Below are 70953 nucleotides of genomic sequence, written 5' to 3'. Positions count from 1 at the left end.
CAGACGTCTTGAGCACTATTTCCAGAGTATGTATACAAATAGCTCGTAAGCTTGTATTCGAACTTGGACTTGAGTTTTATTTACATTTTTATTCACATAAAGTCGAAATAAAGAGCTTTGTCTGATTCAAATACATTATTTCTCGAGGAATTTGAAAATAATTGAACAAATAAAAAAGTTCATTCCGTATGGCGAAAGCTACTGACAATATTTTTTTTCATTCATCAAAAATTTATTGTCAGGAATTCTTCGTCAGTCAAAAAACAACAGAATATGTCTCCAAACTCAATAATAAGAAATAATAAAAAATTTAAAATGAAGAGTTCTGTATTATTCAAAAGCATTATTCCGCTGGGAATTTGGAAATAATCAAAGAAATAAAATTATTCATTCCTTTTTGTGAAAGCTATTGACAGTAATTTTTCTCAATTATTTAAAAAATGTCAGAAATTCCTCAATAGCCAAACAAACGACCGAATTTTACTCGAACATGAAACAAATCAATTAAAAAAAAAAAAGAATAGGTAATAAAGCTTGTCTTCGAACTCATATATGAGTATCATGTGCATTTTCATTACAAAAATTTTAAACGAAGAGTTTCGTCTTATTCAAATGCAGTGTTCCTCTGGGAATTTGGAAATAATCAAAGGAAGAAAATTGTTCATTTTTTTTTGTGAAAGCTATTAACAGTAATTTTTCTCATTCATCAAAAAAGTTCATGTCAGAAATTCTTCATCAGTCGAAAAAAAACGACAGAATTTTACTCGAACATGAAAGAAAGAGATTTCCAAAAAGGAATAAACATCCTTCAAATCGAATGTATTTTCAGGTGGAACTTATGTGCTGGAAGAAATACCGTTTTACCCACAAGGGTAATGGTGAATCGTGGTGTCCCCCCCACCCCTCCGCCGCAAGGCCGAACACACAAGGTAGAATTTTTTCAAGGTGAATCACCATCACCTACAATTATTCGGACTCAACAAGAATTTTTTTTAGAAACACGTGAGAATGCACTCACGCCGTGACTCCGCACGGACGCATTCATTCCTATTTTCGGGATGATGGATGGTTTTCTCCTTTAATTTTTTTCATCGAATTCAGGTGGGGAGATAGAAACTTGATTTATCGTTCGATTTTTCAAAGAGTATTCAATTCAATTCAATGCTAGTATATTATTATCATTAAGAATAATCATATTATAATAGCATAATAGTCAATGGTATATAAACTGTTAAAAATTTTCAGTAGTAATACCACTAGTGCACGACTGGTATTTGACGGATTATTTTTCCACTCGGATTTCGGCCGAGCAGAGTGCAGTGAACAGCATCCGGATACATTTACATAGCCATACATTTACAACCCACTTTTTTGTTTATCTGTCACACAGAATATTAAACGTGAAATGCGTTGAAAGATGAGAAACATTTTAAAAGCTACTAGTGAATTTCCGTCGGAAATTTTTTAGAAATTTCCGACATAAAACTGTTTGACAGCCTCAAATACTGCGCTCTGATTAGCTGAAATCCGAGTGAGAAAAATAATCATAGGGAAATAATTACAAAATAAATAAAATAAAAAAATAAAATAAAATAAAATAAATAAAAAATTATAGGGAAACAATTACAAAAGCATATAGAAATTACTGTTTGTTAATTATCAAATAATTTTGTGTCATCAACGATAATAACGAAGCCTGGAAATACTATTTCTTCCTCCCTGAATGAAATAAGTTTAAAAGAAGAGGCGTTCCAAATCCCTCTCGCTTTGTCGCAAAATACGGAAATAGAACTATTCGGTTGAGGATCCTCTCGTCGGTGAACTTGAGGTCTCGAGTATAACGGGGGCGAAGAGAGAAGGAAAAATAGAGGAAGAAATGTACAAAAGTCACAAAAGAGGGAAGATGGAGTGTGGGAAAACGCTAAGACGAGGTCATCAATGAAGCTGGTATATTACTGAATGGCAGGTTCTCTCTAACTCTCCAGAAATTTGTGCACGTCCAACTCTTGACTAGAGATAAACTGAATCCATTCAGGAATACAGTGTTGAAAATTTTCGGTTGCAAGTAATAGTTCCATTGAAATTTCAAGGAATTTCATCATTGAAAACTCACAAGTTCTATGGAAAAGCAATGGAAACTGTAAATTTTGTTAATTATTCTATGAAAATTACTACTATACTGCATTTTTTTTTAAGCTGTAGAAAATTTTCATGAAGTGACAGTTCCACTGAAATTTCAGGGAATTTTTTCATTGCAAATTCACAATTTGTTGAAAAAAACAATAGGAATTGTTAATTTCAGTTCAATTTTTTCGGTGAAAATTCATATAAACCAGCAAATTCAACTGAATGTTTTTTCAAATTTTCAATTTATAGAAAAGTCAGCGGAATTTGGTATTGAACATTCACGTTTCCATTGAAAATTCAAGGGAGTTCGTAAATTATCGTCCTTCTACTGCTTAAAAATTTGAAATTCCATTGAATTTTCTGGTAAGTTTAAAATTTCACGATCGCCGCTTCCAAACAAATTCTCAAATAGAATTCAAGGCTCTTCTTGTTCGTCTGAAAATTATAACCCAACTGTCCATGAAATTTCAGGCAATGCCGACGGGATAAGACCCATAATTCAATGAATTTTCTTATTCATGTTCTTAAATTTTATATATTTTCAAATAAAAAACAAATCAATCTCGCAAACGTCTTAGAAATATTTTCTTGATTCTAAAAACTTTTACTAGTCGAACTTTTCCCCTCAGTATCCTGTTAACACTCTCCATATTTACAGATTTTCAATCATCAAGTTTTCCGATCAAATGCCAGAAAATCATGAGAGATAATTGAATTAGTGCCACCTCACAATTATTCACTTCCCCATTCTCATCAAAAACCCCATTTTTCGCTTCATAATTTCTGAGAGCCTTTTCCACCTGAAGTACCGATTTTTAATTAACTTCGTGAAAAACTATTGGAGCGTAACAGATTGTTAGCCACCTCTGAAGCTGAAAATATTCAAGTCTATCCAATAATGTGTGCATCAGCGGTGAATCCCCAATGCCTGAAATTTTCCCAATAAAATGCAGAATTTCCAGTCACTCTTTTCCCTTTCATTTCACGACACCTATTCTTTATTGGGAAATAATTCAATGAAGGCTGAGGGGGGGGGGGAACAAACGGAAATGTCACACCGCGAGCCAACAAAGAAGGGAAATGGTGAGTTTAATCGGTGTGAGAGAGACAGAGGAAACAAAACGCACACGGTGGAGCGGGTTTTTGCTGCCACGAGAGACATTGCTGAATCCAGTGGTTTTATTTGAACTAGGAGTGAGTGTGAGGATAACTCAGTGTCGCGTGGGAGTCATACCGCATGCCAGTCGTTTCCTTTTTTACGTACTTTGAATTTTATCATTCGAGGGATTGGAAAAGCGGTGAATTTATTGGATTTAGAAAGATTCATTTTTCTGGACATAAATTGCTGTATTTGATCGTAATATACATGCAAAACCCAATTCCTCTGGATTTCAGGGATGGCCATCAATATTATATTTCTTCGATATTAAAATAATTCGTGACGTACATTGATAAATGTTCAAATGAAAATAAAAATTAAAGAATAATATAATATTAATAGTTTAAATTTCCGATTGATGATGAATTAAATATTTGATAATATAGAACTGTAAATTTTCCATAAAGTGAATATTTCTAATTTGTTAAAGGGATTGGCGATTAACCAAATAATCGGCAGTCCTACTTGAATTATTAATTAATGAAATAGTTCCAAATTTGAATATTTAAATAGCTGATTGCTTGAATAATCAAAAGTTTAAGAGTGATGGTAACTAACTGCGGAGTCTGGGGGAGAGATGGGACAATATGACTTTTTGGGAACGATAGTTGTAAGATGAAAATAGGAAGAGATTGTTTTATTGGAAAGGAATGTGAAGATTACATTGGGTCGATGCATGTGATTTTTTTACTTAATAAAATAATGAAATGCGAATACTTGACGAAAAATGCTAGACCTATTTTTTTTTATTGAGAAAAATGATTAAAAATAGAGATATCAGAACCAACTGAAGAAAAAAACGTCATAAGACAGATGTTTTTACTCAAAATTAAGAAAAAATGTCCTTGTTTTTTCATTTAATTGTTCTACCTGAGCAAAGTAAATTGCTTTAATGCTTAATATATAATATTACTACTTTTTCTCTCATAAATTGGATTATAGTCGCAATCGAAAACAATTAATGTATTACTCATTTTGCCTTTAGGGGATCTTCGTATGCCAGAGTATAATAAATCTTGTTAAAGGATAGAATTCATTTGAAATTATTCTCCGTTAAAGAATATTAATTTTCGATTCAAGAATTTATACTCTGACTTAATGCCATCAAATCAATAACAACCCATGAGACCAAAATTTGAAAGATCAAATTCAAAACAAATTCCAAGCTTTGACAAAGAAAAAATCTATAAAATCCTTAGTACACTCACTTCTATCTTCCACTTTATCAATTTTCGTTTGAAGCCTTTGGAAATTTATCACTCGCATAGAAAAAGTATAAATCCACTTGTCTATCTCTCACGCAATTAGTAAAATGAAAGTGTCGATTTTTTTCATTCAATACAATAAATCCTGTTAAAGGGTAGAATTCATTTGAAATTATCGGTCATCCTGTACTATTCTCTGTTAAAGAATATTAATTTTCGATTCAAGAATTTATACTCTGAATTAATGCCATTAAATCAACAGCAGAAGAATGCTACATTCAACGCCGGGGATGATTCTTTCAAGATTCCCTTCACCAATTTTCGCAAGTACTTCAAAAAAGAACCGTTAGAACGCACCTCAAGAGTCATAAAAGAACTAGCTGAAGGTAATCCCCCTAAGAGAGCACCATTTTTCAAATGGTTTTATGAAAATAGAAGAAAACCTTGGTTCAGCAAAAGAAAGTTCTCGCGAAAAACTACCGCCTGGATTGGCAGAGCCAGGGCCGATCATTACCATCTAGCTCAGTCCCTAGGTCGAGTAGGAATTACGAGCTCCCAAGAATGCGCGTGTGGTACTTCGCAAAAAAACCTGAATCATGTACTTTGGCAATGGCCATTTTATCTGTCCAACAGGGAAATTATGACGAGACGCCTGAGATCCTGTGGTTCATTCCCCCCGTAGCATATCAATATTTTTCTCTACGCTGAGAAAGAAACAAACACGGTTTCAAACAAGTCTTGTTTGGGCCAACAAAATCGCTAGTTGAAAATTGCCAAAAAAGAATTTGTTTGGTTGGAATTTGAAAGTTTCAAACATGAATAATTGTTCTGCTTTCGACAGCAACGAAATATTTGGCACAACAGGCGGATAATTCACACCAGACGAGGCCTTTTCAGGATGAAAATATCTCATACAAAGGAAAATTTATCAACAAATATTTTATCCATAAATTACGAGGTTGCTATCATATCTTCATTATTATTTCATTTAAGGGTTAATTTCTTGTCTGTGATTATTAGACAGCCGAAACGAAAAACTACTACCCCTTCCAGTGCTGGAGCGTGAATTTTTCCGCGTCTGCCAAAATAAATCCATTTTACCGTACCCGCACAGTTATCCTTCTGGTATTCTTTTCTTGTAACCATGCAATATTCCTCGAGGCGCAAAAAAAAAAATCCATCGAAAATTAACGTGGAAGTCCTTCAGCCATGGAACATAGTATGGAGGTAATATAAAAACAGAAAAAACAACTGGATATTCCGCTTCGAAAATTTCCAATGCGGTACACCAGCTTTGGCTACATTTTCCTGCATTTTTGTTTTCAATCTCTCGTTATTATTCCAACAGTTAACGTGCACAGAATTTTGTACACCTCGAAAAACGATTGAAATATTGCCTCGTATTTCAAATTCTATCTTCGAAAGAAAATTGCATAGCAAAATAAAAAAAAATATTGCGTTATACCAAAACTGAAATATTTTTTTAATAATGTATTATAAGATAATGTTATTTGTCTTCATGTCATGTGTTATCACATTTTAATCATTTTGGCAGTTCCTAGAATCTATCAAGAGTAAATTTTTAAGACGCAAATTAAGAAACTCACAATTTAAAAATGTTGATATCTCCGTTATAATAGTAAAATCGGATTAAAAATCCCTTGTCTGAGGTTTCGCGATGGTTAAAAAATAATAAAAATGCATAAATTGCAATAATATCTCAATATTTTACAGAAATGTCGGCAATTAAAAGAACAGGTACAATGGGAATGGCACAGGATTAGCCATATCCATAAATCAGAATTACCATTAAATTTTGAAGTAGTCAATCCGTTAATATCACACTTAAATATTTAATCATTTAAGTAATCAATTTAAATGCTCAAATTCCGAATAATTTTATTAATCAATAATTTACGTAGGAAGATTGACGATTATTTGGTTAATCGAAAATTCCTTTTTTGAAATTAGTATTATTCAATTAAGAGAAAATTTACAGTTCCATATCATCAGTGATTTAATTCTTCATCAATCGGAAATTTTGATTTCCATTATTTTACTATTTTTCAATTTCGATGAGTATATTGAAAGCTTTATCAATGTACTTCGCAAATTCTTTTAATATTGAAGAATTGTAATATTGATGGTCATCCCTGAAATGGCATTGATCCTGTGCTCGTTGTGCAACCAACTGTCAACTGGTAACGGTCTAAACGGATGAAAAAATCATTTAAAAGGTTGGACTGTCCAATTGAAATATAATTTTGTGCCTCGAGATATTTTTTAATGTTGTTTTATCTCAAATAGGATACTCACGATGTAATTAGTTCCTTTCCATATCATTCAAATCACGAGACGAAGATAGGGACATGTGTCAAACGTGCATGGGCCAAATGAGCGAGCGTAGGGACACGGGACTTTCTACGTTTATGGACGCTTATTCATCAATAGTACATTAGAGTACAAGGGCACAAATTTCGCCTTCGGCTCGGCCTGTAAACTTCACATTCGTCGAAAACGAAGTTTATGCCCGAGTGGTCTATACTATTTTATGCCACATCGTGCAATAAACTCGACTTATTGCACGGCGTGCCATAAAAAATAGTAATTATCATGATTAATATAAGTGAATTCCAATTCTGAAGCTTTTACTTCCTAAAATCAAATTTAAAACATCGCATGTTTACACTCATTTCAATAAAAACATTGGACTAATGATGTGTTCAGCGTCTAGGATCATTTACGTTAAGGCATCATAAGTTTCAAAGACACCTAGAACGTCTAGAACGGATCTCTTAATTTCTCGACTTGAGACGCTAAAAATGGCTGAAATTTACGGACACAAACGTGTTAAAAAGGGGGAGAACAGTGTCTTAATTTCAGACACTAGTTTCTCCTTCATGAAATAAAACGTTCCACCATTTTATGTACAAAGGACAAGACTTGGGGATTCTCATCGGGGTGTCTTGTTCCTTTTTTCGCGTAAATTCGTGACTTCCTAGTGGTTTTGCCTTGCAACAAAAGGGGCAGACCTTTCAAAAAAAGAGATTGCAATTAGCACAATCCCTTCGAAAAACATGTTACAACAATTGGCAACAGTCGTCAAGAAGCGAAAACCCAAACCTATCTATTTGAAACGCAATCCCCGACCTGAGAACGGAAGCGAGAGTACGCGATGAGCGTAGCAAGATTAAATAACTGAAAAATGCCAAAGTCTTCATAGATTCAGTAGCCTTACCTTGTAAACTTGACCGTATGTGCCATTTCCGACGACTTCGATGAGCTCGAAGATGCCCGCTGGATCCTGGAAGAATAGAAATAGAAAATTGAATACATTAAAATGGTAGAAAATGTCATACGTTGCACTGTAAGTCATCGGGGGGCATTCTCAAAGGCATTCCATAATATAAGTCGTTACATTGATGACGCACACGCGTCAGACAACTCACGACTCTTGCTCTCTATCCACGCTGCGTTCTATTCTGATTAGTAATGCATCGACTACATGGAGAAAAAAAATCTACAGAAATCTATCTCTAAAATGAGCGGCATTTCAGGATTTTTCAACATTAATCCAACAAAAAATGCAATAACTATTTTTAAATTACAATATTTTTGTTCCATTTTCCCCTAAACTGTTAGGTTCAACAAAATCGCTAGTTCAAAATTACCAAAAAATAAATTGTTTGATTTAAATTTGAAAGTCTCAGTCATGAGTGGTTGCTCTGCTTTCGACAATGAAATATTCCGCTCAACGCTGACAGAAAGAATTAGTTTTATCAAGAGAATTTTGCTTGAACCAACTATCATTTGGTTGTTGATTTTCCAATAAACATGATTTCATAGTGAATACCAGTTATCTCTTCTTGAGATTGATTTTGACATTTGATTGGGAGAAATCGAACGTCTCTAGAATTGAAGTTCCGTTTATTTGTAGCAATAATGAGAGTATTTGATTTCTTTCTAGCCGAAAAATTGCCAACTCCAGAAATTCGTTGGTTTACTTAAAAATTAAAATTATTATCATGACTAAATACGTTGTTATCTCAATCAACACGATCGTACGTTGTTCCAAGTAAATTATAATTGAAGTGAGCAATTCGTATGTCGAATCAGGATGCATATTGTTACGCGGAAAAAGCTTTGAGATTGTAGTAAGATGTCGTTGAGTTGAAACAAGTTTATATTTCTTGACTAAAAAAATCGCATTAGTTTACAATAACAGAATCACAGATTACGGAAATTCTACACAAACTTGGATATGACAAATTTCGTTCAATGTGATATACGGAAACCCAATTTAAACATCGGCTTCATTTGAGAAGACAACATTCAATTCATTCCTCAATGTAAGAATCTCCTAGGTACGAATTTTGGATCAATTCATGAAAGTTGAAAATTTTTCGAATGAAGATTATATCAGGTTACAAAATAGAACTTTTTCATTCTCGTGATGAACACATGTGACTTGACATCAGAAACTGTTTCATTTGATCCAAGTCAATGTATCTCGAGAAGAAATCGACTGAACGATTTTTCAGAAGTCTCAGAAAAAAATTAGCTGAGAAATGACTCAAATAAATTGATTTATTTAAGAATATCGAAGTAGTTTGGCTATTTTTCGTCCAGTGAAATGCTTTTCTGCTCTTATAGGGGAGGGCAAGGTAAAATGGACACTAGACTTTAAAAATATTTATGACTCAGAAACTGATTTATCAATTGAGCTCAGTTTACGCTCATCACAACGGAGAATTGTTCTTTGCATTGAAAAAAAAAAATTATTCCATTTCATCAACATTTCAACCCGTCATGGACATTTAAAAGAACGTCAAAAGTGCCCATTTTATTCCACCCCCTAGTCAAACATCAGAGCTTTCATTTGAGCCCCATTTGATTCCAATTTTCCGGACATTTCACAATGATTTTATTATTAAAATTTTGGAGCTCTGAATTTGAATCTCGATATTTAGCCTTTACAAAACATTTAAAAATCCGAAAAATATTAGAAAGTTTACTTTTGAAGGGACATTGATAAAATAATAAAAAAATTGCAATTTTCGAAAATTCCAAACATTTTCTATGAATAATTTATAAACAATCAATTGTCCACCATAAAAATCATTTATTCGAAATCGTAAAAAATTTCATAACAATTTCAGCTATTGATTTATAAACATCGAATGTTTAAACAAATAATAATTCCGTGGAAATTTTTTCCGTCAAATTTTTCTCACCCATTTAATTGACAAATTTGACGATTGATAATGTTGAATCTATACCGTGATCTGTACCAAACTGTAAAATATACTTGGATAGGGGAGGGTGGGGTAAAATCGACACTTTAGACTTTTTAAAAATTATTCATAACTCAAAAACAAATTTATCAATTGAGCTCAGTTTATGCTCGTCACAAAGGGAAATAATTGTACTTTGTATTAAAAAAATATTGTCAAATTTGATCAACATTTCAACCCCTCATTAACATTTTAAAAAAGTCAAAAGAGTCAGTTTTACCCCAACCTCCCCTATCCTTAACCCTCTCTAAACCATCGGAGTAAAATAGGGGTGGGTGGGGTAAAACGGACACTTTCGACTTTTTTAAAATTATTCATAACTCAGAAACAAATTGATTAATTGAGCTTAGTTTAGGCTCGTCACAAACGGGAAGAATTGTTCGTTACATTGAAAAAAAAATTATTGAATTTTATCAACATTTCAACCCCTCATTAACATTTTAGAAAAAGTCAAGTGTCCGTTTTACCCCAACCTCCCCTACTTTTCACCGCATTTCCCTGGACCGAAAACCTAAAAATTCCCCTCCTCCCTGTCTTTATTATTCTACCTGCTTCCTGTCATCTCAAAAATCCCCCAGTCCAAACATTAAAATCCACGTGACGAGAAATAATCAAAAACCAAACTGATAACAAGAGCTCGAATCTCCGGAGTAATCTGTCTTGTCACTCGTGTCCAAAAACGCCGGAGCGCTATCTAAATCCTCCGGACACACCCGCCCCCTCCCCCAAAACCGTATCAACCCCGAAAACGACCCCCCAATTTCCCCGGAAAGGCCCTTTCCCGAATTCCGCAAAAATAAACCTAAAAAATTCCCAAAACCCAGTAATGTCGCGTCGAGATGTCGTGAGCCCTCGGAGCGGAACTTGCCCGCTCCAAAATTCCGAGAACCCCCCGAGAGACCGGCAAAAAAATCCCGGAAAACTGAGCGAAAAACCCTCCCCCAAGTGAAAACAATCCGCAACATAAATTTAAATACCTTGAGTGCGTTCAAGTCGATGTCATCCAGAGAGCAGTTAACACTCGGTGCCAAATTATGCGCCATCTTGATACGCCACTAGTGCTCCCTCTGTCTATCCCACGTACTCCCAATATCTCCCTCTCTCAACCGTTAAACGTGCCCCCACCCCCCAGTTATCGCTCCGTTTGGAAGCCACCACCCGCACAGAAACACCGTAAACCGAATAAAACTCCCGAAAAACAAAAAAAAAATAAAACGCGAACAGAGGAAGATGACACGATAACTCTCACTGAAACTGAACACGCCACACCCGAGGTAGGGCCACTTCCTCGATGGCAGATTAAAAAAATAAAGAAATTGGAAGATTGTACGTCGGTAATATCGCAACACAGACAGCACGTACACGACACGCCTATGTGTGTCCCCCAGGGTTCCTTGTCCCTTTTAATCCTCCACTGGTGTCAAGAATCTCCGACTCCCCCTTGCACCACTCGTCAACTCAAACTCAAAACGATGTTCCTATCCTATCACTTCACTCGCCGGCTCATACTTGTTCATTATTCCAGGTTTTGGTGGTAGGAATAAAAATTGTTATTGGGAGTTGGGTATCCGCGTCAAGTCACACCCGTAGCGACACATGGCAATCGTTTGGACGTGACGTTTTTTTATTCACGCGAAAAACTGCACTCTCTCGCGAGGAATCGTCGGCGTTGCGAGTGTTGGACGCACGGGAGGGCCTGTCCTGGTCTCACTGGGAGGTTTGAGATGGTTGAGACGAGGAGGCCTTGAAACCACGTCTTCGGGTGATGGTGGGCACTTGGGTACTTGTCTATCCCCCCCTGGGTGAGAGGGGTCACCAGTGGAGAATGCTGGGTTTCTTTGTTGGGGAGGGGATGGGGCTTAGGTGTGTTGAGTGCTGAGTTTTTCGGGGTGGGGACATCTGGCGGGGAGAGGCGGATGTGGGTGCGCAAGGGATCGCTATTCACGGCGCTCTTTTGCTTCCGAATGGAAGCAAAATGCATGAAGCATGATTTCATAAATGTCCCTGGAAGGTGGGATGAGCCGTAAGGAATGCTCTTTGCGTAATTTTATATGTAATTTCACATGTAATTTCATACGTAATTTCATAAATTGCATAAAACGCATAAATTTCATAAATGTCTCTAGAAGGTGGGATGAGTCGTAAGGAATGCTCTTTGCGTAATTTCATATGTAATTCCGTAAATTGCATAAAATGCGTAAATTTCATAAATGACCGGAGAAGGTGGGATGAGTCTTAAGGAATGCGCTTTGCGTAATTTCATATGTAATTTTATAAATTGCATAAAATGCATAAATTTCATAAATGTCCCTAGAAGGTGGGATGAGTCGTAAGGAATGCTTTTTGCGTAATTTCATATGTAATTTTATAAATTGCATAAAATGCATAAATTTCATAAATGTCACTAAAAGGTGGGATGAGTCGTAAGGAATGCTCTTTGCGTAATTTCATATGTAATTTCGTAAATTGCATAAAATGCCTAAATTTCATAAATGGCCGTAGAAGGTGGGATGAGTCGTAAGGAATGCTGTTTGCGTAATCTCATATGTAATTTCACATGTAATTTCATAAATTGCATAAAATGCATAAATTTCATAAATGTCATTAAAAGGTGGGATGAGTCGTAAGGAATGCTTTTTGCGTAATTTCATATGTAATTTCGTAAATTGCATAAAATGCCTAAATTTCATAAATGGCCGTAGAAGGTGGGATGAGTCGTAAGGAATGCTGTTTGCGTAATCTCATATGTAATTTCACATGTAATTTCATAAATTGCATAAAATGCATAAATTTCATAAATGTCCCTAGAAGGTGTGATGAGTCGTAAGGAATGCTCTTTGCGTAATTTCATATGTAATTTCATAAATTGCATAAAATGCGTAAATTTCATAAATGACCGTAGAAGGTGGGATGAGTCGTAAGGAATGCTCTTTGCGTAATCTCATATGTAATTTCATATGTAATTTCACATGTAATTTCATAAATTGCATAAAATGCATAAATTTCATAAATGTCCCTAGAAGGTGGGATGAGTCGTAAGAATGCTCTTTGCGTAATTTCATATGTAATTTCATAAATTGCATAAAATGCATAATTTTTTTTATTAAAAAAAAATTTTTTCTTGATTTTGACTGGTTTTGCGATTTTCTCAATTTGATTGCAAATTGTTTGGAATGTTGTAGAACGCGAAGGAATTATTTTTTTAGGGTCATGGCTGTAGTTATACGACAACTTGGGTATCTGGTGATTAATTTTGAGAAAATTCAACATAAATACGGTGAAATTTGTAGATAAAAATCTGACATTTTGGCTCATTGTAGCTATTATTGAGCTCAACTTTGGCGCGCTGTTTCGGCCCGATCGGAATCATGAATAGTCTCTCACAATTTAATTGCCCAATTGAAAAAAATTAATTAATTTGAAGACTGATAAATTTAAAAGTAGTAAGATTCCTCGTTGTGGTAAAATAAATTTCCCCAAAATTCTCACGAGATGCCAGCACCTAACAATTCACCTGAAAGCGTCGCAGGTGCGCAGGTAAATTTACCTGTGCAGTTGCCATGACGACTGATTGAAAACTATGAAATCAATCAATTGAATCCGACCAAAACACACCTCAGCATAATTTAGAATGTGTTAACACTGTTTTCTATATTTCTCCTCGTATTTGCGAAGAAGAAAAATATCATCAAAGACTGAATTTAATCACATTTCCAATCATGGACTGGGGAAACGAGATTGAGTCAACGACAAAAAAGGTAAACACAGAAACTTAATAACGAAATGTTCTCCACTGTTATTCATTGTTTTTATAATTTTTATTTAATCGTGAAAAACGATTTTCGGTGATAAGAATTATTTGCAGCAGCTGATACCAAGATTAGGGAGACGAGCGGGTCACAATGTTAACCAGGATGATGGAAGATTTGAAGATGAGATTTTAGATAGTCCCAGCACAGGAGTGTCCTCCGCAGCCTCTGGGAAGACCATTCAGATACCTGTAGCACCCCCCAGAACCCGAAAAACTGGATGGAGCGATGAGTTGAAAAGTGCTAAGTACTTGTTTCCTCAATGCAATCTATTCTGCGGGTCTATAGGGTCACATAAAAAAATTCAATAGAAATTTAAGACCGCATATTATGGCCGCACGGCCGACAAAACCTGCCCTTAAGGGGTAACAGAATGCCCTTAATTTTCCAAATTTTGGAACAAATTTCCTGCTGAAAGTTATCGATATTTTTAAAAATCGAAGCACATTAATCTCCAGGAGGTGATAGAATTAGGGTTTTTCACCTGCTTTTCCCTATATCATAATTATTCCCGCCCCAAATCCTTACGTTTTCACCAAACCTATACCCTTGAAGCTACAAATGAGTAAAAGCCCGAGGGCTGACACCGTGTAAAATAACCGTAAGTTAACAGTGTACACTCTGCTGCCTTGTTGTATCACTGACGTTAATAAAAATCTTTAAAAGTTAAAGTTAAAGTCCAGGAGGTGATGATGAAGATCAATGTACTTTGGGTTCAGAAAATATTAATAATTTTCAGCTGGAAATTTGTTTCGAAAGTTCGAGAAAACGATGGCCTTCTGTTACCCCTTAAATTGAAAATTCACGGTCGAAGAATTCTACATAATATTGATGCAATAAAAAAACTTAGCGAATACGTTAGAAAATTCTATTGGAATTCTCTAGAAATTCTGTGGGGATTCTATTAAAATTCTGGAGAATTCTCGTTAAAATTCTATTTGTTTTTTGCGCGGATTCTATGAGATATTTGATAGAAAAAAGTCAATAGATTTCGATTTTTCAGTTTGAATTTTTCTCTTGGGATTTTTTCTATTAAAACTATTAGCCACGGATTTACAGAGCTTTTCCGCTATATTTTATTTTGCTTTGCGTTGCAGAATTCGAGTGGGAAAAACGTAGAAAATTCATGCCCAAGTATTCTTATAGAAAAATCGAAATCTATTGACTTTTTCGTATCAAATATATCGTAGAATCAACGCAAAAAACAAATGGAATTTTAATGAGAATTCTCTAGAATTTTAATAGAATCCCAGTAGAATTTCTAGAGAATTCCAATAGACTTTTCTACCGAATGCGGTAAGTTTTTCTTTTGATTTTTTTCATACTTGGTGTTCTGCATGAAATTTTTTTCATTCCGGGATACGAAAATTGAATGAAAATGTGACGGACGTATTTTTTCATTTCGATGAATAATAAAGGCTTGAGAATATATGAGGTATTCCATGTCAAATGAGTCAATGGCTCACCCTCACCCTCTTGGACATTGATCTCGATTTTTTCTACGATTGAGGGACTGGAAAAATTATCTCTTAATTTTTTTCAGATTTTTTCAACATCACATTTCGAAGATATCATTTTTTCTTTGTTTTTTTCAATAACTCCAGTTCTAGTCGTCTAATTTTGATTTATGACACGTCAAAACTCTCGATTTCGTGCAATTCCTTGGAAATTCGCGCAATTCCTTTAAATTGCAAAGACCTACCACTTGTTAAAAACTTTCAAAAAGTTTGTCGGAAATAACAGCCAAAAATTTGATCAGTGTAGGCAATTGAAAACGTTTGCATTATGACGTCATAATGCGGGCATTTCCTTGAAGGGCCATAATTTCCAAGTTTTTCATGGTTTGTTAACACAAAAAAAACATATTTCGTTTTTCACTCAGTTTTCATTTATCATCATTTCATTAAATAAGTAAAATACATAAAGCCAACCAATTCATTATTTCCCTCGGAAAATTCTCAATGTCCTCTTCACTTTGTTTTCAGGGGGAGAACGACCCAAATTCTGGAGCAGTAAGCACTTTATCCTTCAACATTTGTTATTAATCGATAGCCAATGAATATTCATGCTCTTAAATACTTTTCAGGGGAAAATTTCGGAAATCGAACAGGGAAGAATCAATAGATGGTAATTGAATGAATATATATTAAGATTTCTTAGGAATAACTGAACCACAAGAAGTTGATAACGAGAGTTATAGTAAGATGTTTACATATTCAATAATAAAAGCTAAATTTTCCAGTATTTAAGAATTTGCAAGTACTTTAACTTTTTTTTTCTCCAGTGAAATGGTTTTCTGCTTTTGTAGTCAACCATCAGAGCTTTCATTTGAGCCAGAATTGACCCTAAGCTTCCGGATATTCTATAATGATTTTATAATTTAAACTTCACAGGTCTGAATTTGCACCAAATTTATTCATATTCTGAATTGTGTCCGAAATTAATTTCATGCCTAAAAAAATATGATTTCGGAAAGTTTCAACAATTTCAATTATTTATTTATGAACAATGAATGTTTAAAAAAATAATGATTCTGTGTAATATGTAATTTGAATGATCTTCAATATTCATGATTTTTTCAAATTTTTCTCACGCAATTTAAGGATGTTTGATTATTTTTCAACCGAGAGATGAAGTTATTCCCTTTATCTTGATAAAACTATAAATCCCCAACCCACGTTTATTATTTAGAAATGGAGTGGACAAAATGCACCAAACGCATGCGCTAACATGCGCCTATATGCGATAGAATCTTTCAAATATTCTCTCTTTTTGCGCGGATACCCCAAATTTTTTTCTGGCCATTCGATTCAGTATAGTTTTGCACACTACCTTCCATTTTTATGTCCATTTGTAGAGTCTTATAATAAGTGAATTATAAATTTCAACATAAATCCCATAAGAGCCGTGTCTAAGGAAAAATTTGTAACATCAAGAAATTAATTTCATATGTTCTGCTATCAACCACAAAATTATAGAATTTTCCTTGAACATGAAAAAATAAGATTTACTGAAAATAGCTAAACATTCTTAATTCACAAACTTCATAATTGAAAATGGTTGAATCTATAGTGTGATCTCTACCAAACTGTAAAAGATACTTGGATATCCTTAACCGAATTTAATAAGCATTCCACATTACAATTAGCTTCAATTGCTGTTATTTGACAGTCCTCAAGTATTTAATCGAATTTGTTCCATCCCGACCTAGAATGAAAAAATTAATTCCAGACATACCAGTAATCCCTGACGCAGAAGAATTCCACGAGGAGAATTTGATTGAAGCCCCATCTGCTCCCTCGTAAGTACATGATCAAACATTTCAGAGTTTTCTTTGAAGAGAAAAAAGCGTGGATAAAAAATAAATTCATAGAACTTAATACTGAAATGAATCTGAAATTTAGAGGGATTAATCGCATCGCAGCCTATCAGGAATTGGATACGGATTTACTTAAAAACGCCTCGTTTGCATTTTTGGATGATGTGAATCTCTCTCTTCTGACGGAGAAGCTGTATCCCGAAAAAATAGTACAAGAGTCCGACGAAGTTTGGAATTGGGAGTCGACATTCATTCAAGTGTCTTCAGAGCTGAACAGTGAAGCCCAGAAGAAGAGCGAAGCCTGAATTACATTTGTTGCATTTATTATTTGAATTTACTGACTCGTGGTTTGTTCGATTCACATGTTTATTATCATCGGTTTTTATATTTAATAAAGAATTTTTAATGCTCAATTTTTGGTTTATATGCATTTGTGTACTGATTGTGAGAGAAAAATGGTTAACAATGGAACATTTTTCCTCAACGTTGGTCTTTGTGTGTACTCAATTTTCTATTGTTCTTGGATTTGCATTTTCCAAGATTTATGGTTTACATATTTTTCATCTAATAATTAATGAACAAAAAAAGGAAAAAAGCCTCGGAATGACTCGACTGGAGAAATACGATATTGAGAAAATACTTCTCTCGAGTAAATGCATATTTCGCTAAAATAATTTTCTTTCTCAGTGTATACATATGAAAGATAAATAAATGAGTACGAATTAAAAATACTCCTGTCGTGTCGAATAAAAGTAAATAATGCAGTGAAATATCAAACGATATCAGTCAAACTAATAACAAAAAACATGGCATACTGCGAATCTGCAGTGCCTGTATATGGAAGCGACAAATTACCTCGTCTGACCTATTCGATTGCCCCCCAATTTGGAAATCGCGGTAGTTCGAGGAGCGACGTGAAGACTCAACCGTGCAGGCGGTACAAATCCGTGATGCCGAAACACCACGAAGTTGTGGATGCGCATCGGGAGCCGAACACAAGCTACTTGAAGCGACCACGTGACAACACCCACTGAGCAGATCTGCCATATATCTATAACGTTAGCGATCAATGTTCAGCTGCGCCATCACTAGCACACACTTCCACAGGTCCAATACAACTCACTTTTATATATACCAAATGCAGCCATGATAAACGGTTGCGAGAAACTTGAGAATCTTGACAGACGAATTTTCGTTATTCCCGTCGATTTTTTAGATTTTTTTGTCGGCGAATATTTGAACGTCCACATTTAATGGACTATCGTAATTTTTTCGTTATTGTTAAATTAGATTATCATTATTTTTAACAATAATTTTAAAAAATTTATTTGTTATTTTGGTGCTAATGACGTTTTGGGTGAAGAAAATACGGAATAGATTTTATTACATAAAACAACTTATGTCCAATTTTTTGTAATTTTCTGTTGATGGATTCATTTGTTGGACAATTTTTTTTTTATTCAATTGTGGGCCTGGAGAAAACGGTTGGGGAGCTGCGTGGCCATCTGGTGTCCATCTTAGCAGCTTGTTCGCGTCTCTCCCGTGCGGTACGTTTCAAAAAACCTCGATTTTTATATATAAGATCTATGCGCGCGCTCTCGCGCGCGCTGATCTATTCATTTGTTGAAATGAAGAAATGGAATTCATTAAATTTCATTTTCTCATGAATACCTTATAAATATTGATAATGAATCAAAGAGAATTCGACTAATGATTGAAGTGAATAGCGAAGTAGAGTAAAATAATCTATAAAGAATTTTTCATTTTCAATTAATTTTCTTCAATTTTTTAAAATAATCGGTCTCCATAAAAGGATAGAATTTAATAATTTCACCGATAATATATATATACATGTGAAATATATATATATATATATATATATATATATATATATTGTATATATATGACGTGAAAAAAAAATTTACCACTGAAGAATTTAAAATTATGTCACTGAAGAATTTGAAAATGCCACGTGTTTTTTTTTTGTGAATAACTTCGTGTCATATATTGACCAATCAGAATTAAGGATTAGCGGTCAGGCAGTTTCGAGATATTTCGATATAAAACAACTTCACGTTTCTTTCATCTTTAATAAAATAGGATATTTTAGTTTTGAACGAACTCGGCCCAAAAATTAATGTTTTAATTCATCAATGAATGTGATGCAGCCTGACAATAATTACTAGCATCATTAGAGTTCATTATGATGGAAAATCAATTTATGTTAACAAACAAATAATCTGTATGTGTGAATAGGGGAAAGTTATTCTTCAATTGCTCAGTAATAAATCAACGGAATTTAATCATTTTTTCAGATATTGGGATTGTTGTATTTATCCATCGACACTAATCAAAATTCAATTCATACATTAATTTTTAAATCACTCCAATCTTTTTAAAAATCGCTCGTCCCACGATAACTCAAATATGAAGCTTCAAATTCATTCAATTATGTACGAAAAATACTTATTTAAGTTTCAATTTATTTAAGTTTTTATGCGCCCCTTATGATCGAATTTTTTTTCACCCGACAGCTGGCGCGCCCTGCAGGCAACTAATCGAACTAAAATTGATTCGAATGAATTTAAAACTTAACGAGCAATTTTATTCCCATCAAGGAAATAGAATCCAATAAAAAACTACTTTCATTCAGAATGACCTCTCATTTTCCCATTTTCGCGGCAGTTGGCGTAACGCGTTAAATAGAAGAACCATGGAAAGTTGGAAAGACGGAAAAAATAATACCGTGTTTTATTACTGTGGAAACATGGTAATTTTTGTGTACACTGCACCAAGCCTCGCCACACGTAAGAATTTCCAGTGAAACATTGAGAATTATAAAATCAATTAAACGTGCCGAATGCATGAATGCGATAATAGTGAAACAAAGAGTCGTAGCCTCATAGAGTCCATCGAAAATATGTGTGGCGGACGTCGTAAAAACTTGAAGTCAATATTGTAGAGAGCAATACTTGAAATATAAACTCAATCTGTTCACAATAAAATTGTCTAGATGACATGAATCGAAATTTAAAAAATTATTTTCGAATTGTTAATTCAACTGCTAGGAGACCTTTAAAATTAGATTATAAGTTTTGGGCAATAGGCACACAGAAAAACCTAAACGTAAAATACGTTTTGATAACCGTGAAATACGCTTAACATTAATATGAGGTCTGATAGCGTTTTTCCCGCCACGAAAATCGGAATTGGGGCTTTAAAAAGGGTATTTTATGGTTAAAATAAAAACGTAAATTACGCCTCAACAGACTGTCTTTTACTTTTATCAAAACCTAATTTACGTGTAACAAATCATAAAATATGATCTCAATGAACGTATTTTTCGATTTTCTTTCGCGTAATTTGCGAAAAAAAACATCGCGGTTTGGGCCTGAAATATTTTTTTTCCACATTAATTCATGATTCATTTCGAATCAATTTTTTTTTGCACTAATTATTCGTTTTCAGATCTATGTGATCGATCTTCAATGTATGAAAAGTCTCACTCCAATAACCCACGACTTTTAACCCCAGACTGGTCACCATGCGAGGGAATTGCCGCAACACGTCGTTTTATTCACCTTGCCATCGACTGGTTGACCGGAAAAATTTGAGAAAAATTGAATTCGTCGATTGAAGTATCTGGAATATTCTAGAATTTTTTTTTTCAATATTGTATCCTTAATACTGGGAGAAAAAAAATTATTTCCAACAGGTGAACAATTTTTTCCCGCGTTAAATGAAATTTCCTGTTGCGCGACGTTGCTGGGAACTCGCTAAACGCACCCGGGAAGTGTAGAGTGGATTCGGCAACGCTGGAGCCTAAATAACACGGCGGCACTCTCCCGCGAAGGTGACTAAAGTCGCATTTTCTCGTCAGGTGACCAGACTAGGGTTAAAACTCACAGTACACTGAGTCTATTTACACCGGGGAGTTGGATACGAGGAGAGTTGAAGTAACTCGTCGGTGGAAACACAACGATGAGTTAGTCTCAGTGGAAACGAGACAGAAGTTGGCTATTATTTCCCATGTAAAAGGAAATCCATCGAACTCCTTTGAGTTTATGTCAACGCTAACAACACATCAAGTTCGTACGGTGTAAATAGACTCACTGAGAGAAAAATCTGAAGTTCGATCTACAATAAGAAAATAGTTGAGGCATTTTGGTGAACTATACGATTTTTTTTGTATGCGGCACATAACATTACAGTAACTTCACAAGCGTAATTTTTGCAAATCAAAATGCAGTTAAACTACCCAAAGTTCAAAAGTAACCACGACAAATCTATCGTGAGGAGAACTATAAAATAGTTGCAATGACTGCATTCCATTGTAGTAATTACTTCTCCGGCCATAGTTACCGTAACCCATGAAAAATTGTTGAGGACTTTTTGACTATAATTCGATGGTGATGGAATATAGTCAGAAGAATTATATTTTTCTCTCAGTGTAGTCTCCCCTTAAGTCAGGAGAAGATATGATTTTGCTGTTGGAAAAAAGCGGTAAATTGGCTGCACATTATTGATTGATAACTCATTAACAAAGAGTTGGGGACCCAAATTTCGCTGAAGTTTTCATCTTCCCATCCCCCCTCGCTATACCCTCAAAGGATGTCCCTTTACGGTCAGTCGCGGATGCTGCACTTCACATTATTCTGTAGCCGGCACCTATAGCTGCGTAGCACCTATGTAAATATATGACAGAGGCCGCAGCGGCAGTGGTGCGCCACCCACCGTAGCACCTACATCGTTCCCCCATTAAAAAAGCGAATTGCTTCCCGTCAAAGTGCATAAGAAGTTAAAGCCATACCGATTGATACAACTATTAAAAAAACGGAAAAAATTATATTTCAACAGTTGAACCTACCTGAACATTCCAAATACAACATTATCCATCATTATCGAATTATCATCTAAACATTGTTTTTGTGAGACGTGTGAAAAGTGAAAACAGCTTGTATTGTTATTTTATAGCTCAAATTTGTTACAAATAAATTGAATTTTTCAATGACGAGAACAACTTCTACCGCCACTAGCTGTTGAATTCCTACGGTAAATGAGAAAGAATCATAATTCAATTTTATTTGTCAATTATCAGTGGAAGTAAAATGCACAATAACTTGAAAATATTCAGATGCACTCTACACTGAGAGAAAGAACATCATGTTGTCAAAGAAGTTGTGTTCGAACGAAAAAATCGCAAGTTGAAAATTTTCAAGATTGAAATTGTTTTATTTGACTCGATATATCGACTCAAATGAAATATTTCACTCAAGAGATGGATCACTGGTGAGACGGCGCCTTTTCTGACTGCAAATATCTCTCATACCGTGAAGTTCCTCAAGAAATATTTCAATTGTGCTCAAGTCACTGGATTTCCGTCGTATTATCATTATCATTCCATTCAAAAATTCATTTCTTGTTTTTGAATTTTGGATAGTCGAAACGAGAAAAACTATTCTTCCTTGTTTCGCACCCGAAGAGAAATTCTTAAGAAAAATTTTAGTGCTAGCGCGGGAAAAGGGGCGCAAAGTGCCAGATAGAAAAAAATTTCAGTGCTGGCATTAGAAATTTTATTGGGTAACACGTGCATTTTTCTCGCGTTGATATGACATTTTTACGGAAATCCCCGGAAATTTTGATTACATGTCAAAATGACACACGTAAATGTTGACGCAGCCAAATTCAACATAAACAAATTGAACATAAAAAAATTCAACACAATTTTAACAAAATTATCAAGACAGTCTTCGAAATCAATAAATATTTGCTTTTGGCGTGAGAATTCATTTGATGAAAAATCAAAAAATATGAAGAACAATACAGTGAATTGCATCAATAACTGGGAACACATAAATTTGTAAATCGGCAAATTCATAAAATTCATATCAAATTACAATTAAACTAATCACAACAAAATAATATCATGCACACAAGAGAATATCATACACTTCACAGTAGCGATTAGTGAGATGATACAAAACTTCAAATACACATATACACACACACACACACACACACACACACACACACAATACACGTATTAAATTTATATATCTTAACGTGTGTTATTTTGACTGGTAACCGAAACTTTACCAGAAACAATCAGAAATTTTACTTGAACAACACTAGAATTTTCCTAAAGAATTTCCCTTCGTGCATGTAATGAAATTTTTGTCGGGTGAATAATGCGTACAGTAGTAAAGAATAATGAAAGAATAGTGCTAGAAAAGCATCCCCAGAAAATAATTTTTTTTAGCAATTAAATATCAGTAGCGAAGTGGTAAAACGGTTTAGTCGAATTATCTCTTAGTTGAGTTTTTGAAGAATATCTCCGAATGTAAAGGAGATAATGAAATTTTCGTAATAAACTTTTTTCTAGAGCAAATTGAATGCTACAAAAAAGGTCTTGACGAAAATTTAGGTATCTCCCTTAGATTCCGAGGTATTCACTAAAAACTGATCAATAGTCAAAATCGACTTAAACTGGTTTACCACTTCGCTACCGATATATGTTTACGACAAAAACTTCCCGCTGGGAGACGTCTTTCCGGGGTTTAACGCGAGATTCTCTGTATTCTTTCTTTTCTTTTATTCTCAGTATATAATGATCTTGAAATTGTTCTCGTTTAAATTATCAAAGTCTTCGGCAATTTGAATCCAAATCACGCGAAATCTTTCTCAAACTTTAAAGTACCTTCAGTCTCCAGTGACGAAACCTACAGGGCAATACAACTGTGTAGTTCAATTATTCTCACTCAACTCCTGAGAGTACACTATCAAGCTGCACGTGTTTAACTTAATTGGAATTTCTGCGCTGACGGTGAATCGGTGCTGGTAGAAACTGTTTGAATTCAATCATGTGGGTCCTAAGAACCGTTTTAGTACTTCATTTATGACACTATTGATATTAACGATTGGCTTCCACTGACTGCGTACCGAAAGAGGTGAAAACAATGGGGAGTGAAGCAATTGAACGAGTATTATCAAATATTTCAAGGTTATCCACTAGAATTTATTTCGAGATGAATAGTTGCACCACTATTTCATTGAAATTCTTCTCAAAATTCTCACAGAAAAATGGTTCATTTGAAATTTGTAAATAAACTTTACTTGCATCAAATATATGAGTTCATTCAAATATCTCGTAATAAGGATTTTATTTAAACTCAAACTCTATTTTTATTTGCATTTTGATTCAAATTAAATAAATATTTTTTCAAATACATCAACAAATGTTTCCTTGATTTAAATGGAGACTTTATTAGGGGGAAATGGATTTATCAACGTGTTTGGATCAAATAAATTGTTGAATTGTATTGACTTCTAAAGAATTTATTATTCATTTCCTGGTGTCATAGCATTTTCATTGAAATAAATTTATTTAAAATAAAAATGAAAATGATAGGAACATTATGAGATGATGTCAGTTCAATTGTTCGGTAGGGGAGATCGGGGCAAAATGAAATCCCTCATTTTTCTATTTTTCAATGAGACAAATGAGTCCAGTGTTTTTTTCGATCTAACGTCGTTTAACAGATCGCATAAGCAGGAAAATAAGTTTTCGAATCAAAAAACGGAGCTTCTGTTTCAGACAATCTCTAATCGTCGTTACGAGCAATATTCTCGTTTTTACGGGAATGAGAAAATTTCTTGTCTCATGCAGATATTTCATCTTACAGTTATGAATTTTTGTAAGTTCATCGACTCAATTTTTTTTGTACACTTGAAAATTTTTTGGCTGCAAATTTCCGATACACTTTCAGGAAATTTTTATCACATTTTAGTTCCACTAAAATTTCAAGAAATTTCGTTATTGAAAATTCAGAATCTCATGGGAAAATCAATGACAACTGCAAATGTAAGTTTAATTATTCCCTTAAACTTGATACAAATCCGGAAATTTTCGTTAAATATAATCTTGAATTTTCAATTAACTGGAAATTCAGCGGTATTTAACACTAAATATTCTATTTTTTGTAAAAAATTCTAATAAGCTGAGGAATTCTTGTCTTAATGCTGCTTAAAAATTTGGAATTTCCTGTGAAATCTGAAGTTTCATAATTTTTTCCCCTTAAATCGCATTCAATATTCATCTCCTGAAAATTACTAGTCGATTGATCATAAATCGAGTGAAATAATCAAGAGTCTCTCCCGTTTTACCTCACGAGGATCAAATTTCGTCACGGTCATGGTTATTTTGGCAGGTATTAATTAATTATTATCAATAATACTAGACTAGGAATTGCGCGCTAACTTAATCAGAATGCTTCGATTCTTATTAACTTCCGTTTAGAACTTTTTCAGATTGTAATCTTTGAAATCTGAGTTATGTTTATATTTTAAATTTACTAACAATGGGGTATTTCATTAGCAATGGTAGAAAAATTAATCATTCGTGTAAAATCGCAAATTTTACAGGAGTCTCATTTTGTCCGGCTGTCCATTTTGCCCCGGTCTCCCCTACTAATAACAAATTTCAAGAAATAAATAATGCAGTTTCTTATCAGTCACCCTAGACGCCAATAAATCTAGTCAAGAAAGGACGGAAATTCAACTACATATTGAATAAAAAATACTCAAGAATGCAACTATTCATTTCCCTCAATAACAGGAACATTTTTTCTTTCCAACACTTAAAGACGACAGGGAAGTGTGACCATACTTTGAATAAAAATGTAATGAGTAAGATAGAGCTGATGATACTAAAAATTACCAACGACACATTGAAAAAGATACGGTTATCTCTTTCGCTGTGCTCAGCGCTAACTTTCATCGCTCTGTGTGTCTGTGTGCCATTAAACTCACCTTTCATTAATCGCAATGTGTTTTCTGTTTAATTCACATGCCGATGTTTTCTTTCGACGGAATTCCATTGTTTCCCCACTTGGAAATGCTCGCAAATGAATTCATTTACGTTCTTCTTGTCATAAGTTATAACTACGAATTTATTGATTTTTCCCTTTAAAATTGGTACAATAATACTTCGCAAATTCGTGATAATGCGTCGATAACTCGCGTCTTGATTTTTGCTTCTGAATGGAAACATTGTATTCGTCAAATCCGAAATTTTTCTCGAAATTTTTTATTGTTCGTTTTCCTGAAAACGCTTAAAATGCTAGAAACAGTCCAGGGCCTTCAATTTTTGAGCTACAAAATTTTTTTTTTTTTAATTTTCGGAAAAATGTGTGGAACAACAATTACGAGCCAGTTTTTTGGAATTCGACTCCTACACAATTGATTTCGGTTTTTTTTCATATAAAAAAACTCACTATTTGTGTAAAAAAACACAAAAAAAGCAAATTTAGCCATATAAGAGGCGAATTAAACAAAAACTAGCTCGTAATTATTGATCCCCATATTTTCCCGAACAATTTGAAAAAAAAAATCCTTCGTAGCTCAAAAATTGGAGGCCCTGGACTGTTTTTGCCATTTTTAGCGTTTTCGGGCAAACGAACAATAAAAAAAATTTTTTGCACTAATTATTCGTTTTCAGATCTATATAATAGATCTTCAATGTATGAAAAGTCTCACTCCAATAACCCACGACTTTTAAAACTCATAGTAGTCTCCCCTTAAATCCAAATGAATTCTATTGTTATAAAATTTGTCACTAAATTATGCGTGCTATTTTAATTTCTTATAACAACGTAACTATTTCTATATGAACCTGCCACAAGCTTCGTTTAAAAAAAGTGACGAGCATTGCGTATTTTTTTGCTCCAGGAGAGATACCTTCATATGGCGGATTGAATTGCATCGAAGCAATCTGAAATTGAAAATATAAAAAAAAAGAGGGAAAACCCAATTCCCATTGAGAATCACAAAACAACATATCAATCAATTAATTTGATCCGGAAGCCCAGGAGAGTCAATGGAAAAAATGATCGCAGAAATTTCCAAAATCGCAACAAAAAATTTCCTCCAAATTCGCTGAATATGGATTGCACATCACAGCCTTTGAAAAAAATGTAAACACGAGAGAATAAAAATGAGTTCAGTCGCAAAAGTTGAAGAGCAAACAATGATATGAATTTGTGGACAAATATATTGCTCATGTTTGTAGCATCAAGCGTTGGACATGAATTTCAAGTGGAGAAAAAATTGACTGATTATGATTTCATTGAGATGGGGAGTAGTGATAATGTGACAGAAGGCGGTAATGACACATGCACAAACGATTACTGCATAAGCGATGAGGCATATATTGACCTCATTGCGGATTACCTGACGCCACGGGGATGGGATTTGGTCCTCATTGGCATCCACATAACAGTCTTCATCGGGGGAATCATCGGCAACTCGTTGGTGTGCGCCGCAGTTTACCGGAATCACACAATGAGGAATGTCACCAATTACTACATTGTCAATTTGGCGGTTGCGGACTTGATGGTTATCATTCTTTGCTTACCACCGACTGTTCTGTGGGACGTCACAGAGACGTGGTTCCTGGGCAACTGTCTCTGCAAAGTCATTCCCTATCTCCAGGTAAGTGGAAGTACAATCTAGGGTCCATTAAAATATTACGTCACGGACTTTTGCTTTTCGATTTTCTAGTTTTTACTGCAAATCAGAAGCGAAGTGGTAAAACGGTACAAGTCAATTTTGACTGTTGACCAGTTTTCAATGAATATATCGGAACCTAAGGGAGATAGCAAAATTTCTGTTATAACCTTTTTTGTAGCGCCGATTGAGAGCTACAACAAATATAATTACGAAAATTTCGCTATCTCTCTTAGATTCGCAAGTATTTCTCAAAAACTCAATTGGGAGATAAGTCGAATTAAACTGTTTTACCACTTAGCTGCTGACTTAGCCAGTACTCGTCTCGATGGCCTCTATGTGAGTCAATTAGAATATATAGACTCTTTAATACGCAGTTTGGAGATACTGCCGTTTTTCCCTTTTTCATGAAAAATCTTGTACGCGCGATAACTTGAGAAAAAAAGGAGATAGCAAGTTGAAATTTGGTATGGTTCTAGCTTTTATAATACTGAAGGTTGGTATTATAAGAGTGAATCCCATTGATAATTATATAAATCTCGAATTAAACCAAGCTATTAATCACAAGACAAGAATTCGGTAGCGAAATGGTAAAATGATACAAGTTAATTTTGACTATTGACCAGTTTTCAATGAATATCTCGGAATCTAAGGGAGATAGCAAAATTTTTATTACAACCTTTTTTGTAGAGCCGATTGAGAGCTACAATAAATGTAATTATAAAAATTTCGCTATCTCCCTTAGATTGGGAAATATTCCTCAAAAACTCAACTGGGAGATGAGTCAACTTAAATCGTTTTACCACTTCGCTACTGAATTAACCTTTCTATTCTTTTCAAATTAATAATAATTTAATAATCATCTCATATTAGTCGTAAATTATTCTGAGTGAGCTTAATTGTTAGCCTGTTCGATACACAGAGAGACTGTTCATCCCACGAATAAGCATTCCACCACACGATTACGTGAGTTAACCCGTAATTTCTCCTGGAGTTTATTCTTCGTGCGATGGAATAACGCTTTTTACTGTCCTCCATACTATGCCCTCCGCCATAATTATTGTATTATTTTTTATCCGCGGGGATATGAACAGACCATTAAAAACGTTGCCATTAATAACGAAACCGTCAAACGAACCGTGAAACGGTATTTATACAAGGATTTGCATCCACGTTTTTACGTTCATTAACTCTCAGTGTTAATGTCAACACTGAAAGCCACATTGACAATGTGAAAATAGTACATTTCACCTCAGCAACTTTTCTGACGAATATAAACTCGCCTTCGGCTCGTCCTGTAATCATATGAGGTAGAAAAGTTCTCGCTTCGCTCGGTTAGATCGCGGTTTACGGGCCTTCTGACGAAAAATTGCAGTCATCACAGGGTCCACAAGTATTTTCTGACGAATGTGATTATAGGCCGAGCCGAAGGCGAGGCCTACAAAGCCACATTCGTCAGAAAATACTTTGTGAACCTTGTGATGAAAATAACTATCACGACCGTGTATCGAACAAAATCAGTTCAGTCAGTTGTCAATTCAGTTGTCCGGCCGCAAAGCAGCGCCTTAGGGACGCTACGCGGCACTTGCCGAGAGTTCACTGTTTCGAACGAGTGTGCGTAAAGCGAATTTCTAGCGCGTAAAGCGAAGCTTAGAGAGTGGATAGCTTAGTTGGAATCAACGTTCACCCGGCTAAAAAATTCGATTTTGGCGAAAGTCGACTTTCTCCCTGGCAAAACCGAAAATCTGACCCTTTGAAAATTAAAAAAAAAAACTTTTTCAGTTTTCACTTTTTTGACATACTTTTGAGAGTTCTGAATAGCTCGTCGCGTAAATAGTTAGAATCAACGTTCAAAGACCGAAAAAACTGAGGATTCGAAAGGTCTGCGGAAAAGTACGTCGCAAAGCTGATTAGGACTTACCAGGTCAACCTAGGTCTGGAGAGATCTTGAAAGACCTGTGTACGTCCAATCAGAACCAAATCCTCGACTCGGGAAGTCACAGCTAGTACGCAATTTTTTATATGGCAAGGCTGTTAGCTGTCACTTGCACCGACACCTCTGTAATTTCAATTCAGTTAAAAACTCGATTCTCTTGCATATTCTTGACAGAAAAATTGTTGGACAAGTGTGGAATTGCGCGTTTTTATACACGTCACTCTCTTGTCATTTCCACGGGATTTCAACGGAAAAGTATATTTCGTTGGAAATTATAATTCTTAGAAAAAGTATATTTCAGGGCGAATGTCGTGGGGGTTTTACTCGCGTGGAATTGGCGTCCGAGCCGTAGGCGAGGACTGGCCAAACACACGAGTAAAAAAACCCCATTGCAATCGCAAGTATATTTCAGGGCGAATGTCATGGGGTTTTTTACTCGCGTGGAATTGGCGTCCGAGCCGAAGGCTCAAATCCCGGGGTTCAAATCCCGGTCTGGACTATCCATTTTTTTCAGTAAAAATTTTCTGGTTATTCATATTGAGCATAATCCCAGTTCCCCTCCTACCTCGACCAAATCCCATCCAATCATTTCTTATGATGGCACAAAAATGTAGAACCCTACATAAATTCCCTGCTTTAATGTAGCCGAAGGCTCGGACTGACCAACCACGTGAGTAAAAAACCCCCAGGGCACTAGTCGTGAGCGATATTTTTCCATAGTAATTTTCATGGACGAGGAAAAATCAAAATCAGTACGGAAAGACATTTTTCCATTTACTCAATTTATGCGTCACTCCTATTTGTCACCTGCACTAGTGCCTGTTTATGAATTGAAATAACCACTCGATATCATTACATTATAAATTCATTTGCATAGAGCACCTATGTACGTAAATTTTAGTCACGCACCCTCAATCTGTTCCCCTGGCTTTTATCTCCAACTAAATGGCTTTCATCATCTCTTTCTTCTGTACTGCGCACTGTTGCCCACGAACTTCATATATTATTGAAGTAACAGCTACGTGCCGAGTTTACTATCTTCGTGATTTGTAACATCTGGGGACTCACTAAGCTTCATTCAGGTACGTACCTTCGTGCACTCGATGTTCTCTTTTACTTTTGCTTTCGCCTAGAGATTAAATTTTTCCTACTTACTATTGATCCAGGATGTTTTTACATTTTTGCACGAGTTTTGATTACATTAATCAAAGGTTAATTGTTTATTAGTGCGCAATTCTTTTTAAAGATAGAAAAGTATATGAAAACGGATATGAAATGAAAACAATTCAGTAGCGAAGTGGTACACCGGTTTAAGTCGAGTTATCTCCCAGTTGAGTTTTTGAGTAATATTTGCGAATCTAAGGGAGATATCGAAATTTCCGTAATTACATTTGTTATAGCTCTCAATCGGCTCTACCAAAAAGGTTATAACAAAAATTTTGCCATCTCCCTCAGATTCCGAGATATTTATTGAAAACTGATCAATAGTCAAAATTGACTTATAGAGTTTTACCACTTCGCTACTGAATTGAAGTGTTCGGGATTTGACTCGGGTGGATATCGAAGCGGTATTAGTGTGCAATGCAAATGATAATAGATTAACTTCTAGAAATTTTGTGATTCTCAATCGTGTGGATCAAATCAATGAAAATTGTAAGTAGTTTTGAATACTTAGGGAGCGTAATTTCGATTTGATTTTTCAAACTGCTTCAAAAATTCATCGTCTTGACAACTGAAAAAATTATCTTCATTGATCCTAGGTAAAAGTTCTGCATTTCATCGCTTTATTCATTTAACCCTCATCTGGTTACCAAACGCGGGGATTCCCCGCCGTGTTACTTAGGCTTTAGCGTTGCCGAATTCACTCTACATTGCCCGGACGCGTTTAGCGAGTTTCCGGCAACGTCGCGTCATGGGCAATTTCATTTAACATGAGACAAAATAATTCATCTGTCCGAAATAATTTGTTTTTTTAAGGAATTATGAGAAATATGTTGTTCTGAAAACTACTATAATTTTTTAGACACTTCAATTAACACAGTCAATTTTTTTATAATATTTCCGGTTGGCCCGTCAATTGTAGTTAGAGAAAAAGGCGGGGTTTCTAGGGTTAGGGATATCCAAGTATCTTTTATCGTTTGGTACAGACCACACTAGAGATTCAAACATTTTCAATCATCAAATTTCTCAATTAAATTGCGTGGGAAAAATTTGCAAAAAAAATCATGAATATATTTAGCGTTATTCAAATTACATTTTGCACAGAATTATCATTTTTTTAACATGTGTTGTTTATAAATAAATAATTGACATTGTTTAAACTTTCGGAAACCTTTTTTAAGATTTTTTTGAAAGATGTCAGTAATTTTTAAATACGAGAAAATGTAAACAAATGCCAATTATATGTTGGGAGCAAGACAATGAAACTGACACGTGTTTTCCCTCCCGCAGTGATCAATCTAGAGTTTAATCGGCCATTTACGTTGTGTATTCACGTTAAATTGTAACTAACTCAATCAGTCATGTAATTTGATTGTCCCATGACATTGGAGAGTGCCCAGAGGAAGGACCCTCTTCGCCTATTTCGCGTTCCCATCACTATATCTCACTGACGCCGAATTTTCTCAATTTTCCGATGAAGTTTCGCCTCGTAGTCGATATTTGTACCGGCCCGTTCAATTTACTTCGGCATTTAATAACGGTGAAGCGTATCAACGTGGAAATGTCATGATCTTTGTGTTACACGGAAAGAACATAAAGTTACACTGTTAGAAAATTACTCTTCACGGAGAGAAATGTTCAGTAAAAATTATGGAACTCACAGTTCGCTCACTAATTACGGAATCTACTCAGAAAATTTAAGTGACGGTATCGTAATTTTTTACAGGAGATTCAGGTAAAAACTACAGAACGCTCTGGAACAATTCAGTGATTTTAGATGAAAATTATGTGACAGTTCTGTAAAATTTCCCACAACCACATTGCGCTCCGGAATTACGGAAAAGATACGTAATTTTTATTGAATATTTCTCTCCGCGTTGGAATTTGGAGTAAAAATCTTGAAATTTTTAACAACGAATTATTTACATGGAATTTCCATTAATCTTGTTATTGATAAATCAGTCAATTTTCTTGAATGTGGAATGAAATTTGATTTTTCAGAAAATTTTACTGAAAATTGTGAAAATTCAGGCAATTTTTCTTTGGAATTTTTAATCCTTTGAAAATTTAATCGAATGTAATGCTTAATTTTTGCGATAGGTGTGAAAATCCAAATTGTGATTGAAAATTCAATAATTATTCACCATGAAAAACTTAATTTTATTGAATTTCCAAGATGAATCAGGAAGCCCATGAGCAATTTAGTCTGCAATTAAATTCAAGTTCCGAATATGGAAAATTCAAATGGATCTGTTATTTAAATTTCAAAAAATTTCTAACAGTGTATTTTTGACTGTGGCAACATAGTAATTTTTAATATAAGAAATGGAATGCAGGATCATACTGGCATAAACTTGGCGAGGCATAATCCTTGCAACGTTTGATCCTCGGGAAGTATAACCATGACGAAGTTTGATTCTCGTGAGGTAAAACGGGAGAGACTTACTTATTCCATTCGATTTACGATCAATCGGCCCTTGTCCTTAAAATTTAATAGCCAACTAGTAATTTTCAGAAGAAACATATTAAATGCGATTTAGGGGGAAAAATGATGAAATTTCACATTTCACAGAGAATTTCAAATTTTTAAGCAGCATTAAGACAAGAATTCCTTAATTTATTAGAATTTTCTATGAAAAAGTGAATGTTTAGTGTAATTACGCTCAATTTCCAATTGATTGAAAAATTCAAAATTATATTTACTGAAATTTTCTTGATTTCTATCAAGTTTTAGGGAATAATTAAACTTACATTCGCAGTTCTCATTGATTTTCCCATGAATTCTCAATGACGAAATTCCTTGCAATTTTAGTGGAACTAAAATGTGATAAAAATTCCCTGAAAGTATCGGAAATGTACAGCCAAAAAATTTTCAAGTGTCCAAAAAAATGGAGTTACGATGAACTTACAAAAATTCATAACTGTAAGATGAAATATCTGCATGAGACAAGAAATTTTCCCGCTCCCGTAAAAACTAGAAAATGGCTCATAATAACGATTGGAGATTGTCTCAGATAGAAATTCCCTTTTTTTATTCGAAAACTGATTTTCCTATTTATGTGATCTATTGAACGACATTACCTCGAAGAAAACGCTGGACTCATTTGTCCCATTTTGCCCCGGTCTCCCCTACCGTAATGGAAATAGTTCTGATCCACTCGAGAAAGGTCTCCTGATCGAATCGTCTTTCATTAACCACTAACATTCTTATCATTGTTTCTTTTTCAGACAGTTTCTGTCAGTGTCAGTATCCTCACGCTTACCTTTATATCGATCGACAGATGGTACGCAATATGCTTCCCGCTGAAGTTCAAGTCAACGACAAAGCGGGCAAGACGAACCATTCTGGTCATCTGGATATTCTCATTAATTTTTGGTAAGAATACGAGAAACTTTCGTGTTTTGATGATTAATTCACGTGTATCCCTTATCCATGAAGACAACGCACGAAAAAATTTAATAGAAAAACCTATCGAATGCGTTAGAAAATTCTATTGAATTTCTATTAAATTTTCTATTAGTTTTTGGCTGATTCTATTGACATGTTCAATAGAAAAAATTCAATAGAAAAAGTTAACAGTAGTATATCGAGCCTTTCCCTCTCTCAATTTTTTATTCCTCTCCATCAGTTATCGTCATCTCTTACTCAATTTAAAATTTATGATTTAACTATTTACTAAGGGAAACCCACTCCATGGTTCACCCGTTCGATTCTCTTTGCACTTTCAGACATTCCGGATCTGATTGTACTCAAGACCGCTCCCGCACCCCATCTACGGGTCGAAACAATTTTTTACACCCAGTGCACAGTGTCGTGGAGTCAAAACAGCGAAAGAATATTTGCGCTGACAAAACTTGTTCTATTGTACGGCGGTCCTCTCCTGTTCATGACATTCACGTACTGTCGTATTATCCGGGTTCTATGGAGGAGTAGAATACCAGGATATCAGAGTGAGCAACGCATTTTTATTTTTAACATCAAGTCTTGTGCACAGAGCAAAACGATCCAATTGTCTCAATTCAAACTTTCGAAATCTATCATTACAGTGGCGAGAAATCCTGCACCAATAACTGAGTCGACTGTTTCAATACACGAAAATTTTGCCGGCCAATTGGCGTCTAGGCGGAAAGCTGCGAAAATGCTCATCGTCGTGGTGCTGGTCTTTGGTCTATGTTACCTCCCTGTTCATATTCTCATTGTTCTCAGGTAGGTGATACATTAGAAGTTGATTGTCAATAATTGTGAGTATCATATGAAGTGAACCGATATCATGTCAATGTATAGGGATACACCAAACGTATTCCTTTTTGCTTCCAACTGGAAGCATTGTAATCGTTCAAATCAGTAGCGAAGCGGTAAACCGGGTTAAGTCGATTTTGACTATTGGCCAGTTTTTGACGAATATCTCGGAATCTAAAAGAGATAGAAAAATTTTTGTCAGAAACTTTTTATAGCCCTTAATTAGTTCTACAAAAAAGGTCATGAGAAAAATTTCGCTAGCTCTCTTAGGTTCTGAGATATTCATCAAAAACTGATCAAAAGTCAAAATCGACTTAACCCGGTTTACCGCTTCACTACTGAAATGTACAATAAGTTTTGGATTTTTTGTGTTATATCGACCCATTACGATCCAAAAACTTCGAGGGGCTGGTCACTCAGTCGGATGGTTCAGTAATTTCCAGAATGGGATGATTTCCTATCATTTCTTGAATGACTTTTCATAATTTCCATGATTTCTAGTAGATGTTGGTGATTTCTTGAAATCAAGAAATCAAGAAAACCAGACACAGACAGACAAATCAGACAAATCCGGGAATTTGTCGGGTTTCCGGGCAGATCAGGAAAGGTTTGGATTGTTTTTCTTGAAATCAAGAAATCATCAGACTCTACTAGAAGCTTGAATAAAAAATTGGGGCTTTACTTTCATCGCCGATTTTTAAGTATTTCTGAAATCAGCTGATTTCTCCATGATTTGGACTAATTTCCAATGATTTCTGGTAGTGATGTCATGAAGACTAGATAAGAATTATTTTAGAAAGCTCATCACGGTCTAAAAAACCATCGAAAGTTTAGGAATCGTCGTAATCTCGAAAGACATTGGATCGGTGCATCTCGTCACGAACTTGGAAGAATCCCTCACGTCTGAGTTTCAGTATTTTCTGTTTTTCAAATGTTTGTCTCGATATCTGTCTCGTCTAGTCTCGTCTCCAAACCTTTCGATGTTCTTCCAGACCGTGATGATCTCTTCAAAATAATTCTCGACTAGTCTCGACGGCATCACTAATTTCTGGTGATTTCTTCCTTAATTTCCAATCGAGTGGTCCAGTGATTTCCTATAAAGACTTTGCAGGCTTGCACCTATCGTTAGTCTTTTAACAGTACCACCGAAGCCATCCCACGGAGATTTTGTTGTTTTTTGACATTATTGTTTCACTCATTCAAGAGCTGATTCAATTCAATTTAATTCCTTTGGTTGGCTATATCCCCCTGTCTTTGTTTGGAGGGTAAGTGCCATGGCTTATTCAAGAGCTGATGAAGCGAGAGTACATCTAATCCTCCCACTTGTTGCTGCAGTCGGCCGCGTGAGGGGGGAGGGGGGGGGGGATGACGGGTTGCACCCCCAGNGGTTGCACCCCCAGGGATTATGCCGCGAGGAGTCAATTGACCGCTTCACTATTCTGTTTATTGATTCTATCCCTTTTGTGTAGCGCCATCAAACCTTTGGACTTATTTCAATAGTCGACGAAGGAATACATATTTTTAAATATTTATTAATGTAAATTCTGAATTTTACATTCGCCTCTTTCCATTTCCATTGGGGCCTTTTCACTGGCGAATATAAGCTTTCTTTAAATTACTTCACTTGAACGTGAGCTTTGTTTGATTTCAGACAAACTATTGGACTCCCCTCGACCGAAACGAATGTAACTTGCAGCCTCATCGCCCACTGGTTGTGTTACGCTAATAGCGCAATAAATCCCATTATTTACAATTTCATGAGTGGTGAGTTATTACACTTGAATTTGTTTAATCAAATTTTAATATAACAAAAATAAATTAACAAATTAGCGAATTAAATGTTCAATATTGGCTAATAGCGCCTGGTTTATTAAATGTTTTAGTCCAATAACTTTAGTCAAAATTTCATAATTGTTTTTGAAAGAATATTTTCAATTTATATCTCAACTCTTTTTGGTGATTCGATACAACAAAAATAATTACCTTCTACGTTAATATTTTATTATTTCACATGGCGCAAGTATACGTGGAGATATTCAGTGGAAACGTATGTGGAAATATTCAGAAATGCAATTGGATAGCGGAAGATTTGGAGTGATAATATTTGTCCAATAATTTTCGTTCTCATCACTGCTGAAGTTTAAAAAAAATCTCCACAAATCGGTTGGGTTTTTTTTGCACTGCCCAAGTGAGGATAGAAGTGAAAATAAATTATTTCCATATATTCAAAATCAACTGAAAGATACTCATATGAATCTGAATTACTGCAAATTAATGGAAATTCTAAATGAGATCAGCAATAAGATAATTGCTCAAGGAGTTATGAAATAGTATATTTCGTAACGAGTGCAAAAAAGTGTTTTTTGGCGAGTGGGAGGTTTATATCACGAGCCGAAGGCGAGTGATATAATCCCACGAGCTAAAAAACATTTTTTCACGAGTTACAAACAATATTTTTCATCACAATGTGGCGGAAATCGCGGAGCGTGCCGAAAAGTTCACTTTTCGTCACAGCGTGATGAAAAAACAGTTTTTAATGCTTTTGATGCATTGTAAAACCACGAGTTAATTTTTCAATTATTCTAACGAAAGTGTTCTGTTAGCTCCACCAAATAATTTTGGCTTGTCATGGAGGGAAAGTCATCACAATGACATGTATGACATATATTTGATTACATTAGGAATCGATAAAAACATACGGAGGCTGTTATTTGGAGCTGGACAATAAATTGTTACACATGGGATAGAATTTGAAGAATTAATTCATGTCGCATGTCCCCGAAAACACGGTGTACATATTTTATGAGATGATATTGCAGTAGCGAAGTGCACAGACAGAAATGTTCAGTAAAAATTACGGAACTCACAATTCACTCACCGATTACGGAATCGACTCAGAAAATTTTAGTGACGGTACCGTAATTTTTCGCAGGAGATTCAGATAAAAATTACTGAACGCTCTGGAAAAATTCCGTGACAGTTCCGTAAAATATCCTACAACCACATTTCGCTCCGGAATCACGGAAAAGATACGTAATTTCTATGGAATATTTCTCTCCGTGTGGTCAAACGGTTTAACTTGACTTAGCTCTTAGCTGAGTTTTCGATGAATATCTCCAAATCTAAGGGAGATAGAAAAATTTTCATATATATATCTTTTTTGAAGCTCTCAATGTGCTCTACCAAAAAGGTCATAACAGAAATTTTGCTATCTGCCTTAGATTGCGAGCTATTCAGTGAAAACTCACGAATAGTCAAAATCGACTTAAACCGTTTGACCACTTTGCTACCGATTTTTACCTTTCGTTTCAGGAAAATTTAGAAAAGAATTTCGGCGTTCATTCCAATGCACTCCAAGAGGTTCCAATGACCGTAGAATGCACAAATGCACTCTCCCGTACTGCCCTCCAGATTCTCGATCTCAACCCTACCGGAATATACCAATTGAGGTGAATTTCCAGACATTACAAGGCACCAGCGAAATCATCCCTCTCAGCATGTGCATCAGTCGATCTCGATAGATCAAAAGAATTTAGCGAGGTGATATGCAAAAACTAAACGCATTATCTTTTTTTCGAAACTTTCTGTTGTCGCTAAAATCTGAAGATGTCCCCTACGAAACCCAACAGCGTGTTTCGATTCTTTTTGTTATTTGGCCACTTTAGGAGAGATTTGGCCGCACTGTCGCAGATGGGACACCCTGTATATTTATCTGCACTTTCCTGATTTCTCTTAATTTTTACGAAATAATTGAACTAAAATTCAAAATTTTCACTGATTTTTGACGTGGATACGTCCATGTTTTCATTATCGGGGGGCATTTAGGGAAAAAGTCCTTACGGTTCCTTATTGATACTGGCGTCATCTATCGGAATTATAGAACATTCTAGAATTCTCTAGAAAATTCTAGATTTTTCTAGCAAATTCCAGATTTTTCTAGAAAATTCTCCAGTTTTTTAAAGAAATACATTACAATTTTAAGGGATCCCAAAAGAATTTAGCGAGGTGATTTGCCAGAAAATAAACACATTATGTTTTTTTCGAAACTTTTTGTTGTCGCTAAAATCTATAGATGTCCCCTACGAAACCCAACAGCTTGTGTTTCGATTTTTTTTGTTACTTCCTCACTTTAGGAGAGATTTGGCCGCACTGTTGCAGATGGGATACCCTGTATATTTATCTGCACTTTCCTGATGTCTCTTAATTTTTACGAAATAATTGAACTAAAATTCAAAATTTTCACTGATTTTTTAATAATATTGGGGAATAATCCCCATAGGGAGGAAATTGCGAATTAATTATTTGATGTATCTAATGGCTGCTAGGTCGTCATTTGTTACAGTAGTCAATGGCTGTCAGATCGTTAGTTACCATGATAAATTATCCATTCACTATTTCCTTTCTACCGGGCATTTCTTAATCTCTATTAAAAGAGCTCTTAGAAAATTTCCTATTCGAGATTGAAATCTAGCGGATTCTAGAATGAAATTTGTCTGATTCGGTTATATCTATTTTTTTCGTGCCTGTTGGATATCCAAGTAACTTGGGGAATCCCCGACGTCCTGCTGATCAAGAATTTGGAACTCTACCGAATTTTTCATGAACTTTGAACATTCATGATTGTTTTTTCGCATAAATCGAATTTTATGTCACTCTCCTGAAAATTACTGATAATCAATTAATGATAATTTGACAGGTCAGAGACAACGTAACTATCGCCGGTTGATGTTCTAGAATCTACATATTTGAAATGCTAATTACAAAAATGAATATTTGATCTTTGATCGATTTCATCCTCATTCAGCAGAAAATAATAAAAAATAATAAAAATAATTAACAATAATCGGTAAAACTTCAAACTCATGATGTGGAATTCAATTTTTTTCACTTGAAGATACTCTACTTTTTCAGAAAGACAAACAATACAAAAAATTTTCTCATTCTTTTCAATTTTTTTCTGTGATGCATGTAACATGTCCCTCCGAACATTTCTTTCAATTCCCTTACGCTTCCGCCGTCCATCAAATGGTTTCTTCCTATAAATTTTCGTGTAAATAAGAAATCAATGTGATAACGAATAAGAATAATGTAAAGAATAAGAATATAATAAGAGAAAGAATGAAGAAAAAGCGACTGTTCTATTTTTGATAGAGAAGTGTAGAAATTCTGAAAATTGTTATTTTTAATTTATTGATGTTTTCAACGCATTTCCAGTTGCTTCTAATTGTATCAATATGTACAAAAATATGAAAATGAATGTTACCTGTTTATAAATGTGATGCAATGACAAATAAAGCATTTTTGAGAGGAAGGAAAAATGAAATTAAACACACGATAAATATTTTTCATGCACTTTCCTATATTTCATGATCCTTTTAAATTTTTTCTGTTACTCATAATTTCCAGTATCCTTGATACATTTGAGTTATACTTGCACATAACTAGACAATATAAAAGATTCATCAGTTCTATTTTATACGTCAATAAATTATTATTCAATCAGCGTTATTTATACATGAAAAATTCCCTTCAAATTTGTCTCGTCGATTTTGCAAATTAATTCACTGATCATCAACAACTCGAAAATAAGTGCGCGATTTTAGTCATCATTATTCGCCAAAGCTCAATTTATGGTGAAAAAAAATGTACTAAAAAAATTCTCTCGTGGATTCAGAATGCTTTTATTCGTCTAGACGTATTAAATAATAATTATAGAGTACAAACATTATCCATTTGTACACCCAAGCAAATTTATTCTACATAATTATACCGCCACAGGCACATACAGAAGGAAGAAAAAAAATGGTTTTACGCAGCATGAAAATTTCTCTCAAGCAATTTCATTGAGGCAACATTTAACTCTCATTTTTTCCGCAAAAATGACTCAAATAATTTCTTATGTACACTAAGACCAATAAATACCAATGTTATTACTTCTAGGTACATAATCATCAATTTCCTGGGAAAATATTTATATTACTATCTAAATAATGTTAAACAACTCAACGGTATCGAGTCAAATTTGAAAATTCTCATCCTTCATTTTCGTCCATTCGTTCGGATCCTATGAATTCACTTCGATTTCTCAACTATCAAGATAGCTCATAATTATCTCTTAGATATTTTGTTGATTCACATATCGTTATTAGACAGTGAACAAATAATTTTAGTTTATAGGCAGCAATAATTCGACATTGCTATAACACTCCTGTCAATTCCCTATTGTTTCGTTCAGTTTTACGGTTTACGATTTTTTATTCAACAATTAAACGCCATGGGATTTCATAATTGAGTAATTTTATTCGTATGATTTTGCAATGCAATTATTATGATTTAATGTCTGAAATTTATTTTCTCCTCTATATCCTTTTTATATAGATCGTTTAAAAGGCGTTTTTATCTGTCACAGACCCTCTAGATTTTCGCAATTTTTTTCATGCGAGAAAATTGAATAGCGAAATACCTTCGGCATGACAAAATTCGATTCAAATATGTAAAAGTTAATAATTTCTACCCCTAACACGTAAGAAGAAATTCGATAGAAAAACCAAGCTGAATTTCTATTGCAATTCTATTCGTTTTATTACTATTTCTATTGAAAATGTTTCATAGAAAAATTCCCATGGAAAACGTAACAGAATAATTTACATTCAATGTGTAATTAAAGAATCACAGGGTAAAATCATGCAATTCCCAATCGAAATAGGAAGAAACGAGTAGAATTCGCATAGAAATTCAATACGCGATTTTCAACGAAATGCTGCAGAATGTCCATTCATTTCTTTTATACTTCAAACTTTGCACTTTTTTTCATGAATCTACAACACAACAATTCCCGGATGAAAAATTTGATAGAAATCTTTGAATACCAATTGACCCGTACGATTTTCTAAAAGATTTTTAATTGAAAAAAACCTCAATAGACGTCGATTTTTCTATACGAATTCATGGGCCTGAATTTTACTGAATTTATTTGATTCTTGTACCCAAGAATGTCTACAGAAAAAATCATTAAATAATTCATACAGAAAAATCGAAATCTATTACTAAATTTTTGTGTGAAATTCTGGGAGAACTCTAATGGAGTTTTTCCCCAAGATCCCAGATTTTTCAATGAAATTTCTCCATACGTGTCAGTCTCCCTTCAATTGAATACCTAAAGTCTATGCATGCTCTTCAATGATAACTGCATTCTTCAATATCCTCCAGTTATTCAGTCAGATATCGATTAATTTAGGCAGCAGCTTCCTCCACAACGTGATTCTCATGCACCACACTTTCGACTTTAGTGATTGCAGTTTCACCAACGGTAATGTCAACACTAGTGGCCACTTTCTCATCATTAATAACAACATTTGTTAATTTATCTGTCTCTGGTGCCTCAACAACAGCTTCAACTCTCTCAACTTCTACCTCTGAAATCTCGGGACTCTTTGCATTCCCTTCGATAACAGCTGTTTCTTTGCTTTCTGATTGTGTAACGTGATCTGGGGGAGAATCATAGCCCTCCAGCTGTGAATTTTCGAATGTTTCCGGTGGAAATTTCTGTTTGAGGTCTGTGGGGTCGATCGTGGGGTCCTCGAAGGATTGGATATTACTCGTTGGGTTCTGTTGAGTCTGGGTGATGCTCCTTCCTCTGCCCCTGCTTCCCTGGTGATACTGGCTATTGTCAGGAGGTGGAAGAATCGGTATTGCTGCCTTTGGCCGGCGCACGGGGGCTGCCTGCTGCTGCTGTGGGGGCTGCTGTGCTGGATTGTAGTAGGTACAGCCTTGGGGCTGGAACAATTCTGGTGGAGGTGGAGGACCCTGTGGCTGCAACGAAATAATTACCAATGATAGTAATTTACAATCGATGATAATGATTCGAATAATATTAACTTAAAACTCATCATGTGAACAATGTATTCATTATTTCACGCGTAAAAAAATCAATAGAAAAACTTAATGCTTCCTTTAAGAAATTGTAATGAAGTTCTATGATAATTCTATTGGGAAATTCTATTTGTTTTTGTTTCTGAATGGAACCTTTACAATCGTTCAAATTTAGGTTTTAGATTTTTTGGGTTATATCGACCCAGTTTGATCCAAAAAATCAGAAAATGGAATTTCAAAGTTTTTCTTCAATTGTTCGCTAATGACTGGATAGAATTGCGGAAAAAATTTACAAAATTTATGGTTAAAAATTTCTACAGAAAAATTAAAATCAATTGACTTTTTCTACCAAACATCTCTTAATATGACGCAATAAAGTTGTATAATCTTCAATAGAATTGATACAAAAAACTAATAGAACTATTTAATAAAATTTTTAAAGAACTTCAGCAGAATTCATTAACAAAGGCGCTAAATTATTCTACTAAATATTCTCATTTACTAATTATTAAGAGTGGGAGATTAACTGATACTAATGACTCCATTTCATTACTTTAGGATTGTCGGTCTCGACTGTTTCATTTTGTATATTGAAGAGAATGCTATATTTCTATTCACTGAGCAGAAACCTCTCCCAATCTTGTTCGTTCACTGAGTGGTGGAGATAACTAAAAAAATGGCCAACAATAGCTTTATAATTGGAGTGAATCCCAATGAGAGTGGGATTGTAAACAGCACGGATTTTATGAAACTATGTCCTGAGCAATCAACTAATGAATTACTCCATTATTAATTCCATACGCCCTCCCTGAGATTTTTCATATTGTTTCAACGCCTTCGTATTTTGTGATTTTGCACCGCATTTTCTTCTATCGCGTATCATTTACCGTTTTATATTATTTTGTTCAATTGAATTATATTTCTTCTTTAATCAATCGTTTTAGATTTCTTTTAAAAATTGCTGTATAAATCAAATGAAAGAATGATGCAACGTATTATTTTGAAACTTTAATAAAATGGTATTAGGAAAACTTTTAATGTATAATTGATCGATTTTGAAACATCACATTTGAAAAAAAATCGTCGAAAATGTCACTTTCAGGGAAATTTTTTAAATTTTTGACCAAGTTTTTTGAAACATCGATTCAAAATTGCAAAAAAATTCCAACGCTACTTCGATAGTAAAATTCTTTTAGACTTCCAGTAAAACTCAATAGAATTTCCTAGCGAAAGCTCCAGATTTTATATCGAATGCATGCACGTACTTATTTTATTACCCCCAAAACTGAACTATTTACCTGAACATTAGGATTATATCCCTGATACCCCTGGAAATTAGGTTGAAATGGTGGGCCGTTTGGTGCTGAGACGTAATTTATGATATTGGGTGGTGCTGTTTGCGATGGGATAAACTGCGGTGGTGGTACTAAAAAGGGTGGAGGTGCATATGGAGCTGGCTGGCCACCTGGTGGCAATGGCATCACTGGCTGTCCACCCATGGGAGCAACAGTCGTTGGTACAGGCGGTGGTTGCTCGTAGTGTCCTTGTGGGTAAGCTAGAATCATTAAGTACCCATAAAACACTTTATAAGACTCTCGTTTGCATCACAAACGTGGGAAAACCCCATTCTCTGTAATAGAGACTAATTTTTCCAGAGTTGGGCACTATTTCATGAAAATCATGCTGAATTACTGTTTGAAATTGTTGTTTCAAGTTGATTATTATTTTTGCTAAATAAATCGTATCTATTTATCATCCTTTTCTTTATCATTATTTATGTTATAAAATTTATTTTTATTTTTATTAATTTTATAAAATTTAATCTTTAATCAGAGAAAGTATTCGAATTGTTTGATGACTGTGAAGTACCAATTCGTTATAAATACATCAAATAATAATTCAAATAGTATTCCACCCAGTTCTGCAATTTTTTTTTTCGATGCATTGAACGAATCAATGAGCAAGCGCAGAAAACAAAACAATGGGAACACAGTAAATAAATTGTTTGGGCGACAATTGCCCTTACCTTGGGAGTCTAGTACACCGTGCGTATTTCCAGCTAGATAATTGTGCATAATAAGAGTGGTATTAATTAAAAAAAAAACAACGGAAAATATTTAATTCAAAGTCATGTTTTTAGGATGTATCTTACATTGGATGAGAGTATGAGGAATTAAATGCGAGGGAAATTACTAGTTAGCTGGCAGTGGTTATAATCAATAAGAAACTTGCGTATTTAATTACGAAAGAGGGATAATTGTCGGATACATTGAATTTCAAAAGATAAATTCGTTCACTCGACCGAATGTGTAATTGCATTCTTGCATGAAATTTTTTGGTTCTATGAAACGACCAAATAGGAAAATTGAATGGATTTTCCACTGAATGGAAAATGTTAGGTACATGTTTCTCCATTTTAGAAATTCATGAAACAATTGGACGTTACAGTCAATTTAAAAAAAGTCTGCATTAGACGTGCCAATACTTTCATTTATTTTTTTCATCATTTATCGAAATGAAAAAATACACGTCTCATATTTTTCATTCAATTCTCACATTCAGCAAGGAAATGATTTAATACAAAACCCCTATAAAAATGGATGTACATAATTATATTCCTGATTGTAACTCGAATTTATCATTTGAAAGTTCCAATGAAAACACTGACATTCCAAGCTTACGTAGATAGTTGAATAAAATCACTAAATTAAGAATGGATGGACGTGGCACCGCATTTTCAACTTCGTTCGAATAAAGGTAATTTATTTCGAAAAGAAAATAAATAAATAAATAAAATAGCTTCTTAATTCATGTGAAAACTCATAAAAAAATTGAATATCTTCTCCCGTTAAACGTAAAAAGTTTTACATTCTCATCATTATATTGTACGCAGATATTTTTTAACCCTTGTTATTAAATAATTCGATTTTCTCCCAAAGGAGCTTCCTAGATGCTCCAGATTGCTGTGAATTTTAATGTAGAATGAAGTATATCCAATTAAATTTTTATGTATTCTCATCGCCATTTTTCTGTAATGACGATACATTTTCAACTATTATAGGAGGACAAATTAGTTCAATTAATGAAGGGAATTTTTGGTTTAGTGAATGTGGAGGTAATCTTACCTTGTGGTGGATAATACCCATGCTGATTATGCTGGGCATGCTGCTGTGGGTATGTCGGCTGTACAGGCCCCTCCGGCATAACTGGTCTCTGTCGAAGACTCGAATATCGTTTTGGTCGATTACCAGCAACATCAGGCAGTGATTGAGGATGAGCTTGTTGCTGAACTGAAGGCTGTTGGGGTGGTGGTTGTTGCATCCGTGGTGGAGGGACGTTTGGACGCTGCTGATTCGATGGTGGTGCATAAAAATTTCCTGAAAAACCAACTATTATGTTATTCTCTTGGAGACCTTCGTCACGATCAAATAATTCAGTGCAAATTATCGCCCCAAATTGTCACAAGACATTTCATCACCTACTATTGCTGTTTACATATGTATATTGTCTGACGAAAAATCTCAAGATATTTTGATAAATAATGATTCAAAAAGTAACAATTCAACAAATGCCAAATTCAACCAATTATTGCAAAAAATCCCATTATTGCCCCAATCAATGATAATTTGTGCTCATCAACATGTGAATGTTCCAAAACATTCATTAACAATTCCCCACATGGGGCAAACAATAACAATGGGGAGAGTGGAATAAAATGAAATAGTAGAAAAACGACTGTTCGACGCATTTCAAGCAGAAAAAATTTTTTTATTAAATTTTTTCTATCAACTTTTGTTTATCAATTTTTTTTTTATTCTTGGGAGTACTGATGAGAATAATAATTTTAAAAGTAAAATGTGATGCTGAATTTCAATCGAATGAAAGAAGAAGTGTAATCAATTATCGATTATGCAAACAGCGACACAGTAATGATGAATAATGTTATATAATGAATTGTCAGTGTAATATTTTAACGTAAAAAGAATTTAAAAATATCTTCTTTCAACTTACGGCTTGGCCTTCCTTGATGATGATAGCCACTTCCATCATTAACAGTCATATGCTTGATATCATTGACAATTTGTTCCTCATCAAGACTCGAATTATTCCTTCGTATATTGTCATTATTAATAACACCACCTCCACGACCCTTCGGTCCCTTATTCTCCACTGTTCTATTCGCAATGACATTATTATTGCCACTTGGTTTAAATCCACGTCCTCTGGCTCTACTCGCTGCCAAACTAACGGACTCCTGAACCTGTCTCTTATTCGCGTGATTCTGTTTAACGTAAACAATTTTTTCAGGCTCAACGTGGGGTATATTCCTACTGGGGCTGAGACTCTGGCTCGTATATTTCGCATCCTTCTTCCAGGCTGGATTTGTGGGCTCATTTGGAGCTTTATTTTCGTTCCTAAAAATAAATATTATCTTTATGATTTTTTCGTTATTTTTATTACGGTTTCACAGAAAAAATTGTCAAGAGTTTTCATAATTACGTGAGATCGTTCTGGGCACCGGTTGATTTATTCTTCTGATTATCCTGCTGGGGCTGGAGTGGTGGAAAATTCGGTTGCTTTGTTTGAGATTTATTTTTATTAGTGTACCATGCAGATGAGATGACAGGCTCCTCAGGAGTTTCCGGTTCATCCTGAGAATCGAACAAAGGGTTAACAGATGGAGCTATTCAAACATTACATTACAGAAACTGTCACATGGCAACGGGTTTTTATTTTTTAACTATCAATTTATTTGAAAACAATGGTTTTCATTTACTTACAGAAATATCAATCCCAAATAATGTAAAAGAGTATTAAATATAAATACTTAATGTTGTGATTTGACGAAGTATGAAAACAAAATAATTATTTGACCCTCATTAAAGACCGAAACGCTTCTAGTGGCATTGACTGTGCCATTGACAGTACTTTTAATGATTTATAGAATTGGAATAATTATTCTGCTTGTCCTTGGAGGGCAGTTGACTCCAGAGCAGGAATAAAAGGTTTTTAATCAATCAATTTAATTATTACCTTGAATCCTCTCAGGGCAGGAAATTCTTCTCCACCTCTGTTGGACCTTCTGTTATGCTTCGTAGAAGTATTATTTCCACTAGTTTTCCCATAGGCGTCTTCGTCCTCCCAATTACGAGTGTATTTGTTGGGTCCACGTCTGTCGAAACATCCAACATGATCAAAGTATATAAAATAATCAACAGTGAATCAGTGGCGAAGTGGTAAATCGCTCAAGTCGATTTTGACTATTGACCAGTTTTCTACGAATACCTTGGAATCTAAGGGAGATAGCGAAATTTTTGCTAAGACCTTTTTTGTAGCTCACATTTTTTTCTACAAAAAAGTTTATCATAAAAATTTTGTTATCTCCCTTAGATTCGGAGTTATTCCTCGATAACTCAGGTGAAAGCAAAGTGGCACGAATTGAAAGAAAAATTATTATATTGTGAGTATTGTGAGCTAGATAACGAAATTTTCGTAATAACCTTTTTTGTAGCTCACAATTTGTTCTACAAAAAATGTCGTTACGAAAATTGCGTTATCTCCCGTAGATTCGGAGATAGTCCTCGAAAACTCAGGTGAGAGCCAAGTAGAATGAATTGAAAGGAAATAATCAATGTCTCACCCATATCTTCTTCGTCTTCTAGCCCTTGGTGGGCCCTCCTCATTCCTTATATCGTACCCATAGACAGCAATGAGCTCCTCGTGACTCTTAGGAGCCTGCTCCTCATCGTTGTACCTGTCGTGATCCCATCTGTCCTCCTTCTCCCTCCAAACTTTCTTCTCCTTATTGTCTCTCTCCGGTGGCTGTTCAACTGTACTCTCAGTTGCCTCCTCAGCTGTTCTGTCATCGTGCTCGTAAAATGTTCCACGCTTTGGTATATACTGCGGGTTTCGTCTGTCCTCATCATCATCAAGTTTCTTCTGAGGTTTATCCTCCTCTTGGCCATCACCACTCTCCCGCTGTCCACCGTCTTGAGAACCACCCTCTGACTCTCCATCACTGCCAGCTGTGTCATACTCCGAATCGTGATGAACCTCTATCTGCTCGCTACTCTGTAAATTCATTATTTTGCGGATGTGGAGATTTCTCTCAGTATAGTGCCCCACTCACCCCTAACTCGTAACAAATGCCCATTTAACGAGAGTAAATCAAGACAAGTCTTCAGCAAAATCCATTCTTCAATACTAAATGACTTCTTCGATCAGTGATAGGGCGTTGCCTATGCGCAATTTACCACTCCTATTCTAAATCACCTTTAATAACAGACTGCCATGAATTCAAGCTGAGAATCTCTTTCCCTAAGAATTCATATATCCACGGATTAATGATACTTTCCCTGTGAAAATTACCATTTTCTGATATTCCCAAAATATCAGGGACTCTGGGAAGAATTCTGAATTCGGAGAAGCCTCGGAGAAGTTGACAATACAACTTCAATACAAATAAGACCCTAATCTTTGTTTATGTAATAGGAGCTCCTATTACACTCTGTTGCGTTTGTCTGAGGCAGGTTAAATTATTTCCACAAGTCATTGTGTGATTCACCAGCGATGAGTGTCAATTATACGATAAAATAGAGTTATCAATAGATTTACATACGAAGAAGGTTCATAGAAAAACCCTGTGAATTCGCTCGGCTGGAATTTTCGACTTTTTTTTTCATCTGACTTTTATAATGACTAGGGCATATTGCGCACTCCACGCGATGAAGCTGAAACTAGCGAAAGATTCGACAGCAGAAGATTCGTCTTAGGCGAATCTAGGGGTGTACAAATGTTTTTAAGTAATGTACAAACTCTTTCGCACTTAAAAAACATTTGGACATATCATTATTTGATTCTCCTACACTTAAATATCCCCTAAATTGAATTTTTCGCTGACGAATATTCTGCTAGTTTCAGCTTTATCTCCACGCGCTATGAAGATACCCATTGGACCTTGTAGTTTTTTTTGCCATAAGAAATATATTCATTTCTCATAAAGTTATATTCATATTCATTCCATATTGAAATTTACCAAATTAGCCAGGGCACAGACGATGTAATTTGCTACAGAAATCGAAAAATAATCAATGATCAACCCATTCGAAACGATAATTGAGAGTAAAGAGTGATGTAGTCAATATTTTTAATGATTTCTAAGTTTACGGTACTTTTTTTTTCTAGTGTTTGTTGAGAATAACTTAACTTCAACTTTTAACGTTATTTATTGCAAGAAACATACATTCTTACAAATGACCATTGCTCGAGGACCTTCAGGCTAGAATACACTTATTTTTTACAGTATTAAATCAGTAGCGAAGTAGTAAAACGGTTTAAGTCGACTTATCTCCCAGTTGAGTTTTTGAGGAATATTTCCGAATCTAACGGAGATAGCGAAATTTTTGTAATTACCTTTTTCTCAGGTCTCAATCCGCTCTACCAAAAAGGTTATATAAAAAATTTTGCTATCTCCCTTGGATCCCGAGATATTCATTGAAAACTGGCTAATGATGAGACTCAACTTTTGAAAACTGGCTAATGATGAGACTCAACTTTCGAAAATCCTCGAGTCGTTTCATCTCGAAAATCATTTCGAAAAAAATGCGCTGATGGTACATTTTTTTTCGAGGTAAGAGATGAGTAGGATAAAATGTTCAGAATATTTTCATTTTTTAACAGTTGAAATTCCGTAAGTATAGCTATACTTATGGTTATAGAAATAATTTTTATTTATCGTTCTTTATAGACAGGCTACCTACAGTTCATAGTTAATAGTATAGTTAATTTAACTCTATTCATATAGTTATGTCTACGATAATACCCATGAATAATTAAATGACATGGATTTTTTTAAAGGGAAAAGAGAAGAAAAATATAGAGTTTAAAAGACTTGAAAAATTCATGTCGAAGAATTCGCATAGAAAATACCAAAAAAAGGATTTCTTATGAATCAGTTTTTTCCATGAAATTTTTCGTAGGGGAGGGCGGGGTAAAACGGACACTTTAAACTTTTTTAAAATTATCCATAACTCAGAAACAAATTGATCAATTGAGCTCAGTCTAGGGTTGTCACAAAGGGAAAGAATTGTTCTTTCTATTGAAACAAAATTATTAAATTTTATCAACATTTCAACTCCTTATTAACATTTTTAAAAAAGTCGAAAGTGTCCGTATTACCCCAACCTCCCCTACGTGATCGACAGCAAAAGTTATAGTAGGGGAGAGTGGAGTAAAATGGACACTTTAGACTTTTGTTTTAATTACTCATAACTCAGAAACAAATTTATCAATTGAGCTCAGTTTAGGCTCATTACAAAGGGAAAGAATTATTCTTTGCAATGAAAAAAAAAAGACACTTTATCAACATTTTAACCCGTCGTTAACATTTAAAAAAAAGTCAAATGTGTCGATTTTACCCCAACCTCCCCTACTCAAATGCTTCTTGCATTACTCCTCTAGCCCTCTAAATTCTAATCACAAATTCCATCGAAACTCCCCAATGTGCCTTAATTCGTATACATTGAGTGTTTCGAAATGCATTCTCAAAGCTCCAAAATCTCTACCAACAAACACTTCTTTAATCATTCTCACAAGATTAATAAAAATCATGCATCAAGCTCCCACTCCAAAAACCAACAAATTACTTTCGATCCCGCTCCGTCGACCTCGATCGCCTTACATTTGACATTTGACATCGTTCGACGGTCTCTCATCTATCCACAGAAACGGAGCAAAGATTACAAAGCTATATAATCTCCAAAAAAAATAGTAATCGATCAATCCATTGAAAGGAACGCCCCGAGAACCTCATAAAATACTTCAACAATACCAGAGAAGACTCGACCGATTAAAAATCATGAAGACTATTTGTCTACTGTTAGAAAAATTATCTTTCCAACAGACTGCCGGCGACGTCCCTCCATTCCACTTCAAGATTCCGATGACCCTAACCTTCGCAGTGAATAATTTCCTCGACTCAAAAAAAAAAAAATAACTGAATAAACTCGACTCCTTATCATGAATAAAACAAGCATAAACGAAAGATCCCGTAAATGACCTCGATCTCGTTAATAAGATTGAAGGAAAAATCACCGGTAGAGATTATCGTGCTCCAGATTAATCGAAAACGCCTACAGTCCGCGTGACAGACTCCAAAATAAATTCCCAGTAAATTTATAATTTTGGATGGAGTGTTCACTGCGATTGAGAGTTGCTTACCTGGGTTTCCTTGGTTGCATTGAGCTCCTCGTAAGACTCCGACAGGTCTTCAGACCCTCCTGACTGGTCTGACTTCCTTCTGCGACGTGTATCAGACATTTTAATTGCTCCAAAAATTTTGAAACTACCCAACGATTATTTATTACTCATTCAAGTAATTATTTCTCCATGCAATATTGAAATTGCACCGTTATGACAACGTGAGCCACTGGACTCCTTCGATCTGATTTTTTTTTGGGAATTTGGGGCTTCGGACTGACCGAATACTCGCGAATTTGTGGTAGTGTAGAACGTCGAGCCACTACTAGGCGATTTACATTGAACCCACGTAAAAACGATGCCACCGCTCAATGTTGACGACTTTTGAAACTAAGTTTTCAGGCATTTTTTTCGTTTTGGAGTATTTATTGGAGTAATTGAGGTTCTGGGAGGCTTCGGTGAGATTTTGGAAGGCTCAGAGGGATTTTACTATTTTTTTCATCATCGAACATTCCATTGTTCAATTTCGAATGTCATAACAATGTTGTGATTGTTTGTTGTTATTTTGGGTAACGAACGTGATGAGTCAATGATCTGCTTTGGTAATCGTCGGTAAGGAAGGGAATCTGCAGCCGCGAGAGGGCGCTACGTGTGCGGGGAGAGGAGCACCGCGAAAATTTTAAAATTGGCGGTCGACTTTTTAAAACGTTTGTAGGGTGTGCGTAAAGGCGAGAGGTCGTGTGTAAATAGTAGGGGAGGTTGGGGTAAAACGGACACTTTTGATTTTTTTTTTAATGTTAATGAGGGGTTGAAATGTTGATAAAATTTAATAATTTTTTTTTCAATACAAAGAACAATTCTTTCCCTTTCTGACGAGCCTAAACTGAGCTCAATTGATCAATTTGTTAATGAGTTTTGAATAATTTTAAAAAAGTCTAAAGTGTCCGTTTTACCCCACCCGCCCCTATATTTCGATACAAGTGCGGAAAAGTGTTTTTTGGCTCGTGGGAGGTTTATAGCACGAGCCGAGGGCAAAAAACACTCATCTCATGAGTATCGAACGATATTTTTCATCATGATGTGTGAAAAGTGGGATTTTGCGCACGCAAGACTTGCGCAAAATTTAACTTTATGCACAAGTGATGAAAAGAAATTTTTGTGATACCTGGCTCAAAAGTGCACTTTTCGAAACAGTTGAGGGCGTGTAAATCGGTTGTTTTCCGCACGGCGTGCGTGAAGTTCACAATAATGCGTAAAGGGAATTTCGAGTGCGTAAAGTGAAGAATTATTTATCCTAGGGAAAGAGTAAAATTCACGACAGTGCGTAAAGTGAATTCTTCACTTTACGTAAAAAAACTACCACATTATCCTACTACCATTCTAAACAGTGAACTCGGTTGGCAATACAAAATAGTATATTTCGTTTCGAGTGCGGAAACGAGTTTTTTGGCTCGTCAGCCAAAAAACACTTTTCCCACGAGTATCGAACGATATTTTTCATCACAATGTGTGGAAAAGGGACGTTTTAGGCACGCGAGGCGTAGCAAAAAAGTTACTTTTTCGCACAGCGTAATAAAAAATAGGATATATTACATGTGCGTGTGAACCAGTGGAATTTTACGCACGTAACATAATATACTATTTTGTGATGCCTGTCTCAAAAGTGCACTTTTCGAAACGGTTTAGTGTGCGTAAAGCGTTTGTTTTCCGCATAGCATGCGTAAATTTCACGAGAGTGCGTAAAGCGAAGAATTCACTTTACGCACTCAAAATTCACTTTACGCACGCTCTTGAACTTTACGCACTCGGGCACAAAAACGGCCACATTACCCCCACTACCGTTTCAAACCCTGAATTCGGCAGTTACCACAAAAAATAGAATACGTTACAAGTGCGGGTGAAACAGTGAAACTTTTCGCACTAGTAACACAATATACTATCTCGTGTGTATATTGTATAAAGAAAGCCTCATTGGATTCTAATCCCACTTCAGACACTAATCTAAAATGAAAGCCTTTTCGTAATGAATAATAACTTTATTGACAGAATTTGGAATGGAATAGATAAGAAATTGAATATTAAAAGTGAAACTTCACTTTTATATAAAGGCCTCATTCCTCTCTCATATACGTAGAGGGAACTCCACATTCATTTATATGCGGTTCGGACCCTTAATAATGCGAGCACTACCATATTCTGACTAAAATTGAAAGAATAAATTTTACCCTAGGATTATTTGTTTAACAAGGCTTGGCACAACTAAACCTAAACCATTTTATTTTTGCAATTGAATTAATTATTTTCACAAATAAAACGACCAATACATATTCATTTTTCATTGTGCACTGTTAGAACTTTTTTTAAATTTCCTGGAAGATATTATAAATTATAATATAATATATAAATTATAAAAATTTGTAAATAATACTATTATAAATATCTAAGTTATTGAATCTCATGAGAGTGACATTGAGTCGAATTTGGGGAAAAAATGATTATGATATTTCAAATTTTAAGTAGAATTCACGGAAGTTCATGAGTTTTCACGGGAGTGAGATGGAAATTTCAGAATTTGATTGACTTTTTAGTGGAACATAAATATTCAGAAACAAAATTACATGAATTTTCAAATTTGCCCTGATTTTTCTGAATTTTCACAGAATAATTGAACTGAAAAATCAATTATTTTATTAATTTCCAGATCATTTGAACGGAAAATCAATGGAATATTTGATTTCTTAATGACAAGATTCCCTGACATTTCATTGAAACTTGAACCCGATAAAAATTTCCGGAATTTGGCGCGGAAAATTTTTAAGTGTGGCAACTCAGATTACCCTGCCGAACCTGCACTGCATGCGCGTGCGTAAAGTGTCACTTCACACACAGCAGGCAGAATAAAAAATTTCTCCCTTGTTCATTCGCATGAAGTAAAGATGATAAATCTAGTTATTCAAATTTACACCAGTTATTGCACTTTGGCTGCAAAACTCAAATGCTTTCCTTTCGATTAAAGTACTTTATTCTCACGGTCATTGATCTAAAAATCTCCCGTAAGTGAAATTATCATTCCACTGTGGGAAAATTATATTACCAACTCTTTCTCCTTCAGGGAGTTGAAGAGGACCAGTAAAAAGTGGGGAGACGTGTGTCAGTTTGAAAGTGCGAGCCGCCGAGAAAGGTACACCGCTAATCTCGGCCGCGTTTTAACAGCCATGAGGTGCACCATCCCACTACATAAAGTGCCAACTGTAGCAGCAATCCTCAATGCCGGTAAAGTAATTGTCATCACTATCTTCAATTATTCAGACCAGTGAAATTAATTATTCCCACACAACTTGACAAATTATTGGTAAAGAAATTTATATTTTGATAAATGAGATAAAAAAACCGGCAACGTCGTAAATTTCACTTCCTTTCTTTAGAGAAGTGAAAACACTCGTCAATGAGTATATGAAATTTTCTTTCGTCTTTCATCGATGTCTTAAAAGTTCAACTTGTTAGATCAATTTTTTTTCGTAACATTATTCACCCTCGGGCAACACTTCAAGCGGCAATCGCGTGGAAATTATTTCGGTGAAAGTTATCGTAAAAAAGTGCTTTTTCGCGAGGGCAACTTGTCTTCATTTTATAGCTCCTCAAATTCATCAATTCTTACATGATAATTTTTTCCGATTATATTCCAGTTGTTCTGGTTGTCGGGGGAAGAGAAACGAACGATGCGGCTTGTATCGAGGACAACAAATTTTACAGAAATCCTAATACACCTGCGCACAGCGTTTGGGCGCCAATTGAATGCGCCAAATATTTTTTGTGTTTAGGTAATTTTTTAACGTCTTTTCCTCATTCATCGTAAGATTTCAATGAAATTTTTTCAAGTATTTCAATGAAAAATTAAATTCAATTGAGCAATAATTATAATAACGATATGAGAGAGAAAAATAATCTTTTCATTTCTACCGCAAGAACAAGTTTTTATGCAATCCTCATTAACAATAATTTTCCTTCATCAAATTGAGAACTGAAACTCACACGATTCGAAGAATTCGCAATTTCCCATATTACCATTGTTGCAATCTTATTTGCAGACAATGAGGTATTCGCGTTCAAATGCTCGGAGGGACTCCTCTTCGATGTTACCAGGCAGATATGTGATTTTAAAGCTAATGTTGACAATTGCGACGTGACAGCAGGTAATAAAACGCGACTGAAATTAATGGCGTTGTGAAATTTTATCGAAGGTGTGATTGGCATACTTTAGGCAGGGTAAAATTTCATATTAAAACAAGTTTCAACTCTCAGATGTACAACCACCGAGGCCTTTGCTTGAGAATGGAGATTGTGATGGTGGAAGTTTGGCATGTGGAGATGGCACTTGCTTACCAAATATTTATTTCTGCGATGGGACTGTCGATTGTCCTGATGGATCTGATGAAGCGTGGTGTGGTAAGGCAGCACGGACTAAAAAATTTAATACAAAAACCTATCGAATTCGTTAGAAAATTCTATTGAATTTCTATTGAACGGTTCTATTAGTTTTTGGCTGATTCTATTAAAATGTTCAATAGAAAATATTCAGTAGAAAAAGTCAATAGAATTCAATTTTTCTATATAACTTATTCTATCGAGATATTTTCTATAGAATTTCCTCGGCTCAAATTTGCCAAGTTTTTTCGTTTGATTTTCTTGATGAGAAGAAAAGAAAAATAGAACGAAAAAAACTTGGAAAATTTGAGTCGTTGCGAACAGGTGACGAAATAGTATATTTCATTACAAGTGCGTAACGAAGTACTTTTCCGCACGCACGAGTAACGAAGAAATTTTTCACGGTGAAAAGTGCCGAGTTCCCATGAATCGCGGGACATTTTATTGATGGAGAAAAATCAACGCGTTAATATTATCGTCTCTTCCAGATAATCAGAATGACCCAAATGCCGCTTTCCCCTGTGACCCTGAAAAATGTTCACTCCCAAATTGTTGGTGTTCTCACGATGGAAAACAAATTCCCGGCAATTTGACAATATCCAATGTCCCCCAGATGATAACAATCACCTTCGACGACGCTGTGAATGCTGAGAACTTTGACCTCTACACCAGTGAGTACACAAGAGTTTCACTTTCTCAATGCGACAATGGAAATTGATCAAAACCTTTGATATTTCGAAACAGAGCTGTTTAATGATGACAGGAAGAACCCCAATGGTTGCCCTATACGCGCTACTTTCTATGTCAGCCACCAGTACACGAATTATCGAGATGTTCAGTATTTGTGGAACGGGGGGCATGAAATTGCTGCGCACTCTGTGACGTGAGTAAAAATAGTATTCAATTATATGAGATGGGAAATTAGAAAATCATTACACTATACTAATGCATAGTCAATGAGCAACGTTTCGCTTAATATTTAAGCTTCCTCAGGCTCTTCACGAGTTAAAGTATAGCAGAGACTTCGTATAAGACACCTCTCTATAAGATACCTCGCGCTCTGAGCGCTCGAGGCTAATATTCAGAAAATATCTTTTCGAAAAGGAATATAAAACAAAGATTTGTATAATCTAGGATCTTAAGCAGAGATTATCCTTGTTCCTAGGCTTATGTTTATCCCTGGCGGAATAAATTGCTGACAAAAACGGTGACACCATTTTTTTAATAGAGGAACTTTTCGTGGGTTTCGCGATCCCCTGACCGCTCAACCAAAGGGTTCGATAGGACCGACCGTTTAACTGATAGATATGAAGGGTTTTTTTTATTTAAGTATGTATTACACCCTTTTCGCCAAAATTCACGTTTTTTGAATTTTTCTGGCAAATTGTTGATCGGATTGACGTGAAAAAATATACTGTTTTTGCGTTTTATCATTACTTAATCACTCACGAAATTTCATAATTGTGCAATCATTTTTCTGCGTTTTTCCTAAAACTTTTGGGAAATTCACAAAACTTTAGAAAAAATGCAGGAAAACGATTGCACTACCGTGAAACTTCGTGAGTCATTCAATAATAATAAAACGCAAAAACTGTATATTATTTCGCCTCAATCCGATCAATAATTGGCCAGAAAAATGAAAAAAACGTGAATTTTCGCCGAAAGGGTGTAGCACATCCTTAATCATCCAAACCGTATGGTTTATTCTGCTATAAAAAAATTACAAAAATACAAATGTGTTTACAAAATAATTCTTTAGGAACTATTCGTAACGATTTACATCACTTCTTCAAATCTTCAATTCTGAGGAGTTCAAGAAGGAATCAATATGTTTGAGAATAGTTCTATTCAATTTCTTTAAGAAGACTGATTTCATAGGGTGGGAGGAAGATATGAAGGTTGTTATGAAAATTTCTCCATCTTCCTTAAATTCGGAGATATTCCTCGAAAATTCAGCTGAGCAAATTCATCTTAAATCCTTTTACCGCTTTGCTACTGCGTTGTCTTTCGACCCGAAAATTATCCTTCGATTGATTTCCAGACATCGTGGACCAGAGGCGTGGTGGTCCCACAACGCCACAATCGAGGATTGGTTCGATGAGATGGTCGGACTATCCAATATTCTCAACAAGTTCGCCGCAGTGCGCTTGGAGGACATCAAAGGCTTGAGAGCTCCATTTCTCCGAGTCGGATGGAACAAACAATTCCTCATGATGTCTGAATTCGGATTTTCGTATGACTCTTCAATGGTCGCGCCCTTCACTGATTCACCATTTTGGCCGTACACTTTGGATTATCAAGCTCCACACGACTGCGTTGGCACTGATCAGAATTGCCCTACTAGGGCCTATCCGGCGGTCTGGGAAGTCCCTTTGAATCAACTTTTAGTTGGGGTAAATAATGAGTGAAGTATCACCGCTCATCAAACAATCCGAAGAAAGAAAACCGAAAAAACTGACGCCCAAGAAATTTTGGGAATTCTTTTGGCTTCCGAAACGACGCATTGAAATAGTTTTTTGGCTTAAAATCCTTGTGCACACTATAACTTTGGAAAAAATCGATATATTAACTTGAAATGTGGCATGAAGTTTCCTCTTATCATAGCAACTGTTCGTATTAAAAATTAGTTGAATGCAACAATCACTTTCGGAGATATTCAACTTTGTATGTAAATCCATCTCATTCAATAACTCGAAAACAACTCAATCGATTCAGCCAATAAGAACCCATTAACTTGCCATCAATTTATTGATGTAATTGTAATCAATTGTTGTCGATTGTGCACAACTTCTCAAGAATTTTACTTTGATTACACAGGATTACACATGCGCTATGATTGAACAGTGCCCGACGAGTTTGACTGGCGAGGAAATTTACAAAATGTTGATGTTAAACTTTAAAAGACATTATCTGACGAATCGAGCGCCGTTCGGTCTGCATTTCAATTCCATGTGGTTCAGGAATCCAACGAATATCTATGCTTTTGAGGTAAAATTGATTTATTCTGTAAACTTCAATCTAATCTCTTTGAAATCGTTCTGACTCATTTTTCTGCCCTTTCTTTCAGAAATTCTTGGATGATATACTTCATCTGTCAGACGTCTACTTCACCACTACCCAACAAGTGATCGAATGGATGAAGAAACCAACGCCAATCGGCGAAATAGCGTCCTTTGAACCTTGGCAATGTAATGCACGTGATTTCGATCCTCACGAGATCGCCTGTCAATTGCCAAATGCCTGTAAACTTTCAAGTCGAGTGCTCAAGTCTTACCGATATTTGAACACCTGTTTCGATTGTCCAAAACAGTATCCATGGGTCAGGAATGAATTTGGAAGGGATTAATATCCCAAGGAAACCCAAGAGGTTCTTGAGTTCATGAAATTAATTAAGAGAAGCCAGAGTAAAATGGACACGCTTCTTCCCCCAATTCGAAGTCACGAATGAAAAAATTTCATACAAATAGCTAGCAGATCGTTTTGTTGAAAGATATTGGATAGAAAAAAATCAATAGATTTAGATTTTTCGAAATAAATAGATAAAAAGTCGGGAGCATTAATTTTGCATATTTTTTCACTGTATTTTGATTTCTCTCACGAATGAAAAAATTTCATACAAATAGCTAGCAGATCGTTTTGTTGAAAGATATTGGATAGAAAAAAATCAATAGATTTAGATTTTTCGAAATAAATAGATAAAAAGTCGGGAGCATTAATTTTGCATATTTTTTCACTGTATTTTGATTTCTCTCACGAATGAAAAAATTTCATACAAATAGCTAGCAGATCGTTTTGTTGAAAGATATTGGATAGAAAAAAATCAATAGATTTAGATTTTTCGAAATAAATAGATAAAAAGTCGGGAGCATTAATTTTGCATATTTTTTCACTGTATTTTGATTTCTCTCACGAATGAAAAAATTTCATACAAATAGCTAGCAGATCGTTTTGTTGAAAGATATTGGATAGAAAAAAATCAATAGATTTAGATTTTTCGAAATAAATAGATAAAAAGTCGGGAGCATTAATTTTGCATATTTTTTCACTGTATTTTGATTTCTCTCATAATGAAATTTAAGGGAAAACAACAGCGAATTTTTGCCGAGGATTTTTTGAAGAAAAATCCCAATAGAATGACTTGTAAAAATAATATCTACTGACTGTTTTCTATTAAAAAAATATCTATTGAACACGCATGGCAAATTTTCGATAGAATTGGAGCAAAAAACAAATAGAATTTCTCAAGAAAATTCTAATAGAACTTAATGGAGGGAGGACAAGGTTTTTTCATTAAAATTTTCCATTCTGTTGACATAATTATCAAGGCGTCCATCTTAGCCAGGCTTCTCTTATAGGCATTAAATTGTTCATGTGTGGTTTTAAGACTGAAGCTCTGATGTAGAAGAAATGATATTTATTCTTTTGCAGAATCGAGATGAAAATCACTGTTTTACGATAGAAAAAAATATTGATACTTATTTACTGATCCCTAACCATTCGATTCAACATTTTTATGGTTGTAAATGACACATATGGGGAACATCTTCCCCAATTAGATCCTCCAGATTTTTATGGATCTATTTACTTTCGAACAGGAATTTTTATAATTGTTTAAGAATTCATTGATCAGTTGACTAGCTATCCTGTTGAATAAATGGATTTTGAATTGATTCCATACCATCGACGGGACAAATTAACACTACTGACGTTCCTCGGCACACCACGAGTCCTAGCATACGTGTGTCCTGGTTCAGTTTGTATGGATCGTCTGGATCTGTGGAAAATCGATAGATAAAGAAACATTATTTGTTTGTCAGTTTTATAGGTAATTTTCACAGCTTCCACCAGCAGAAAGTTTCATCTACCGAATTTTCTAGGAAATTATATTGGATTTCTATTTAACCTCAATTGAAAATTTGAGGATTTTTTTTTCCAATTTTATTGAAAAATCCCGCAGGTTTGCGATGCGTTTTTTTAATTAAAAATGTCCAAAAGACACTTTCTTTTTCATAAATATTCTATTTTTGACTCAATTTCTTTTCTCCTCTCATAAAAAAAAATGTTGAAAAAAAAATCGAAAATTTGAGCCGAGGAATTTCTGCAGGATGTGTCTCAATAGAATAAGTTACATAAAAAAAAATTTTCAAAATTTTTATAGAATATTTTCTGATGAGAAAAAAAAACAAAAAATCTGCCGAATTTTTCAATAGAATTAACAAACAACAAGTAGAATTTTCTATAGAAAATCGAGTAGAATTATCTAGTGAATTCACTAGTTGTTTGAGATTTTTTCGCGCGCAGTAGTATCAAGTATTCATTTATTATGGATTGAAAATAAAAGAATCAAAAATAACGACGATGGTGTTTCATGTCAATCATTTGAGATAGATCTTTTGTGATCAGAGAGACATTGTGAAATTTTTATGAAGACCATTCATAACATTTCTTGAGGACATTTCCTGAAATTGGAATAATAATTTTACCTCTGAGATACTCTGTGGTGTTATCCAGCACCAGATTGAGCAGAGGATCGTATCCCTTGAGAATTCCAGCAGCTTCTCGACCACCGGCAAATTTCACACGAATATTTTTCTCCAGATATTTTGATAAATCCAAAATACTCTCCTTCCTCTTCTTCTCCTTGTGATCACCGTGTGTATTTTGTTGCTGAAAATAATATGATAGCAATTCTCTTCAACCCACTCATACATATGAAAATTTTTAATAGAGAAAACGCTCGCTTTCTCTAACGTTTCAATTTCGATTGGAACTCTTTAAAAATTCTGTTCGATTGCTTTTTTCATTTTCTTTCTACTGAAAACTCAATTGAAAACCATCCAACTTTGTCGTGCGTTTGTCCAGGACCTATTGATTGAAAAAAAATCAATGGATTTTAATTTTCATTTTTCACTATGAATTATTGAGGACTTTCCTACAGCTGTTTTTGGGCGCAGATTCTTCACCATTTCATGTTAGGCAATCCAAGAAGAAAAAATCTCGCAAATTCACGCCCAAGAATTCCTATAGAAAAAGTTCCGACAGAATAAGTTAGTGGAGGGTGGGGTAAAATGGACACTTTAGACTTTTTTTCAATTGTTCATAACTCAGAAACAAATTTATCAATTGAGCTCAGTTTAGGCTCGTCACAAAGGGAAAGAATTGTTCTTTATATTGAAAAAAAAAAATATTAAATTTTATCAACATTTGAACCCCTCATTATCATTAAAAAAAAACTCAAGTGTCCGTTTTACCCCAAGCTCCCCTATTGACTTTTTTCTATCGAATATCCATCAAAAACCGCAGGAAAAATTTTAATAATGTTCAGTAACAATTGGCACAACAACAAATGGAATTTCTCAAAGAGAAATCCGCCAGAATAAAACTTGAAATTGAACTGTGAAAAGTTCCCCTGCGAAAGCGCAAGATTTTTCCGTGTAATTTTGTCATGCGATATATATTTTCATTTTCTAGAAATCCGAATAACATGATTACAATTAGGGGAGGTTGGGGTAAAATGGACACTTGACTTTTTTAAAAATGTTAATGACAGGTTGAAATGGTGATGAAATTTAATAATTTTTTTTTCAGTGCAAAGAACAATTCTTGCACTTTGTGATGGGCCTAAAGTGACCTCCACTGATAAATTTGTTTCTGAGTTATGAGTAATCAAAAAAAAGTCTAGTGTACATTTTACCCTCCCCCCCCCTACTTTATGATTATTCACAAAGCCTTTTACATAGTTACTGAATTCTAAATGGAAAAGTAAACGGTTTGGAATACACGAATAACCTTGGAAGCGGTTCAATATGCATTCTCGCGGGTTTTACATAAATCTTTAGGTGGAAATGACTGAATACATTGTTCTAGTTTCACAATTAATTCCAATAATTGACGGAATGATCATAGAAACAATCTCAATTGTTTACTTACAGCCATAGTTGACGCTTCACGTTTGTTTTCGTCGGATATTGCGATCTCAGAGGAATAGTATAGGTTAGGTGTAAATATGTGTAGTGTAGGTTATGGTAGGTTAAGTTTTTCAACAGGGCAGACTTCTACCATGCGAGTGTGCGTCAAAATTTAATCGCGACCAGTTAAAAATTTAATAATCCGATAAAAATTCGAAAAACATTGACTAATATGACTTGTTCACGTGCAGCAGTCTTGAGTCTCTATCGGAATTTGATTCGAGAGAGCAGAAAATGGAATTCCTACAATTACAGGTACATTAAAAGCTAATATTAACATTTTTTTTGGTTATTTGACGAATGAAGAATTTGTTATGAGTGCAATGGATGTATTTCATAGAAAAGCTGACGCATTCGGTGGAAGATTCTAGTGGAGCTCTATTGAAGTAGTAGGATATCCAAGGACTTTTGCTATTTTTTAAGTTTAAAAAATTTCAATTGTTTAATGTTCGGAACCTAAGTTTCAAGACATTTTACAATGATTTTATTATTTAAATTTTGTCGGTCTGACTTTGAATCTTGATATTGGGCAGTTAGAAAACAATTTTACAAATCTGATGAAAAATTAGAAAGTTAACTTTTGGAGAAAGATTAATGAAATAATTGAAAAATTATAATTTGTGAAAATTACAAGCATTTTCTGTAAATAATTGACAATTAATCAATTTTCTACCATAAAAATCATTCGGAATTGTAACTTAACTAATCGTAAATTCATTCACGTGCATAATTTTACCAGAAATTGATTTCATGTCTAAAAAAATTGGTTTTTCGAAAGTTTAAACAATTTCCATTATTTGTTTATGGGCAAGGAATCTTTAAAAAAATGATAATTTGGTGACAAATGTAATTTGAATGACGTCGAATATTCATGATTTTTTTCAAGTTTTCTTTACGCAATTTCGCTGACAAATTTAATGATTGAAAATGTTTGAATCTATAGTGTGGTCTCTACCAAACTGTAAAAGATACTTGGATATCTTTAAATTTTGAAGATGAAACTCAGCAATAAATTCCAAACGGAAGTTGATACGAATAAAAATATTCTGGTTGAGTTCGTGCTCAGTTGTCAGTCTAGAATCATTAATAATAATAAATTCGGAAATGGCAAAATAACACAGTCATGAGAAAATAAATTTTCCGAGACTGGACAGAAGATCAAAATGTAGAGAAAATAAAAAAAAATAAAAAAAAAACATAAAAATGTTATGCCTAATACGAAAATTATTGTCAGTGTCAAACTTTTATCACAAATAATTTCTTTCTGGCTGAATTTATTCCTGAAATTTTCCATAAAAAAGGTTTCAAGAGAGTCAGCCATATAAAAAAATCATCATTCAAAATGAATAGAGCTTTCACTAGGATTCTAATGAGAATTGAATGAAATTCACCCAGTTAGTACGTATTTTCTCTTGATTTTTCCACACGTGGGGATCGAATGAACGAGGATAAAGTCCGTTAATCCTTCCTCATTAATCTATTTCAGAGAATATGCCCTGAGAAAAGTGAGACACGAGTTTCGTGCAAATCGCAGTCTCGCAGATGCTGAAAAGATAGATGAAATTTACAATAATGGACTTGAATCACTCGCGATGATCAAGAGACAAGTGATTGTTGGGAATCTTTACGCCACAAGGCCATTGGTCATCGAAACGAGGAAAGATAAGGACAAAATTCAGTCCTGTGTATAGTTGATCGTTGACTGTTGATCTGCAATTATTCGATTTATTAATTTTCATCATAACATCAAGAGACTAAAGCCAAGAACTTCATTTTTTTACTTTCGAAGTGGACAATTATCATCTAGTGAGATACCTTTTCTGTTAGATTGTTCTTCATCTACGCCGTTTAATTCACGTGAGTGATGAAGTGAATGTTCATTATTTTTGGATAATAAATATATTAATTCTTGCTGTGTTACAATTTAACATATGAAATTCACTACAAAAATAGAGATCGGAGAGCAAAAGGAACAACCTCTATTGTCCCCACGGTCTTAGACCTTTCTCAGCCTTAGGTCAAACGAAAGGGTTGAGCCAAACGACCCTGAGGTCAAACGATCTCTCCCCAGACAGCTTAACCCTTCTGATTCCTCCGCAAGTCAAGTATCTCGATCCCTAAAGTAAATATACCTATGCTCGTCCTGTCCCCATGCACACTTTAATCATTTTGATAGTCGCAAGAACCTATTAAGAGTGAAATAAGTTTGGAGTTATTATTTTAGTTAATTAGAAAAGTTATCGACACCAATGACAAGTAATTGGCGCCACAACAGAGTGAATTCTTAAGCCACAAGTTACGAAACTCGCAATTTTTAAATGTTGATATCTCCATTATAATAGTAAAATGGGATTAAAAATCGCTTGACTGAGGTTTAGGAGGATTAAAAAAATAATAAAAATGCATAAGTTACAGTAATATCTTAATATTTCACAGAAATGTCGGTATGTTTTCAATCTCCTACTGTTCCTAAGGTATCTTATACGAAGCCTCTAGTGTACTATTAGTTATGAGAATAACCACCCAATGCGAGAGAAAAATATCAACAGGACTTTAATAAAATGTCTTCAGCTTTCCAAAGTTATAATACTAATAGAGCGATAATCAGAAGGACAAAGTGAATGCGTTCGCTTCAACTTTGTTCCGTAACAATAGGTATATTGCGAGTCAAAAAATACAATCTGTGTCTGAAGCTTGAAGATTATCGATTTGACAACATCACTGTGAAATATGAAAACGATGTTCTCAATACCTGGAACATGGAAAATGAACAGGAATCTTAATCGAGTTGATGAAACCCTAGTGATGATCCCTTACATTTCCATAATTTTCCAAATGTAGGGCATAGAATCCGCCAGCTGTCATTCCTAGTGGTTTCATACTTCGCATCAGCATAATGGATATCAATCTCCTACCAGTCGCTGATATGCTGGACCAATTACAGCCGTAACTACGGTACAATTCAATAATGAGGACTCATTAATTGATAGAACATTGACAATGTTTCTGGCACGTACACTTCTTCGGATACTTGACTGCTATGATCGAGTAATTCTTGGCCTGGCAAACTCATGAATAGCAGGTGGACCAGCTGACCAGCAGAAAATGCTCCGAATCTTATCACCTCAGCTACGTCGTCGATTTTTATGATTGACTGAAACAATCCCGTTACACAAAGCATCAATATCTTTCTCCACAAATGCTTCAAAATTATTGGTTATCTTTCAGTTAGCTTCATTGCATATTGTAACCGGACGTGAACAATCATGAGGGATAATTATTAACATCATCATCATCAGAAGCTTTTCCATTGTCATTCACCATTTCCTCATGAAATTCTCTACCAAATTCCTCTCTATCCAAAGATACTACCGATATTTTAGGATTCCTATCAACAGGAAATTCATTAGAGGGAACTACCACGTCATCATCAACATCTTCCCAATTACTGTCATCTCCTAGAAAAATAGATTCTACTACTGTAATATTCAATTCCCAAATTCACTCGTGTCACTACTTCAATCTCCTTTTCTTCCTCTTGCACCGGTGCTGATTTTGCATGTGTTCGTCGATTCTGATAGTTTCGAAAGTTTGATTGACAGTTCCCCCCACCAACGTTCTTCTGAGTTCATTCGTTTGAAGATGGCGTGGAGCCATGTGCATAATTATTTCTCTAATTCTAACGACTGCAAATGGTTTCATTGTGACTGCAAGAAATGAGGACATGCTTGGAAATTACTAGATCTCAGTAATTTTCCTTATTTCAGCGATTTCAGAAATTTCCAACCAAGCAGACATTAACTCAAGTAATTGATAATTATCATACTTCAAGTCCTGTGATGCTGATTAATATCATGCTAACTAAGACGACGAAACCGTACATCATAGTGAAGGAAGATTCAATAAATTCTGCCAATCTGTAAAATGATAAGTCCTAAATATGAGCCAAAGGATACTAGATGTGAAGGTTGACTACAAATTTCAGATCTGAAATATTTACAAAATAGCTCGGTGATGTATGACTACGGCATTCTCAATTATTTGACACTGGCCATCCGAAGAGTCATGCAATTCCATTCCTTTCAACAGAATCCTGAAATTTCGTAATCAAGCTGTCACATAAATTAAAAATAAAATGTCCTGTTTCTGATCGTATCCTGAGATAATTTACCCTACAGTTTTAAACAATCCACAACAATGTTCCACAATTATCAGAACAAATGTGTCGACCGACACTATCATATTCATCACGATCATACTAGTAAAATAGGAGTGTAATAGAGTAGAGTAATATAGCTTATTCGCGTCAATCCCATAGATGGAATAGTCCGCATCTAGCATGAAAATTTTCGGCCTCGATTCATTAAGAGGTGATAGCCTATCCAAAATCACTTGCTTCAATGGAGTAATGGAAAAGAATGAGGCTGAACAAAAAACAGTCACTGAAAAAATGCAATTATTGGAAAAAAAAATGAATAAATTCCGAAGAATCACAATCGAATAGTTGAAGTAAAGAATTTGCATAACAGAGTAACAAGACGCCTCAGTCAGAATAGCCTATACTATCCTCAACTATAAAAAGAATGACCAACTTTTGTGTACAAAATTTTGGGAAGAATAACGTACAGTAGAGGCTTCGTATAAGATACCTTAGGGACAGTAGGAGAGAGGAATTCCGGGAACCCCTATGTCCCCACTACGCGCGCCCATAGAGAGGAGAAAAATAGAGATCAGCGGGTTTCAAATAAGATACCTCGCTCGTTGCGCCCGGATTCAATGACATTTTCATTTTTACTGAATGAATATCGATAACTAATCGATTTATATGTGTTCAATATTTTGAATTTGTATCGCTCGCGTTCCCTTTTCTCTCTAACCATAACCCCGCTTTAGGCAGAAGGGCAGCTGATGTTGGGGGATTCGAGAATAATCACAGACGAAAAATTACGATTTTTCGATGGGAAAAGTGGAAAAAATATCGATGTATCTTTCCATTACTTGAAAAAAGTGGTGCGACCCGCTGTTAAGGTCATTAGAACCTTATGATCACTTCGTTCGTCTCTCCCGTTTGGCCCTCAACACCGTTTGGTCCTTAGAACTACTCTCTTCCCGTTGAAAAATGACCGGGGCCATAGGTATCTTATCTATAAGAAGCCCACGGAACATAAACATTCGGGAGACGATAAAAGTGCCAAGAGTGTAGGTAGGCCTCGAGCGCTCGGAGCGCTAGGTATCTTATACGAAGCCTCTACTGTATTTCTCTTCAATTTCCTGTTAACAATATATTCTTTTTATATTCCGCGGTTGAGGTACTTACACACTATTTTTTTATGGACATTTTTTTCCGTGGTCACACGGTTTAAGTCAATTCCATTCTAGTGCTAGTTCTCGATGAATATCTTAAATTCTAAAGGCGTTAGTAAAATCTTCCTAAAAATCTTTTTTATAAAGCAAAGTGAAGACTATCGAATCCATCCGGAAGCCATCATAATGAATAATAACTCATTGACTCAAAAATTACTAACACCTACGCATATAAAATTTGGTTCCAAAACTTCCTCTTGCCGCATAGGTGTGGGCAGTTGTAATCGCTGGTGAATTCTCGAGAATATGCCAATCTTCTCGAATTTGGTCAAGAGCCCTCCCGACCTGTAACCATCAAATTAATTTAGTTAAATTTCAATTCATTGACAACCTAACTCTCGAAATAAAAATACAAACCCGTTCCATATTCGTTACCACAAAATAATATTTGGCAAATCCTACTGCTATGGCTATTTGTGCTATTATTCCGAATACCATATCATCCAGATTATTACATTTCCTGAACAGAAAGGCATACTGAAAAAGCAATCGCCGTACAGATATCCGCTCTTGATTATGATTCGCGAACTTTTCATCATCCAAAAATTTCAAGAACTGCAACAATATGGCACCTGAGGTATCATTATGGAGATCATCAACACCAACACACTAATCCGTACACAAATTTTCTCCGACATCGACGATTCCGGCCATAATCCAATCAAAGTCATAAGAATTCTATTGTTTCTGTAATATCCATTTGAAAAAATATCCACTTTCTTCATCTGGAAGTGCGAACGTTCCAATGTTATCGTTATTGTTACTGGAGCGTCTTGACTTCTCGGCGGTTCGCAGGCTACAGAAAGAGAATGCCCCGCATAGGCCTCACTTTCTGCATCATATATAATGCAACACGTTACCTCTAATACTTTATTGTTGCTTTCACATCAGAAAATTTCGTGGAAGAGTTTATGAATGCGATCGATAAGGGTTTTTTGAAATATTGTGCGATTGTACTGCCAGACCGGACTAGACTCATCAAGTGTCAGCTTTAATGGAACCCGGAGTTTGGGGCTGGCTACGTCTGGCTTTTTTTTACTTTCTGTACGAAGTAGAGAACACGCGATTCTGTATGTCTATCAACACCGGTCATAATACTGGGATATAGGCGGGTTTGTGATATGAAGAATCGATGCTTGTTGCACTGGAAAATTTCTTTTTTAATAAAAAAAATGGAGATGATTAATTTTCAAACATGTCCATTTTATCGATGAGTGCTGCGGGCCACCAACTTGGTCCATGTGATTGTAAGAAATTTAACGGAACTGTTATGGAATTTTTTCGGAGCGTTCCGTAATCTTTATCTGAATCTCCTGTGAAAAATTATGATACCGTCACTTAAATTTTCGGAGTCGATTCATTTCTCTCCGTGTGCCAAAATTAAACCTCCAACCTGATCATTGCTTTTACGGAGTCGGGAGAGCCTAATCGCACGCTACGCAAGAACCGTGGGAGAAAATTATTCGGCAAAGTGGAAGCGGGAAACGCAGCGTGAGAGCTTTCTTCTAAACATTGTGACAACTCATGTGGACAATACCACGCGTTTCGTGTAGGTTTGGATTGAAAAAAACTTCCAAATGATGCCTCATAATTTTCCCCCTTATTCACTTGAATATTTAACGAGGTGGAAACAAGAAACGCAGCTTGGAAATTTCATTCAAAACATTGTGACAACTGATGTGTAAAAAACGCGTTTCGTGCAGGTTCTCATAGGAGAACATTTCCAGGTGATGCACCCTTCAGCTGAATTGAAAAAGATTATGTTTTCACACTTTTTTCGTGTATCTTGAACTGGAAAAGAGTATTTTTTATCATATGAATATTACTAATTTAACATTCGGTATCAATAGAGGTTGCAACAGGATATTCATGACCTGTGTGTATAAACACACAGGTGTATAAAACTTCAACTGCGTGAAACACACTGGCGTATCAAAATGCAACTACGTGAAACACACATGTATATAAAAATACAACTGCGTGAAACACACAGGCGTGTAAAAATACAACTGCGTGAACCACACAGTAGTATAAAAATACAACTGCGTGAAACACACAGTAGCCTTAAAACCTATTCCATTCGATTCCTGAGGAAATTTGGGTTCCGTATAGGCAGATGGACGGCTCAGAATTGCGTTTTTCCACTTCCTACACCCTATACAAGATGAATTGAATTAATTTTTTTTGGCACTTTCGTTTTTCGCGATTATCTCGGAAACTATGAGAGATAGAGCCTTAAAACCAAATTTGGGTCCCCTATAGGCAAGTGGATGGCTCAGAATTGCGTTTTTCCACTTCCTATACGCTCGACAAGATGAATTGAATTAATTTTTTTTGGCACTTTCGTTTTTCGCTATTATCTCGGAAACTATG

General features: G+C 35.1%; 8 protein-coding genes across 24 annotated transcripts in view; 4 read left to right on the top strand and 4 right to left on the bottom strand.

The window, feature by feature from the left end:
• Positions 1–11549, bottom strand: part of LOC107035876 (serine/threonine-protein kinase mig-15) — a 54997-nt gene extending 43448 nt beyond the window's left edge. For all 11 annotated transcript variants that reach the window (XM_015253493.1, XM_015253494.1, XM_015253499.1 and 8 more), the window contains exons 1-2: positions 10763–11549; positions 7730–7795 (exon numbers count right to left, since the gene is read on the bottom strand). In XM_015253493.1, coding sequence (XP_015108979.1) covers positions 7730–7795; positions 10763–10828 — 132 coding nt within the window. In that variant the 5' untranslated portion in view covers positions 10829–11549. The remainder of the gene's footprint in view (positions 1–7729; positions 7796–10762) is intronic.
• Positions 11550–13395: 1846 nt separating this feature from the next.
• Positions 13396–17275, top strand: LOC107035842 (intraflagellar transport protein 43 homolog). Of its 2 annotated transcripts, none has more exons than XM_015253442.1 (6): positions 13396–13543; positions 13651–13841; positions 15580–15606; positions 15681–15721; positions 16826–16895; positions 16999–17275. In XM_015253442.1, exons 1-6 carry the CDS (start codon positions 13505–13507, stop codon positions 17216–17218), a joined length of 588 nt encoding a protein of 195 aa, XP_015108928.1. In that variant the 5' UTR covers positions 13396–13504; the 3' UTR covers positions 17219–17275. The 2 variants fall into 2 exon arrangements, with proteins under 2 accessions (XP_015108928.1, XP_015108927.1); XM_015253441.1 differs by having other exon boundaries at positions 13639–13841.
• Positions 17276–26861: 9586 nt separating this feature from the next.
• On the top strand, positions 26862–38469 carry LOC107035833 (orexin receptor type 2). 2 transcript variants are annotated; one of them, XM_015253431.1, is made up of 6 exons: positions 26862–27401; positions 33742–33889; positions 34243–34464; positions 34561–34720; positions 36405–36517; positions 38066–38469. In XM_015253431.1, the coding sequence occupies exons 1-6, from the start codon at positions 26943–26945 to the stop codon at positions 38272–38274; spliced, it is 1311 nt and encodes a 436-aa protein (XP_015108917.1). In that variant the 5' UTR covers positions 26862–26942; the 3' UTR covers positions 38275–38469. The 2 variants fall into 2 exon arrangements, with proteins under 2 accessions (XP_015108917.1, XP_028981758.1); XM_029125925.1 differs by having other exon boundaries at positions 34243–34720.
• A 3276-nt stretch (positions 38470–41745) lies between these two features.
• Positions 41746–52134, bottom strand: LOC107035899 (protein CASC3). Of its 5 annotated transcripts, none has more exons than XM_015253535.1 (10): positions 51845–52134; positions 51271–51339; positions 48267–48697; positions 47660–47798; positions 47126–47277; positions 46637–47040; positions 45751–46002; positions 44652–44684; positions 43924–44180; positions 41746–42565 (listed from the first exon to the last, which is right to left on the bottom strand). In XM_015253535.1, exons 1-10 carry the CDS (start codon positions 51941–51943, stop codon positions 41987–41989), a joined length of 2415 nt encoding a protein of 804 aa, XP_015109021.1. In that variant the 5' UTR covers positions 51944–52134; the 3' UTR covers positions 41746–41986. The 5 variants fall into 5 exon arrangements, with proteins under 5 accessions (XP_015109021.1, XP_015109022.1, XP_015109023.1 ...); XM_015253536.1 differs by having other exon boundaries at positions 43924–44168; XM_015253537.1 differs by lacking the exon at positions 44652–44684.
• A 2904-nt stretch (positions 52135–55038) lies between these two features.
• On the top strand, positions 55039–59644 carry LOC107035846. The gene is made up of 9 exons (XM_015253445.1): positions 55039–55096; positions 55510–55644; positions 55912–56016; positions 56126–56269; positions 56737–56919; positions 56993–57131; positions 58290–58641; positions 59066–59236; positions 59316–59644. The coding sequence occupies exons 1-9, from the start codon at positions 55039–55041 to the stop codon at positions 59592–59594; spliced, it is 1566 nt and encodes a 521-aa protein (XP_015108931.1). The 3' UTR covers positions 59595–59644.
• A 1001-nt stretch (positions 59645–60645) lies between these two features.
• LOC107035893 (U6 snRNA-associated Sm-like protein LSm7) lies at positions 60646–63292 on the bottom strand. Its single transcript, XM_015253525.2, has 3 exons — positions 63179–63292; positions 61732–61915; positions 60646–61022 (listed from the first exon to the last, which is right to left on the bottom strand). Exons 1-3 carry the CDS (start codon positions 63182–63184, stop codon positions 60883–60885), a joined length of 330 nt encoding a protein of 109 aa, XP_015109011.1. The 5' UTR covers positions 63185–63292; the 3' UTR covers positions 60646–60882.
• Positions 63293–64913: 1621 nt separating this feature from the next.
• Positions 64914–70953, top strand: part of LOC107035889 (dihydroorotate dehydrogenase (quinone), mitochondrial) — a 41941-nt gene continuing 35901 nt past the window's right edge. Inside the window, exon 1 of the mRNA XM_015253519.2 lies at positions 64914–65073. The gene's annotated coding sequence lies outside the window, so the exon portion shown is untranslated. The remainder of the gene's footprint in view (positions 65074–70953) is intronic.
• LOC107035809 (odorant receptor 10a-like) lies at positions 65918–69305 on the bottom strand. Its single transcript, XM_015253405.1, has 9 exons — positions 69153–69305; positions 68938–69057; positions 68748–68865; positions 67388–67658; positions 67217–67309; positions 67043–67133; positions 66234–66370; positions 66034–66166; positions 65918–65968 (listed from the first exon to the last, which is right to left on the bottom strand). Exons 1-9 carry the CDS (start codon positions 69303–69305, stop codon positions 65918–65920), a joined length of 1167 nt encoding a protein of 388 aa, XP_015108891.1.

The sequence above is a fragment of the Diachasma alloeum genome, unplaced genomic scaffold (genome assembly GCF_001412515.2).
Source record: "Diachasma alloeum isolate Michigan unplaced genomic scaffold, Dall2.0 Dall_scaffold_00201, whole genome shotgun sequence".
NCBI classification, from domain to species: domain Eukaryota; kingdom Metazoa; phylum Arthropoda; class Insecta; order Hymenoptera; family Braconidae; genus Diachasma; species Diachasma alloeum.
Note: the sequence above shows the minus strand (reverse complement) of the source record. Positions and strands in the feature narration are given on the sequence as shown.

Excerpts from the sequence above, each read along its gene's own strand:
- LOC107035833 (XM_029125925.1), top strand. The coding sequence starts at position 26,943 with ATGAATTTGTGGACAAATATATTGCTCATGTTTGTAGCATCAAGCGTT. Across the intron at positions 27,402-33,741 it reads AAGTCATTCCCTATCTCCAG|ACAGTTTCTGTCAGTGTCAG; the intron begins GTAAGTGGAAGT and ends TTTCTTTTTCAG. Across the intron at positions 34,721-36,404 it reads CATATTCTCATTGTTCTCAG|ACAAACTATTGGACTCCCCT; the intron begins GTAGGTGATACA and ends GTTTGATTTCAG.
- LOC107035842 (XM_015253441.1), top strand. The coding sequence starts at position 13,505 with ATGGACTGGGGAAACGAGATTGAGTCAACGACAAAAAAG. Across the intron at positions 15,722-16,825 it reads CAGGGAAGAATCAATAGATG|ACATACCAGTAATCCCTGAC; the intron begins GTAATTGAATGA and ends AATTAATTCCAG. Across the intron at positions 16,896-16,998 it reads GAAGCCCCATCTGCTCCCTC|AGGGATTAATCGCATCGCAG; the intron begins GTAAGTACATGA and ends TCTGAAATTTAG.
- LOC107035899 (XM_015253535.1), bottom strand. The coding sequence starts at position 51,943 with ATGTCTGATACACGTCGCAGAAGGAAGTCAGACCAGTCAGGAGGGTCT. Across the intron at positions 47,278-47,659 it reads CTGCCCTGAGAGGATTCAAG|GATGAACCGGAAACTCCTGA; the intron begins GTAATAATTAAA and ends TTCGATTCTCAG. Across the intron at positions 47,041-47,125 it reads GGTGCCCAGAACGATCTCAC|GAACGAAAATAAAGCTCCAA; the intron begins GTAATTATGAAA and ends ATTTATTTTTAG.
- LOC107035809 (XM_015253405.1), bottom strand. The coding sequence starts at position 69,305 with ATGAAGAAAGTGGATATTTTTTCAAATGGATATTACAGAAACAATAGA. Across the intron at positions 67,134-67,216 it reads ATACATCACCGAGCTATTTT|ATTGGCAGAATTTATTGAAT; the intron begins GTAAATATTTCA and ends ATCATTTTACAG. Across the intron at positions 66,371-67,042 it reads TCAGCATCACAGGACTTGAA|TCAATCATAAAAATCGACGA; the intron begins GTATGATAATTA and ends GGATTGTTTCAG.
- LOC107035846 (XM_015253445.1), top strand. The coding sequence starts at position 55,039 with ATGAGGTGCACCATCCCACTACATAAAGTGCCAACTGTAGCAGCAATC. Across the intron at positions 55,097-55,509 it reads AGCAGCAATCCTCAATGCCG|TTGTTCTGGTTGTCGGGGGA; the intron begins GTAAAGTAATTG and ends ATTATATTCCAG. Across the intron at positions 56,270-56,736 it reads ATCTGATGAAGCGTGGTGTG|ATAATCAGAATGACCCAAAT; the intron begins GTAAGGCAGCAC and ends CGTCTCTTCCAG.
- LOC107035893 (XM_015253525.2), bottom strand. Across the intron at positions 61,023-61,731 it reads CACCACAGAGTATCTCAGAG|ATCCAGACGATCCATACAAA; the intron begins GTAAAATTATTA and ends GATTTTCCACAG.